This window comes from Puntigrus tetrazona, chromosome 22 (assembly GCF_018831695.1).
Source record: "Puntigrus tetrazona isolate hp1 chromosome 22, ASM1883169v1, whole genome shotgun sequence".
NCBI lineage: Eukaryota > Metazoa > Chordata > Actinopteri > Cypriniformes > Cyprinidae > Puntigrus > Puntigrus tetrazona.
Window position 1 is genome coordinate 4,563,415 of NC_056720.1, and position 64,852 is coordinate 4,628,266.

Sequence of the window (64,852 nt, forward strand, 5' to 3'; positions counted from 1 at the left end):
ATAAAACTTAAGAGCTTTTCGCAAAACTTTCATTAGCCAACTATGGGCACAAGTTCTGTTAAAATCATTCAATGAAAAAACTAGCAAGTCAATTACTTTTCATTGGTTTAAATTATAAAATATAGATGTGAATCATTACCTTTATTTTTTAATTAGATCAATGAAAAGTGTAGGTTTCACCCATCTAAAAAGAACCGAAAAGAATGGAAAATAACGGTGAGAATCGATTCTTGGAATCGAATCTCAGCGATTCAAGAACCAGAAATCGAAATCAAAATCACTGAATGAAACAGCCCTATAGCCGAGGCAATTACTTTCAGATTCTTAACCAGGCAACATCCCTTTATTGGAGAATGAATCCCAAAAACAAAAATGGTTACATATCAACAGAAAAATAAAAACATAATTATGCAACAATGAAGTACTTATTAACTGATCATGGATGTCCTGTGGATGTCACCATAGAGTATATGTTGTCCTCTAGTGGGAGGACATAACATGTAAAGGCAAATAACCTACTGTTCACTTGTTGATGTACTTTTACCTGAAATTTTATAACTTTGCATTTTATAACTGCACATATATTGAGATTTAAAGCTATGTGTTTTATTTTATTTATTTCTTTTTCTTGCTTTTGTCCTTTAGGAGGTCCTTTGTATTGAAAAAGAACATCTCAGAAACTAATTTTCAAACTGTGGCCTATGAATCAGACCTACATGTAATTCATGTTCATTTTTCATTATATATATTCATCCAAGCTTGCAATAGCTTGCTCTTTTGAGTACTGGCTCCATTGCTTTGAAATCACTGGCCACATGTGGAATGTTTTCACAAAGTATTTCTTCAGATATTTCTGAAATCTGTACACAAACCATTTCCAGTAACACAGTTCAGAGAAGTTAGGGGTGATGCTCCACTTTGCATAAATATTCCCTGCTCTTCTGTACCCTCTGCATGAAATCCATTGGCCCGTATAAAACTTTTTACCAGTTAACACTAAAGATGTGCAAAAATCTGCACTGAGAGGCTCTGTTCCCTCATAACAGCACCCAGTGAGACCATTCACTCGATGGAAGTGAACACTGTGATCTCCAGAATGGTTTTCTATTGTGTTGGTGCAGGTGGTTCGACCAGAATGGACACTGAACCCAGCAGCACTGACAGAGGTGATCAATCAGGATCTCATCTGGTCTGTCCTTATGTTCCAGACTTACTGGAAATGTCTCTGTACTGAATTTATCTAGCATTTCTAATGATACTGAACCAAGTAAGTTGCTTATCACATCTTCTAGGAGGTTGAAATCATTTACACCTTCATGACTCACTCCACTAAAGTCCTTTACAGAGAATATCAGCACATCTGAGAGCTGCTCTGTGAAATTATGCAACCACTTCTGGACATCTCCATTGATTGTGTTGACCACTGTAGTTGCTCTATGAGCCGCTGCCATAATCTTCTGCTGCACAAGTTCAATTTTCTCCTTCATCTTGGGGCTGAACTTTGACTTCAAACTTATCAGTGATATACTTACTGACTTCATCTTTGACAAAACCCTTTAAGTGGTCTCTGGGAAAGTTTAAGTATTCAATGTACTTGTCAAAATCCTCCTGCTCTGCCAACCTCTTAAGAATGTGTTTCTCTAAGTTAGATCTGTTTCCATTTAGGGATGGACAGTTTGTTTTCATTTCATTAGCCATATCTCTGGCGGTGTCTTTGTAGACAATCTTTTGAATGGGCTCTTTTCAGTTTCTGACAGATGATCTCACAAAAATGGCAGCTGATGTTGCACCTTGACAGTATTTCTGAAAAATGCTGAAGTACTCTGCACTTTTCTGTTCAAAATAGAAAACAGGGTCATTGACTTTCCAGAACATTTTTTGTTGGTCAGTAATTATCTTCTCTTCTCTTCTACAGATGGACATGACCAAATCCATGTAAAATTCTTTCATAAACACATAGTTCCCGGAACTTTGCTCAAAATCTATTACTTTCGCTTTGATATAATCCGCAAGTTCCTGAATGTAGCTTTTGTTATAGCCTATTTTTGCAATGTTAAATGACATTATCATATTGTCTGCGTATTGAGCAATGCCATTGACCAAAGTTCTTATTTGGGCTTCATCCTCTTTAGACAGACAGCATCCAAACTTCTGTTTATCTGGCTTGATGGCATTTTCAGCATGTTCTGCAATTCCAGTGGATTTATTTAACTGCACATAATCTGAATAACTTTGCTCAGAGAAAATATCCCTTCTTAGCGGGATAAAGGGGACACTTTCATGAATATCACCGAGGAGTTGTTTCATGTCTTTTAATACATCAATGTCTTTGATTGGAGGAGTTTCTGTGGTTATTTTATTAACACACTCTTTCCAAAACTTCCCAAACTCTTTTTCAGGATTGTTTCATCATTTGCTTTGTCTTTGAGTTTTATTGCAAGTTCTTTTGCTCTTTTCAAGAGAGTGTTTTCATGATGTGTCCTCTGAGCATCAATCCTTTTCTTCATATTTAAGCTGCTGGAGAATTTCATTTAATTTCTTTCTTGTTTCTCTCACAATGCTTTCCTTTAGCTCTTTGATTTTAATGACAAATGTTGCTTTCCACTGTATCAGTACATCTTTATCTTTGTCTTTCTCAAAAAATTCTGACATTGATTTTTCTACTTCTCCACTTTTCAATTTTAGTTTTACTTGAAGATCACTTGCTGAAACCTCGTCAATCATTTCATTTTCTATGCTGATGTAGAGTTTGTTTTCAATATCCAGCATGGTTCTGCGGAGACTCCAGGACCACTTGCTATATTCTGTTTCCAGTTTTCGGTATGTTGCTATTTCCAGAGAATTTCTGAAGCTGAACACAAATTGTTCAATCAGTAAAGCTTCCCAGAGATCATTTATACGATCCTTTAGGCACGTCAGCTCTAAGCCATCTGATTTTAAGGGATGGCGAAAAAGCATTGTTTTTAGCTCTTGAATGTTTTCACAGTATGATGGGTTTGGTGGTGCCATTGGTGGACTTCCTCCCACAGCTGTGCAAAATATTTAACATCTTTCTGAATATCAAAGGTAATGACATCACTGAAACATTCTGCATCACAGACTTCATCTTTAGCAGCAAGTTTTGTCATTTCGTCCAGTGTCTCCTGCAGTCGTCTCCTTCCCTCCATGTTTTTATCGCTAGCTGTGACATCTGTAACATTCTGATGAACAAACACGCATCTGGGATTCAGTTTGACCTTTTTCATCCTCATGAAGGCCTGAACAACGATCTGAAGAATGTCCTGCAGCTGAGATGGGCTTTCTCAAAAATATTAATCAATGTTAGATTACCGACACCAACAACTAATGTGGCCATTTCATTGTCCTGATGTCTTGTTGACCTTCGGATAGTTCTAGTGCATGAAGCCCTCTGTATCAACAACCAGAATAAAGTCAAACTTCAGTTGTTTCTTCATCTCCTCTGACACTCTGACCAGCTGCATGAAAGCTCCTCTGGTGCATCTGCCAGCACTAACCGCAAACTGGAGTCCAAACATAGCATTCAGCATAGTGGATTTCCCTGAGCTTTGAATCCCTAAAACTGAGAGCACAAAGACTTTCTGGTCTCCCAGTTTCTGGATGAGCTCATCTAGTACAGCAGTAACCCAGATCACAGGAACATGAGCAGCATCTCCATCCATCAGCTCCAGTGGAAATCCAGAGATCATCATCTCTGCTGCAAGACTCGGGAGAGAAGAAAAACTATATGGCATACCTTCCTTGTTCTTATTCACTGATTTACATGATTCATAGATCTGACCGATCTCCCTCAGGATGTGCTCCAAGCCAAATGTCGCTGCTTGAAGTTCTTTTGATATCTTATCAAGCTCTATTTGTTCATTGGTCAAATTTGTTGATATCTGTTGCTCAGTTATTTCATTTTCTCTTTCAGTTTTATGACGTCTGACCACTTTTCATTATACTTGTAATGTAGATCAGAAATGTCAGCAGAGGTATATTCGTCCAGGAGGATTATGAGCCATTTCAGAAAGAATATCTTCTCATTAGGAGATTGTAAATTCATTTTTGTAATAAAAACTTCATGAACTCACCAATGTCCAACAGATACTGGTCTTCACGGATTTTCGCCATGTCTTGTTTTATTACATTTATTTCAATTTCTATTTCATTTCCCTGAAATCTATGTAGCGCTTTGTTTTTTTCACACCACTGATGCCACAGTTTGCCCTGGCAGAGCAGAAATGTTTCTTTGATTTCTGTCAGGTTTTATCCTTAAGTAAACCCATCAACTGCTTGGCTGCTTTTTTCCTTTTCTACAGTCATCATCATGTTCCTCATCTACTCTAATCCCTGACTGTTTAGGCACATCTTCAAGCTTGAAAACAGAAGATGATTCTGACAATAAGAATGAAAGGCATTTATTTATAGTTTGTATGAGTTCTTCAGATACATCCGAGTGATTTCTGCCTTTTAGTCCAATTTTGTATTTCCATTTTCTTGTCTCAATCACACCATTTTCATCCTCTGTAAAAAGACAAATAAGTGGCTTTCTATTCTTGTATAGGTTTTGCATTTGTGCTGCACTCTTGTCATCTCTGTCAAGTCGTGGTAGAATAACAACATTGACTGGACGCCATTTTAGTGAGTATTTTCAACTGCTTCTCATGGTCTCCTGCATCACCGTGAAGGTTACAGAAAGCAACACACTGAGTGAATTTGTCTGTGTCTTTTCCAGATGGACAGTACCAGGCGATCTCCACCACTCCATTCATCAGGACTCTGGTTTTGCTGCTGCCTGAACTGTTCCTGTGGAAGAACGTGTTGTGTTTGTCATTGATCAGACTGTTCATCAGCTGAGATTTGGATGAAGACACCGAGCCAAACCTAAAGAATGACACCATAGGTGTTTCTGTCTTACAGATATACTGTATTTTACTGGTTTCATTGTTGGTGTTTTTCATTTTCCAGGTCTTGTTGATTTGTCTGAATGTCCAGAGAGGAAACTCAATCTGTTGTGAGAATGGATCAGGAACAAGCAGAGGAAGAGCGTACTGACACTGAGAGAGTTTAGTCACTATCAGCTGCTTCAGGAAACTATCAGCACAATGAAACACAGCCATCTGAACATCCATTGGGTGAATAGTATCCTTCCTGCTTTTTCTTCAGCAAACAAAGGCATTTCACAAAAAATATCGACATCATCCTCATCTTTAAGTACATCACTGCTTTCTTGTTGCCCATCATGTTGTATATTGGTTTCATTACATTTAATATATCTTGCTCTATAGTTCATCATCAGTATTTTTGTAGGAAAGTCTGAATCAAGTTCTTCTCATCACAAGACTCCTGAGACTGTAAAGAATGTGTAGTCAGTTGAAGAACGTCTGCAGCTCTCAGTTTACAGTGGTGCCTGTTATCGAGTCTTTGAAAAAGATTCTCAATTTTTCACTGGTTACATTTCCTTTGCTTTGTTTCAATCGTTGACCATCTTCTGAATGTGCATCCACTTTTATCTGAGAAACAAATTATAGAAAATGTAAAACGTATAGAAGAAATTTAACTAGAAAATCTGCTGTGGACTAGCTTATGATTTACAGTTCACCAAAACAAATACATTTTGTTGTGTAAAGTGTTTAAAATCTCATAATGCAATTTAAACTGTATAGCTAAGGTATTTTTACCTTTACTCAACACATACCTCAAGTCTCTCTCCTGTCTCTAGTGTTGCGGTATATCCCATGTTGTCTTCGTTTAGCGTGCATTGATCTTGTTACAGAAAAGTTGTCATTTTAATCAGTTTTAAGCAAATCTATGAATAAAACATTTTTTAGACAGTAGCAGGTATGAACTGTTGACGAAAGTTTGCTCAATTGCAGTGTTGTGTCCGAGTACAGCATCCAAGTCCAGTGTTAAGGACTTTTAAGGGTTAAAGAGTTAATGAGATAAGTGACTAATTAAATGGCCTGGTGTTATGGAGAAATACAGAGTATCAGATCAATGTTTGCTTTAGCTGGGCTCTTTGGCTTCTTGTGTTAGATGTCTCTCTGTAACATTGTATGTGCTGTGATCAGTGCAGTCATCACTAGCTGTACAGCAGGTGTTCACCACTAATTCACAATCATTATCTCAAAAGTACTTGATTCTGCCTTTGGATGTACTTGGATACTGTATTCGGTCCCTACACTGCCTTACATTACTAACAAAATGATGCTTGCCTAGATACTTATCCCAGTAAAATGTTACACAGCTGTTTTTGTTAATTATTGTTTAATTAGTACTTATTATTCAAACTAACAAATGTATTTTAACAAAATAACCTATGTATACCAACACCTTCGAGCCTATAATGTATGTGAATTATGAATAATGCGCTTGAATAGAGTAAGTAGAGCAAGATATTTGTAAACCAAATCTGTCCTTACTTTGACATGTCCTGTTTTGAAGGCCTTCACGCTCCATTAATGCCGTGTTGTACATCTCAATAGTGTAGCTCTGCTGTTTATTATCAATGAACAGTTGCTCGATCCTGTTCATCAGATCTCTCATCTCTGACTGGTTGTTCATTTTCTTGCTGCAGGTGTGATATCTTCCACCACAATTCTCAATCAGCCGCTCCAGAGCAGAGTTTTTCTTCAGATCATCTATTATAGAGTCAGTCTCTTCCTGGCTCTCATAGGTGAAGAGAATCATCACAAACTGAAGAACTCTGTCACCAAACACTCTCTGAAGCCATTCAAGACCCATTTTATCAGCATCTGTTAACTGCCCCAGTCGCACAACAAAGACGAAGGCAATTATTTCATTTTCATTCACTAGTTGATCAGTGAGAGGCATGAGGTCAAGTGCAGTTTCATGTAAACCAATCAGGCTGTTCACAGAGAGCGTGATGTCCTAATATCTTCATTTGCAAAGGAAACGTTCTGGATATTGCAACGTTTTCCATATTTTCTTTATCTCTCCAAGAAGAATATTATTGTGTTGAAATTGGACAGCTGCGCTGTTTCCAAATAAAACAATAGATGGATTGTGATCTAGAAAATGGACATACACACACAGATAAGATTCTCAGATGCATCAGTGTACTGCAACATAAGAGCAAGTCTCATGCAAAATATCAGAGGTTGTATTCTTACCCATAGTGCTAAGCATTGGGTTAACAACGGAGTCAAAAACTTGATGTGATACACTTTAGAGCTGCTCCTTTCTTCTACAGTCTGTTCATTGTCTTCAAGTACACACTGCAAACACATTATCTGGATTTGAGTATGCAATATCTTTCACACAATAATTTATGTTAAGACCCCGGCTCTGAGTGACAATCATCTTATCACTGTAAATGCTGTATTTGCTTAAACGTAAGGTAAACAATCCAGGGAACGAAGAGTAAAAGTCCTGTCATATGTTTATTCCAGCCATGAACTCTGAGCAGCTGATTTCACCAGAGGGCGTACCAAGTCATTCCTCAAAGAGTTACAATGTGGTAATTAAGTGACTGATTAAATGTTGATTGAGCATTAGTGATGAACACCTGCAGTTAACAATCATCATCACTGAAGAAAAGAGAACCACAACAACTGACTTCAGCCAAAAAGTCTTTGATGAAATCACCTGGAAAACACGAACACACAATGCCACCATAATTGTGTTCAGTGTCTGCTTTAGTTGGGCTCTTGAGCCTTTTACTAATTCTGAATAGTTTGTTTCTAAACCGCTACAACATTGTTTCATAGAAAACATTTGTGCATAGCTGAATCAAAAGCTTGAAGTAGAAGCATGTGATTTCTGCTTATAATTCAGAAACTTTGTTAAGTGGTCTCCCTCTTTGATTTGACCTTCAGCTGATACAGAACTTTGAAAAAATTCCTATTAAACAAATGCTGCCATAATGCTTCAAAATAAAAGAAAGGTCTGTATTAGCTCAGACTTTTAGACACGGTCAGCAGTGGTGACCATATGTTTTCATAACTGCAGTGCATGATTTCTACTATGGTGTTACCCAGCATGCAGCATTTTGTTGATTATCACAATTGTAGAGATTCATATGCTGCTTCTTGCTGCAGTGCATTATTTTATTTTAATGTATGTGGTTGGTAAAAAAAACATTGTAAATTCAAATCAGAGTGTCAAATCATTCAAATCAGAGAAAAGAATATGTGACTTAAACTAAAATGACAGCTTCACTCAAAGACTAAACTAAAACTAAAATGAAAAAAAACACTACAGAAGAACCCATTTTAGTTTGAAAACTGAGGGGTTGTGTTTCAGTTTAAAAACAATGACTTCTTTTTAATATTAATACCGTTTCGCCTGTGTGAATTCTTGTCTTCATTATAAAATATAGTTTTACTGAATGACATTGTACTGTATCTTTCAATTTCACAGTAATAATTTTAATAGAGTTGTCTCTTTGGATGTTATCTGTCCATCTTCTGAATACCAAGAAAGACACAAAAGATTTCAGATCAACCTTTTTAGGTACTGTATTTGCCTGTTTTATGAGTACTGCAAACTTTTCACCTAGCTCCTGTATTTTCACCTTCTAGCTAGGCATACTGTGTCTGGGTGTGTCTGGGTGTCAGTGTCATATGACAAGAAAACAGGAAAAGAAACAGGTTTGTTCTCTTTTTTTTTTTAAATTCAATTTCTAACTTTTTGTAATTTGTCATAGATATAAAGAAGCAGATGGTGACTTGTGAGGTTGAATCAGAAGCCAACTGTTAGGCTAGTCTTTTTGTTATTTTTACGTCTTAAATTAAAACTTTCTTCAGCTATAAAAACTCATCTTATTAACTGAAGAAAACTAAAGTTAAGCTACTTCACTTTACCAGTCATGTAATTCACCTAACACGAACTGTACTTTAAGAGCAGCTATGTAACTATAAAATAATTCTAAAGTATTGTTTGTAGAGCATCGTGTAAACACCAAGAACAAGAAATTAAATTCATTTTACCGTATCCTCCGCGTCGTAAGAGTCTCACTCATGTCAACTATAATCCGAAAAGACGCGCATGCGCATAACTAGTCCTCGTGCTTGTTTTTTCTTTTTTGTTTCTCAGCATCTGAATTGATGCGACTTTTCTTCTCGCTCATAATAATCCCGCACGAACCAGATTTATTAGAGCATTCTCGCTATATATATATATATATATATATATATATATATATATATATATATATATATATATATATATATATATATATATATATATATATATGTTATTTTTTATTACTTATTATAATTACTTACAAAGCAAGCCAAATAAAAAAGATTTCTAGCATATATATATATATATATATATATGTATGTGTGTGTGTGTGTGTGTGTGTGTGTGTGTGTGTTTCTCTTTGCTTAAAAAGACGACTAACATGAATGGCCTGATGAGGCAGCACAGCTACTGTAAAATGAATTGTGAATTGTTCACTTTAACTCAACATCACTTGAGTTTTTAGGTGTTTTCACTTTTGGTCTAAAAATCAATCACGTTAAACTACTTTTTCCAAACTGATAATAATAATACATTAAACAGAAAATAACATAATGCGTTTAATTAATGTTTTTCTTGCATCAAAATTCTTTCCAAAAACTAAATGCATAGATCTAAAAAAAGAAGACAAACCTGTATTTGAGCCTAGCATCACGTGATCACGTGTCAGGTAGCGAAAGCCTCGTTCTTACAGGTCACGTGACAGACTCGTTTCAAACGATGTTTCAAAATGCCGTTTTGAAGCTCGTGTTTTTTTTTTTTTTTTAAATAGTTGTCGATCTACCCATCCCTACTTATCAGAGAGATAGCGTGTGGATGTTCAAGTTTACGAGTGTTATTCTGTAACAGCAATTTCTGTTTACATTCTGTGATAGTCCCGATTATCTTGACCTAGAATTATTGACTACAGTTTTGGATTCCAATGCTAAATAAATTCCTGTAATTCAACATCTCTGTATTGCCTTTCACCAACCCTACACCTAAACCCAACCCCTTACAGGAAACTACAGGTATTTTTAGATATTCTAAACAAACTTTAGAAGATCTGCGCAATATATAGATGAGCATATTATTTGATATTAACCTCATTGACCACAAATACACACACACACACACACACACACACACACACACACACACACACACATCAGTTCCAAGATACAAATACATGTCACACGTTGAGTCAGAAGTGCGCATGTGGGCATTGCCAGAAGTTATTTAGGGTATCATTTTAAAACTAGAATAGAAACTATTTTTGTTACAGAAACCCATTGATCTACCCATCGATTCCCATGAAGGCGTATATATATCCGATTTATGAAGCTAAAAAAAACAATGGCCGCTATCCACCAGCATTACCATGAAAGAAGAAAGTCATATACACCTAGGATGGCTTGAGGGTGAGCAAAATATAATTTTTATTTTTGGGTAAAATATTATTTTAATCACACGACCACATTAAAATTTTCATAAATCATCTGAAATCACATTAGCGATTCTATATTTTAAAAAAATATATATTTGGAGGGTTTTCCATAGGCTATGTAGCATGATTATGTTTAGGTATTTAACATTACTCTTGATTTATAAAACCTCTTTAGGAAGGGAAAGGAGGTGAATTATAAATATATCATACTCAGAGCCCATCCAAGTTCTCACATGCAGCAGTGAGAAAATGAACGATCACACACACACACACACACACCCACACACACTGTAAACACACATTAAGCCACAACTGCCCCAGTTCCTTCTACTGTTAACCTGCTCACGTTCTTCACGTGTGTTTGGTGCTGCTGAAACAAACTAAAATCCAACCACACCGATGATGGAAGGATATCATGTCCTTCTCAACATTAACGTTACTGTAATACATAAAGACATCAACATACCGTGGAGTTACTGAACTGAAAAATATCTCATAGAGAATAGACCTTCTTCGTCCTTGCTGTCCTCAGCAGTAACTCTTCACAACGTTCTTCATTCTCATCATTGTCCAGCATCAATAAACATACATCATATATTTGTCTTTAACTCAGTTTTAATCGTACAGCTCTGTCATTGCACTTGTATAGTTGCACGCGACCTTTCACAGTAAAAATAAAATAAGGATGGACTCGGACACCATTGAGGTTGTTTTTTTGTTGCGGGAGAATTTCTCACAGCCAGAAATATTAGAGTTTTCCAAATACAGCATTACACTATTTTATAATAAAATGTGGAAAAAGTATTAAATATGCATTGCACTCGACCATATTGTGTTTCTATTACGCTTGTTACGGTTTAGTGTTTTTCAGGTTACAGCGTCATGTATAAAAGCAGGAAGAGCCCCTTCACCTCATGCTCTAAATGCCATTTGTCTCATGCAAGATGTTTGCCTACCCAGCAGAACAAACACCTTTCTAAAGAAAACCCACCGCAGCGACTTTCAGTCTGACTCAGAAGCTGAACGTTTTTTAACATTGCATTTCTGTGCACAACAAATGGCCAAACTGAATTCATACACGCATCAGACCAGTATGAAGATTAGATATATAATGAGCGTCATGTTGAACTGAGAGGATTCATCAGCCGACGTTAGATCAGAGTCTTCACTGAAGTCTTAATGAAAATGTTCTACGCACTTGTTTTGTTCTGCTTGCTCTCGAGTCTGATGGGTAAGTTATAAAATATTTTTTTAATGGCATAATTTCTTTAAGGTCCTTTCAGAATTCTCTGTTATGTTCCAGATGAAACAATATCATGAAATTGACTTTGAATTCAATTCAGGTGTCTGTTTTAATTGAGATCAGAAAGGCTAAATCCCCATTCAACCACTTTAAAACTACAGCCATCTTGTTTTCGCTTAAAATATCTTTACTTAAAAAAAATTGCTGAACAGTTTCTCCAAAATATTTGTAAAAACACTCCTGTGATATTCATAAATAACAAAAAATTATGTATGCATGTTTATCAAGCAGAATTCAACTTTAATGAAACTATTAATTTATTGCACTTGCATTTATAGCATATTTATTTTTTAAGATACATTTAAAAAACTTCTCACATTGATGTTTTTACTTTATATGTGTTAAAATAAAGATAAAATGATGTGCTTCTTATTTCATTAAATTCAGAAAGCATCTTCAGTTTGCGCATATTAATGTTTTTCAGGTGTTTTTGGGGCTATGATAAAAGAAATACAGTCAGTGATGGAGGGAGATTCTGTTACTCTAAACATTGATTTTACTGAAATAGATGACATGGTGGACGACATAGTGTGGACAATTGGAGATGAAAAGAGTTGTATAGCTAAACATAACAAAAAGAAGCAAACTATTTCCATATATGATGATGTTCTTGACGGGAGATTCAGAGACAGACTGAAGCTGGACAATCAAACTGGATCTCTGACCATCATGAACATCTCAACTCTACACGCTGGAGTTTATAAAGTAGATCTTAGTGGACGTCAACTGACATCAAAAACATTCAATGTTTCTGTCTATGGTGAGTAGACTGTCTATTATTTGTTTTGTTATCTATTATCTTGTTTTAATATATGATGTATTTTGTCAAATATGGTCTTGTTTTATGAATTATTTGCATACTAATCATTTTATAAATTGCTATATCACACTCACTCAATCAAACCATTGAACCAATAATAAGATTTACTTATATTTCAGTTTATTCTGTCATGTTTTCAGCTCGTCTGCCTGTTCCTGTCATCAGCAGGAACTCTTCACAATGTTCATCATCTTCATCCTCATCATCGTCTTGTTCACTGCTGTGTTCGGCGGTGAACGTGGGTCATGTGACTCTCTCCTGGTACAAAGGAAACAGTTTATTGTCCAGCATCAGTGTGTCTGATCTCAGCATCAGTCTCTCTCTACCTCTGGAGGTGGAACATCAGGATAAAAACACCTACAGCTGTGTGATCAACAACCCCATCAGAAACCAGACTCAACACATCAACGTTACTCAGCTCTGTCAGCCATGTCCAGGTAAAGCAGCGGTTTTATGATCTCTGTATGTTGTTGTAAATCAGACCGACGCATTTACTTCCAGCTTTATTCTTACAGCACTGGACTCGCATTCTCCTTCACAAGACGACTCACTTCCAATACTGTTGATCTCTGCTGGATCTCTGTTCGTTTTAGCACTAATTACAATCTCCTGCATCTACAGCAAACGTAAAAGAGCCGATCAAGAAGGCAAGTGTTTCCTACTGCTTTTAAAGCACTCTAATGTTGATAGCCCATGAAATCTTGTCTGAGGATTCAGTGTTCAGATGAACATTTGGGAATGACAGTGTTGTGATTCGTTGAGTTTAAATAAATATGAAAAAGTCAAGAATGTTGCTATAATTACTGCGTAGAGCCGAGACAAATTCATAAATGCAATTAATACATTTCTTGTGATTTAATTGTGGCATAGCAAAATGCTTGCCTTGATATATTTTGTGTTATTTCTATCCCTTTAAACAGTTCAGACTTGTATTGAAGAAATAACGTATGCAGAGACAACATTCTTCAAAAGAAAATCACGCAGATTGGTAAGAAAGTTTAATGTCTGTGTTTGTGGCTGTATAGTGACCTGGCCAACACTTTAATCAGATCAGATATTTACAGGCACTTTCAAATACAACACAAAATGTAAAAATATGCATATACACTTTAAGAAACGCTCAATTTAAAAGTAAGCATCGGTTAAGGACACTTAATAAGAAGTAGGTATCATTATGTAATCAATGACTACTCTTTAGTCAGTAAACAAAGTAAAAAATATAAGCTAAAGAAAATGAGACGAGGTTCGTGCTGTCAGTGATGCTACCCTGCTACATATTAGCATGCTTATGCATGAGTTTATTTTGGCAGAAAACAAACAGTTACAGCTAATTCAGGCACCGGATCTGTTTTTTTTCCCGTCTACTTAACACGGGGCTTTACAACTGATTGGTAGTTTAAACATTTGTCAGTTTCTGTTGTTGATGTTTTTGGCATAATGTCAAAATGTCACCCTATTTACCCCAAAAAAAGAGTTCTTATTTGTACCATTAGATGAATGATAGGTATTGTGCAACTCTATTACCTGAGTTCAATATTTGATTTTAAAGAAAATGTGTTAACCCTTAAAAGGCAAACCATTTTAGCGCAATTTTGCATGCTTTTTGCAGAAAATCGGAGAGGAGACTCATGTGGACTATGCATCTGTCGTCATATGATTAAACAAAGACGTTTTCATCGGTTCAACTCTTTAGACACCCTCAGATGGTAGAGCTCTCAAGCTGGTACGAATCAAAAAACAACCGCCGCAGCACATTTACATGAACGACGAATAAGAATCATACAAGCTAGCTTTGAAAGCTTTCTGCTAATCACTCTCCAAAGCCATGCTTCTTGTCTCTTGTCTCTTGACACAGCGACTACTATCGGGACGCGAAAAGACTTTTCGGGACGTGGAAAGACCCGACAGACCAGTTTTGAGCTTCTGCGCTTTTTGAAGCTTGGAAATGTTGATTATTGACTCTGAAAATGGAGGGGAGTGCAAATGACACGAGTGTGAACGCAATGAGCTCTTAGAATGAATCGAGGACACCATAAATGTAAAACGTTGATCAAAACGAGTCGAGAGTGGTTTGGCAGGCTAACATCTTCTGCGTGAGAATGTGCCTACTGCTGAATTTGTGTTTGATGTCTGTTCATGAGTTTCTCTGCACGTGTCTGAGGTGTCAGCAGCGCGTCTGTGTTTAATGCATGTGGTTGAAGGGTGTTTTTCCATTTCTGCCCATAATTTTGACAGTTTGACACAGTTTTGGTTTGTACACAAAAAAGGGACTAAAAAATGTGTTTGTGAAATATAAACATGTTCAAGGACATATGTCTCATACCTCATTAAAAATGGTCTTATAAACTCATGCTGTGACTAGTTTCAAGAGTTCTGACAATAAAAATGCTTTATGAATAAATACGATGTGTGTACATTTATAGTACCATGCCTTTAGTTTTTTATAAGTGTAACTTTAAGCAGTGTTGCTAAAAACTGTACTAAATGCATTTAAATGTATCCAAATAGTTTCATGAGTTACATTAATATTTATTTAATTCTTAAGTGTCTAAACCATAAACTGACAGTGTAAAAAAATATCTAATAATATTTTGAACATTTCAATCCATCAAATTTAAAATGACTTTTTAGACGCATACAATAAACAAAACAATAATAATAAACTCACATATTCCAATTTTTATGAGCCAGTTTGTTTTAATGTGACTTATTACAGAAAAACACAATACAACAAAGTCACATATAACCCCAAATTGTATAAAACATAAAAAATCCACAATTCAATAAATAAATTGCGAATATAACAACTGCTTCTAATTTTTTTTTTTTTAACAAATATGTATATAGAAAAATTGCATAAAAAATAAATTTTACAAAAATTATTAATCATTTAAAACCCACAGCTGTGTTCTCAGCTGTATGGATGATCTTAATGGCAGCTTGCTTGGTAAGATGCAGCATAATTCAAAAAAACACGGTACATGAACAACATTGTCAACAATGTCAACTAACAACATTTGCAGCATCATTTTCCGCCATCTCTGCTTCTGCAGCTGTGCGCCCATGTGGGCTACACATAAATGTAAACAGACAATACCAACTAAATAACAAAATAACTGGTAGGCCAAGGTCCTACAGTGTAGTTCTTGTCACAGTGCGACAACTTCAATATGATACTGTCTTCAATATGATACTGTCTTCTGAGGAGAGTTACAGTCTGTTAGGGCATAGATAAGATCCCTGAAGTTGCAAAGACGTTCTCACAAGGCAGCTACTCTTTATAACCTTCACTTCTCTACATTCTCCTAAAACGGCTCGTTTAATCACGCCCCCACTTCTCTACACCACAGAATGAGTTTATTTTCATAACACGCACCAGTCGCTTGAGGTATTCGGCCAATCACAGTGCACTGGATAGCTGGCCAATCAGAGCACAGCTTACTTTTTAGATCAATGAGAATTGAACAAAATCAATGCAAAATTGTTGAGTATGTGGTAAATAAACACCTTGCATTACACTTCAATATCACCTTTTAAGGCATACAATGTGAATTGTATCCAAGCTATATTTGTTATTGTAAACGTAAATCGACCTGGTGCACATTTTTAGTATTATTTCAGGTCGCGAATCGCATTTTTTGGAAGACAAAGTATTTAAATATGATTACAAAGCACCATACACATTTCAAACGGAATAAAAAATAACTCGAATGGAGTAATAAAAGCAAATCAAAAAAATATATATAACCAATGACAAATAGAACAACTTTTTTTACATTACTTGCCGATTTAAAAACTGACGTCTCTGATGTGCGTGTGCCATCAAGGTAGTAAACAATGTATGAGTACTGAGTTCTAGATTGTGGTAGAACACTTTAGACAGGTTGTTGCTGATTTTAGAGTGAAGGGTTCAGAGAAACTACGGACAGGTGAGATCTAACTAGGGTTAGAGCTGCTTATCACTTTTGACCAACAGGTGGCGCTGTAATGAAATAATATTAGTATTTCCTTTGTGAGAGGACAATAGCAATAGAACTCAGGCACAGAGTCTGTTGTCATTTCGTCAACGCTTTTCACAGATATAGTAGTGGTGCCGTATAAAAAGTATTTCTTCTATCCACGACGATAAACGAACGCAAACAAAAGCTATTAATCATCTTTTTGAGTACAATGAGGAACAGTGGTAAAAACACTTCAAGTTTAACAAGGACACGTCAATGTGTTTGTAAAATAGAGCATTTCAATAGCAAAAATATAAAATACAAAAAAAAAATGCAAACCTTACAATTTTGGAATTTTGGAAAGAATGATTCCTTGGTTCAAAAGTAAAAAAGAATTAAATCTCACTGGCAGCCTCGGGCTCGATCTCAATGTGATTAGTAATGTTCTCTCGAGCATCGGTGTGATTAAAAGAGCTCTCTTTACAATCATCCATCAGTGGACTGTCGTTATGATCAGGTGACAAATCATGAACACCATTCACCTGTAAGAAAACAGATCGACAGAAGGTAAGGTGACTAATGATTTGACTAATGATTTGCTTAAAAAAAAATACACAAGGAACGTAAGTGCTTATTTTTATGTTTGCAGAACACATGATGTTCTTTTCCTAAATTGAACTGATAAACTACATTAAAACTGTCATCTTCTGGTTTTACAGTAAAATACAGTTGTTGCCAAAAATATTGCCGCCCTTGAATAAAACCTGCACCGAAGCTATCAATAAGTGTAATGGTTTCTGAAACAAACTACATAAATCACACAAACATGTTGCCAGCTTACAGATCTGAATCTTCTTCTAGGGAAACCGATTCAGTGTTCATAGTATCTTACCTGAGAACTGTCCTTCATCTTAGTATCTGTTTAAACAACAACGACAAACTCAATTAAACACGTATTACTATTACATATCTATTTAATAAATACACCTTAAATCAGCAGTATATGTAACACAGATGTATTATTTATATTTGAAGGATGAACAGCAGAAAGTACAGTAGTAAGTGTAATGTATGAAAACCAATGACTTCAACCGAAGAGGAAACAGATTATAATAACTACAAAGTAATTAAAGTGTTGATGTAAACTGAATCATTTTGGGAAACAAATTGTTTTTCGTTATTTTTTTATCAAGTGGTCTTAATGAACTAGGTCACATAAAAGACTTCTCATCACTAATGTAATGCTCACCTTTCTTTCGTTTGTAAAAAAGCACACAAACAGTTGCACCAATAAGAAGCAGGACAGCAGCACATATTCCAGTTATTTGACCTGCAGACAGACCTGAACCTGAAAGAGTAAATAAGTCTTTAGTACTAGAGTGCAAATTTAGCTTTTTTTTTTGCAACTTTTACACTTTTCTGCTTCCTTCATCGGCTGCATGATACTACTTTAACCGATGGTGAGTTTTTCACATCATTGAGCTGTCAGGAACACAATAGCAGTGTTAACATGAATTGCTCGATGTGAAGTTGATCATCTAAACAAAAGTTTAATATCGGGGTTGTATAGAGGTTAAAAAGAAATATCTGAAACCTTCAAGAAATTGTGGAATGTTTCTTTTTTTTGGAAAGCTTCTTGAAATTTTCCACCGCTCTGCAACCCTACTTGACACCTGAGCCAAAGCTCAATTAAAGCTCACTATCCACGCACGAAACTAAGCGGTACTCACCAGTGACAGTAACACTGAAGCTCCTCGTGATGCTGAATCTGCTGTTGCTGATCTGTAGTGTATATTCTCCAGAATCCATTATTGTGATGTTCATGATGGTCAGAGATCCAGTCTGATGATCCAGCTTCAGTCTGTCTCTGAATCTCTCAGTGCCGTTATTACACTGAACATCTGTACAAATCATTCTGGGTTCTTCATTGATTCCAGCGATGCAAATGTCATTAAAATACCAAACCATCACATCATTTGGGTTTTTCGTTACAGCAGGATCTAAAGTGACTGATTCTCCCTCCATCAATGACTTTCTCCTCATTTCATCTCGTTCAGCAGCAGAAACGCCTGAAACACAAACCAACAGCTGCTGAAGGATCTTTATGCCAAATCATAAAACAAACTTTGGATCTGAGAGTAATGCAACATGTATTTCCGTTTTGCATTTTATTATCATATTCACCAAGATCGGTAACATTGAAGGTTTTTTCGGTGCTGTATCTTCTGCTGAATATCTTTAATTCATAAAGTCCAGAGTCTGTGGTTCTGGTGTCTCTGATTGTAAGAGTTCCAGTTTTATTGTCCAGCTCTAGTCTGTCTCTGAATCTCTCAGTACCACCATTACACTGAACATCTGTACAAATAAAACTGAGATCTCCAGCAATCTGAGCTATTCTAGTGGCTTTATAATACCACTTTATGTCTTCTTGTTGCTTCGTTTCAACATTAGTGTGTAGAGCGACTGAATCTCCATCCATCACAAAAGCCGACAGTTCATCAGTACCGCCCCCGAAAACACCTGGAGAAGAAATAAAATTGTTCAGCAGGAAAGTATGATGAAATGTGGATTTCACAGTGAATAAATCTTTAACTGGTACAGTAACAGTAACACAAAACTAAACAAATATGTATTAACAAAAACTAGTAAGATGTCTTGAAGCAATGGCATATACCAAAGGTCTTCAACCACGTTTGCTGGGACACACAATCCTGTGAAGTTCATTTTCAACCTGCCTGTGTATTTTCTTTCAATCTTAAGGAGCTTGATTGGCTGCTTCGGTAAGTTCTAGTAAGCACGGTTAACTTATCATCTGCTAAACACTGTATGTACCTTGTTAACACGCAAGACCTTCACTATACAAATGGAAAAACACTCCCTGCTCCCTTCTTCTTCTGTTCTAAGGCCGTTTGCATATTTGATTCATATCGCCACCAAACTAGTGTTTTGCAGTCATTTTCTTTCCCTTTAATCCTTGTGGATAAGCGTTATATTGTTTGAAGCTAAATATATAGTTAAAAGGTCATATCAGATAAGTATTTTATGTGTATTATTTATTATAAAATATATTATCGAACATTTTTATTAATGATGTGGGAGATGATAATATAAAATTATTATATATATATATATATATATATACTCTCTTCAAAAACGTGTCACTTCTTCGGTTTTTGGCGCGCTGCTTATGACCATCTGCTTGTACTGTGGTGCAGCCATACTTTAATGGAAGAGTTTTGCTTTTGCACACACATATACGCAAATAGTTATATTACATCATATTTGATATATTTATATAATCATTCGATGCTCCTCCGTTCCTTCTCCCAGGAGCCACCTGGCGCTTCAATCAATCATTTTTATTTATATAGCGCTTTTAACAACTCGGGTTGCATAGCGAACAAAGCAAACAAAACCCAATCCATACAAAATGGAGAAGAAAAACCTTGGGAGAAACCAGACTCAGTTGGGGTCAGTTCTCCTCAGACCGGACCCAGCGCCGTGTTCAGATCCAGAATAAAACTGTGGTCTCCTAAAGATCCAGCATAAAACAGAGCATTCACTTTCTATATTTAAATCATTTTACGTAACCGATTATTATTTATGTATTTTAGTAACATCCTATACCCTTCTAGGTCTCTGTTACAATCTAATAAATATGCCAAATCCTTATTTTTTTTAGTTACTATATCCTTTTCTGTTTCTTCCTCTTATATTTAATTTTAGTATTTACCATTTCTCCAATATTATATAGATGTGTCCCGTCATTCTCTGTGACCCGTATTCCCTGCCTTATTAATATTGTCTTTAATAATAGTTTAAATTTCCTTCACTTAAAGGAACATTACTATAAATTCCATTTTAAAGCATTTTTTTTGCTAATTCATACCCAACAGAATCCAACTATTGCTCTTTTCTTTGCGTTCGCCGTAAGACCCACGTGTAACTTCAAGCGTGTCTTTGTTTTAAGAGTATTTGAGAAAACCAGAGATTGTAAGATGAGAAGTCTTACCGTGGGCGAGTAAAAACACGATCGTCGTGATCAAAGGCATGGATCGGAGCTTCATTTATTATTATTATTATTATTAATTGCTTTTACACAGTAAACGCTATATTACCCAAAACGGATTTATTTTCGATTTCGTTTTCATTCATTGAGTGATTCAAATACTTCTTCTTCTTCTTCTCTTCTTTTAACGTCGTTTGGCGCGTCCCTTGGTTCATTACCGCCACCCTCTGTATCTACTAGGAATTTTATATAGAGGGGAATGGGGGAAAAACACTGAAATAATACTGAATACCTGTTTCCATTGTAACTATTCTTATTTATTAAAAATCACTCTTCCTTCATTACCATCAAATCCCATTAAAGCCCAATTTCCGTATAAAGGCTATTAGTTGTTTCCCTATGAATGTTGTGACACTGATATTGTTTAATAGATCTGATATTACACAATGAGCATGATAAAAAGGAGATTGAGGCTTTTCCATTTTTATGGAAAAAATGTAATAGAGAATACAAGCAGCATATGAACGTGTTTCAAGACAAGAATTGAAGAAAACGAGAGATCTAAAACATCTGTGTGCAGGATTGCCATTCACAGGCATTGTTCATCATCTTAACAAACAGTGGCTATGTTACCATGCAGAAACCAGATGTCTCTGGATGAGAATATGAAATCGGGACTGGAGGGATGTTGCCCTGCTCCACTTCACGGATGGACAGCGCGAGGATTGTTGTTGATGACGGGACATTCATTTATACAGCTATGTCATTTCTGCATCACAGTGTTTCCATGCACTCTTGAACCCCTTTCAATCCGGTCAGATCGAGCTCATTTGGATTGATTAAGGTGTTCACATGAAGGCTTTTTAGTCTGATTGAGTGGTCAACGAAACATATTTGGCTGTGAGTGACTCATTCTCAAGCATCTATAAACTCGATATCAGATGTCCCATCAGTAATGTCCTCAAATTGAGGGTCATTGTGTGTATGGGATGTCCTATCAGTAGTGTCTTTAAATTGAGGGCCATTGAGACTAGGTGATTTTCCTTTCATGGCGTCCATTAATGGGACTTTCTCATGATGGGACGTCCCATCAGTAGTGTCCTTCAACTGAGTGTCAGTTTGTGTAGGGACGCCCCATCGGTAGTGTCCTTCAACTGAGTGTCAGTTTGTGTAGGGACGCCCATCGGTAGTGTCCTTCAACTGAGGGTCAGTTTGTGTAGGGGACGCCCCATCAGTAGTGATCTTCAACCGAAGGTCAGTTTGTGTAGGGACGTCCCATCGGTAGTGTCCTCCAACTGAGGGTCAGTTTGTGTGGGGACGCCCCATCGGTAGTGTCCTCCAACTGAGGTCAGTTTGTGTAGGGACGCCCCATCGGTAGTGTCCTTCAACTGAGTGTCAGTTTGTGTAGGGACGCCCCATCGGTAGTGTCCTTCAACTGAGGGTCAGTTTGTGTAGGGACGCCCCATCGGTAGTGTCCTTCAATTGAGGGTCAGTTTGTGTAGGGACGTCCCATCAGTAGTGACCTTCAATCAAGGTCAGTTTGTGTAGGGACGCCCCATCGGTAGTGTCCTTAAACTGAAGGCCATTGAGACTAGGGGATATTCCTTTTATGGCTTCCATTAATGGGGCTTTCTCAGGATGGGACGTCCCATCAGTAGTGTCCTGAGGGTCATTTTGATTAGGAGTTGTCCTGTCAATAATGTCCGAATTAGGGTTACTGCAATTATGGGATGTCAATTCTATACCATTGTGCTGCTTCCTGTTGCCTGTTTAAACAATAAACACAATTAAACATAGACTTAGGCAGATTAAAAACACATATTTTTACATTTTCTAAACACGTTTTCTTTGCAGAATAAATATTGCATTTCCATCTTAAATCAGCCATATGTGACATTTACCTTTATTTTGTCTGCGGCAATAGCAAATCACAGCAGCAGCAGCAGCTGCACACACCAGCAGACCAACACCTGCACATATTCCTGCTACAACAACTGTAGACTGACCTGAATCTGGAACAGCTGGAGACAGTCATTATTACTAGAGAGTGAATGAATCAACTTTTACACTATATTTATTTATTTGTATATTATTACGTTACGCTCACCAGTGACATTAACACTGAATGTCCTCATGATGCTGAATCCGCTGCCGTTGATCTGTAGTTTGTAGAGTCCAGAGTCTGTGGTTCTGGTGTTCGTGATGGTCAGAGATCCGGTCTGATTCACCTCCAGTCTGTCTCTCAATCTCTCATCAGCATCTTTACACTGAACATCTGCACAGCTCCTACTCAGATATCCAGGGATTTCATTGACGGGAATGTCATTAAAATGCCACCTCATCAAATCGTTAGGGGTTTTTATCACACCAGGATCCAAAGTAACGGATCCCCCCTCCTTAACCGACTTTCTCCTCATTTCCTCTCTTTCAGCAGCAGAATGACCTGAAACACAATCCAACAGTTGTATCTTTTTGCTAAAGAGTAAAACGGTGTCCTTATAAACCTTAGTATGACTTTTTGGAGAACAAAAATTGGGCAAGTAGACCAATTTCAAACAATGATACGAAAAAGATGTCATGTGATGAGAAACTGACGCAAACACAATAATGTTTTAAACGCATGAGCAGCTCTTAAAATGCATTATATTACCATTAATGATGACATTGAAGATCTTGTCAGTGCTGCTGATGCTGGGGATGATGATCTGTAGTTTATATTCTCCAGAGTCTGTGCTTGTGATGTTTCTGATGGTCAGAGATCCAGTCTGGTGATCCAGATACAGTCTGCCTCTGAATCTCCGATTTCTTTCCATACACTGAACATCTGTGCAGGTCTTATTGGGATCTCCAGTGATTCGAGCAATGCGAGTGCCATTATAATACCACTGCATTTTTTTGCCTTCGTTTTTCAGTAACACCAGTGTGTAGAGTGATCGTATCTCCTTCCATCAATGACACTGATACCCCATCTATCTTCACCGCAGATGCACCTGCAGAAAAAAAAATACAACTATTGTCACACCAAAATATACAGAAGGGAATGGAAATGGAATTGCATTAAATGCATTACTTTTTTAAACTGGTAGCATCCAAGTAATAGATAATACAGAAATAATTGAAATAATATAGTGTAAAATAAAACACTGCATTGTTACACTCGTGATCATTTACACAATCACTCATCAAACCTACATGTGTTTCCTGGATGATCTTGTAAACCTACATTCCGATTCATACACACTTAATGTTATTATTATGCAATTGCATATCAGTTCATTCATTCAAGATGGCGTGCAATGTCAAATCCATGCATTCTGGATAGTCACCCAAAAACTGCTCTTTCTGTCCATACTTTACTACATTTAACCCAAACATTCAGACTTAATAATAATAATAATAATAATAATAATAATAATATTTAATGTGTTTGTCTCATATCATTATATATATACATCTGTCAGTCTCAGACAGGTTTGTTAAATATTTTGTCAGTTATTCTTAAGATAAAAAGTAATAATAAATAAAGGGGTTGTTCCACATTATTAAGCAGGTCACAGTTCTCACACAAAAAAAAAAATAGTGCAATGTCTTTGACATGCATGAAGATAACTTTATGAAAACTGTGTATGAAAAGACTTGCAATTAAGTGCACACGAAGAACTCGTTTTTTCAGTTTTGCATGCATGCCAGAGCCACTCGTGTTGTTACTGATGGTCGAAAGTATGAAGTGCTACATTCCACGTTTCATTTAGGCAGATTGGCTTCAACATAAACCGACTAAGGAGAAAGTTTCTGAAATTGACGATGACCTCTTATGCCAAAAAGATTCATGGCCCCTTTAAACAAAGCAAACTATTTTATAAGGCTGCACTAAAAATAAAAAAAATAAAATAAAAAACAATAAAATATTTACACATACCATAAATCAGCAGGAGCCAGGCCGCTTTAAATCTCTTCAATAGTTTCACATTGTGGCAATAGGTACTGATTTAAAACTCCTGTTGCCTGTGTTGCTATCTAACATACCAAGTAACTTGGTGTTTCTTTCATTAAAACTAAAATATTGTCTTTAAAGCACCCACATCCCGTGAGCTGTGCATAAATTACAACTACTTAGTTTAGACGTAAACAATGTGTCCGACAATATAAGAGCTGATAAACTGAGCGAATAGAAATTAAATCTTACCAGTCACGAGCAAAATCACTGCCGACCAAAAATAATCCATTTTCACCGTTGTCATTTTGAGATAATAATGCGGCGCAGTCGTTCAAACGCCATTGACAACGCCTTTACTGCCTGCATTTAAAAACTGAAAGTAACCAGCTGGAGATTGAGCTGGATCCGAAAGCGGAAATCGCCCTATTCGTTTTGTGACTTCTTTCATCCAATGTAAATATATTAAGACACGGTACCCTAAAACTATATAACTTGGAAAGCGTCATCGTCATATTAAAAGCAAAGTTTGAGACAGAACTGCGCATGCGTCGAATTTGCGTTTTTTCGGAAGGGACGGATTATTTCACGGTGAATTATAGAAAGCCGTACAGCAGATGGCGCTCTTGTTAACCCTTTCCTGCCAGGGCTTCGCATTTCTTCTCTAGCTCAACAGCCCTGAGGTAATGAAGTCTATTAAATGTGAATAAAACTGCATTTAATTCATCATAAGAAATAACGCAATAACCACAAATTAGTCCCAAATGATGTGCACTGAGCTTTACTTCGTTAACTTCACTTTATAAGGAGCTCCTGCTCGGCTGCTCAGTAAAGCAAATATGTAATCAAAGAGACACTTGCTACAGCTAGGCATGCAGATGAGCATCTCTTATTGTTAAGTATGTTTGACCTCAAGCAGACGAGAGACAGCATAAAATGACCGTAATGTCACTCATGTCAGTTAGTAATTATGTTGAGAACTATAACAAGCACGTATTTATTTTTTTTTTTAACTTGAAGTTCAGCTCCTATCTATTTCAATTAGGAAAAATGTTATATTTCAAAATTAAAATTTATATTTGAAATCAACAATTTAATCTGACTGTCTCAAATATTGCTGTTATTCAAGCTCAAATAGTGTAAAAAGTCTAATTTTAGGCTACATTAGCCAACGCACATGCATTGCCATTGGCACACAGCTCATTCGAGATGGTGTGCAAGTTTACTAAAACTATGGCTTTCATATTTGACATACTTTCCGATGTTTAGCTGATCTTGATAGGTGTTCATTTTCCCTGCTTTCTTCATTAAGTAGTTTGGCATCACAATGGCTTTGTATCTCAGGCTTTGTTCGACACGTTCAAAGACTGGGAAACTCAGAAGTCTTCTATTTTGTGTGCTTTACACATTCGATTTTCAGGTGTGTTCATGCTGCAGACCACAAAAGAGATCCTACCCGGTTAAAAGTATAAAAGTATAACAGTTAGAAATATCAAACACAGACCTCTGAATCATCTTCAGCTGTGTTTCATACATTAGTTTTGATGGATCTATTAAATCATTTATTTGTAAAGTAGTCTTATATAGGCAGGAAGGACTCTGTGGTTCATAACAGAACGACAGGAAGAAGCCCTTCACCTTCAAACCAAACACAAACGTGAAACAAATGGCCATTCTCGGCTATTTGTCAACAGAGAAGATCAAGAAATCAGACCGCAGCAGGTTTCAGTTTGACTCAGCTGATGATCTGCGTGTGTCACACACCATGATAAAACTAACAATGTGAGATGCGGTTTTAAAATTTTGTTGTGCAAAGAACGACAATTAATTGATTATGAAACTATTTTAAAACCCATACGTTTATTTACCATTAAATTTAAACTGACCGATCAATTAATAACACAATATTCAGCTTTTCTGCTGTTACATATTTATTAATAGCTTCTTTTAAGGCCATCCATTTCAAATGATACAAATGAGAACGATAAGAATGATCTTAATAAGAGCAAGATTTGTGATTGAATAGCATATAGGCAGACTGCATGCGTGTACATAAGGTGGGTCAAACCCTGTTGTGGGAGGAATCACAGAGCAGATGAGCAGCATGAAACAGACCCTGAACGACCGAAGAAAATGTTTCACATGTTTGTTTTGCTCTGCTTGTGCTGGTGGCGTCCGATTGGTGAGTTATAAAGCAATTCCTCTTCTTTTAGTTTCAGCGCACCTGATAGTTAGAGGTATTGCGTTTGGCTTTTCTATCTAGATTCAAACAGAACAGATCATTCTGTCAGGACCACTATCGTCAACGGTGATTGAGAATTAGCAAGATTGAATCATTGGTTTACTCAACAATCTTTACATTTCTTGCCAGTGCTTTACCTTTTTCGTTTGAGAAATTCCTCAGTTTACATTTATAGGAAAATGACTGACTTCAGGACAAAACTGTGAAATCTGCACCATGTTTGTTCTTCAGGTGTGTTCGGTGAGTCGATGTCAGTGACGGAGGAGATTCTGTCACTTTATACACCGATTTCACTGAGATACATGAAGACGATGAGGTACTGTGGAAATTTGGAGCTGAAGACTCCCTCATAGCTGAAATCAGCAGAGAGGACCGAATCTTCTCCACATTTAATGTTCCTGACGGGAGATTCAGAGACAGACTGAAGCTGGACAATCAAACTGGATCTCTGACCATCATGAACATCACGACTCAACACGCTGGAGTTTATGAATTACAGCTAAGTGGAGATCGTCGTCATCAAAACATTTAGTGTTTCTGTCTATGGTGAGTATTCTCGTTCTATTGAAGGAATACTTTGGGTTTATTTGTGTGGCATAAGGTTGATTACAAAAATAATTGAGACATCTCTTGTTTTCTTTAAAAAAAAGTTTATGGCGAGGCACTTACAATGGCAGTAAATAGGGTGAAGTTTTTTAATTATTAAATGTAGAGATTGTAAACCTTACACATAGATATTAATAAACAGACCACGCCTCTACTCTACTCTACTCTTTTTACTTCTCATCATCCAAAATCTCATTAGCTAAAACTGAGATAGATGTTTCCTGTGACATTTGTGAGATGTGTCCCAGATCTGGTTCAGTTGTGGCTGACTTCTGTCATCGTCATCATTCTGTGCGGCGTGTGGGTCAGAAGCATATGTGGGGCAGATGTCTTTTAAACGCTATCTGCTGGCGGGCAAATGACTTGTAAGTACAGCATAGGCCCAAACCATGGGGAAATGTTGTTAGCATCACGTTACAACATGTTAATCATGTTAGCATGTGCATTACTAGCATTATGCTAATCACAACAACTTGTTTAAAACATGTTATCTTGCACGCCGATCATGCTAATTTTGTTTTAACGTTTCACTTGATTTAGCATGCTGTTAGTACTATGCTAACACAGTTAGCGTTAGTGTAGGTGGGGGGGGGCGGGGGTGTTCAGATACGATAGATTTTATTATAATTTGAACAAAATCATATGTCTGCCATATCTGCCGCACTTTCAAATATGATTTTCAAGAAAAAAAAAAAACCTGGGATAAAATAAATGCAGAGCATGAGGACGCTATTAACATGACTACATGCACAAAATCGTTCGGAAAAATTTTTTTGCTTTTTGCTGAAAATAAATGTGGTTTTAATGAGACTTCAGAATTCAGTACAGCTCAATCTAAAGCATTCCTTGAGCTATTTCACTGAAACGTTTAGTCATTTTATAGTTGCATTTTGTCTATTTTACAGCTTCTTTGCCCACTCCTAACATTAGAAGAGATGTTTTACAAAATCTTTCATCATCATCTTCATCACAGCAGAATTGTTCGTTGTTGTGTTCGGCGGTGAACGTTGGTCATGTGACTCTCTCCTGGTACAAAGGAAACAGTTTATTGTCCAGCATCAGTGTGTCTGATCACAGCATCAGTCTCTCTCTACCTCTGGAGGTGGAATATCAGGATAAAAACACCTACAGCTGTGTGATCAACAACCCCATCAGAAACCAGACCACACATCTGGACTTCAGCACACTTTGTCCAGGTGTGTCAGCAGTGAAATTGATTTACTTAGCTGGTCTCAAAAATAAACTTGTTCATCTCAGTCTTTGTCATCAGACTGTCAGAATCATTTTCTCGATTACAGATCAAGGCGTACCCTTATTGTACATGATCTCTGCTGCTGGATCTCTGTTGATTGTGGCTGCGGTCGTGACGTGCTGCATCTGCAAGAAATGTAGAAAAAAAGGTCAGAAACTCATTAACCTCCTTTGAATCCTACATGAAGCTTTGTTGTTGTAACACATTTATGATCAACGTTCATGCAGCTGACAACCGAAATGAAGACAGACCTGATTCAGCGTCGTGGAAACCAACAGCACGAAAAAATGTAAGAACATTCACGACCGCGGTGAAAGAAGATTATTGCAGTCACTTTATCTGATTCAAGCAGCCGACTGAAGCTTTGTAGCATAATGTAGAGGTCAATCTGCTACAACCAGTATTTACAGTTTGCATTTTAGTGTAAATATTAATATTTTTGTAGGGCTATTTAAATTGTTGCATACCAGAAAAGAAAACTGCAATACATTTCAAACACCGACCTTTATGCAGATTAGCAACACTAACAGATAGATATCTAGATTGAACCACGCACATCAAATCTATCAGGTTCCTCTAGATGGTCTTGCGGTTCTTTGTTGATGCTACAGTTGTACATTTAGAAATACTCAATAAGTAAATTATGAAATGAAACAATCTTTTCTGCTCAGTTTAGAGAGATTTGCCTGCAGTTGATTTCCACTTGAGAGAATGTAAAGAGAAAAAATCCTGTTCATATTCAGATTCATGACTTAGTTTGTGTTTTCTTGCAGAAATCAAAGTTGAAAGCTGTGTATGAAAATGTCCCCAAAAAACGATGATCAAATACTGGATCTACTGGAACTGATGTTAGAGTTGAGTAATGGGCATGATTACCGTTTTGCGGTTTCATGGTAGACTTGTTTTCACTGTTTGTGTCAGATCTTTTGGTGTTATTTTTATTTTTTAGTGGTTTCAGAAACATATGGAAATTGTTCATGTTTTAAATGTGTTAAAAGAGCCTGGATGCTGTGATATAATAAAAAGCTTATATTATAATAAGATAAGCACAACGTGATGTGATAAATACATGCAGGCCTGAGTTGTGTGACTGTGGATATTTAATGATGAAGATAGATGGTCTTCATGACCTGTAGTTTGACTCATAATCGTTTTATTGATATCTTTACCTCTTTGTGATATTGGTTTATCATGGCGCCATCTGGTGAGGAACAGCAGCTAAAACTAAATCAAAAGATCTCATCTGAAGTCTAAACTTCTGGGCTGCATGAAGTAGGTTACATCGTAAGTTGGTGTTGTTCATTAAACCCAAATCTAAAGAGACGGATTCTCCCTTAGTCGCTGATTTGGACAAAATTTGATTCGGTTCAGCAGCTGAAACACCTGAAACAAAGAGCGACAGCTTCTGCGGGATCTTTCAGATGAAGGAAGCAACTCTTCACAACATCAAAGAAGTCAATTTCTTTAAATGCGGGACTGACTAATGAGTCTGCTGGACATCTGACCACTCCGTCATCTCTTTAGTGTCCAAACAACAAAATCGCATCTATAATGACAGAAGTGTTATAAACACATTCTCCTGGAAAGATTTGTTTATTTATTTGTTTCAGTTGATTTCCTCCAAGGCTGCGGCTCAAGTCTGCTGTAGTTCTTGCTTTTTTTTTCTTCAGCAAGATTAAATATGAATAAAATATAACTCTACTTTAGTGTTCATTTCCTTTAGCATGAGACCAAATACACAGATTTTGGCAGTTGTTCAAAAGTAATGCTCAATCATTTAATTATTCACTTAATTAGTTTATTAACTCTGGTTTAGAGTTATTTAACTCTGTTTAGAGAGGCATGTCCTCAGAATAGAGTTTAAAAATGTTTATATCAGCACACACACAGCAGGCGAAACCAAATTATTGCTTTATGCCCTGAAGATAAAGACAGGCGGTTATTAATACAACAGATCAAAGGATAATCATCTTTACTTATATTATTGACTAAGATTCACATTATTCGATTTCGGGCCCTGACTTTTATGATATAAATAAAAATGTCAAATGGCGCCATCTACTGAAGACTGCAAAACACTTTCATGCATTTTTTTATTTTTTTATTTTCTGTTAGTAACATTAGACTTGAATTCCTGCATAGGCGCTGGAGATAAAGACAGACAGTTATTATAGGTTACTAATGATCATTTTATTAATTTAACTATCATACACATTTTTTTTACTTTGGTCATAACTTTTATGATATAGATATATCTGCTAAATTGCGCCATCTGGTGAAGTTTAAAGTAAGACGACTGCATTTCTCGTGAATGATCTCGAAAAGGCTAATTAACATCTCAAAACCTTCACACCTCCTGATACTGTACATTCACACAGTTACAGCATAGGGTACCTCATCATGTACATTATTATTTTTTAAGGTTAAAGGCTTTTTTTGAAGAGTGGGTGGACATTTCACACCATCCTTTACTTTCCACAGACGAGAGTTACCAAGCAACACCTCCCATCATAAGCTACGGCTATTATTCAATTGTTTTACAATATAATATGTGAGGGTATAAATGTTTTTTGGATATTACTGAAACACCATTACCTTTCTTAAGCCAACCAAATGCAAACAACTTCTTAATCAAATGAAAAATTCTGCATTTTAATCATTATAAACCCTTAGTGATTGTAACAATCAACCGGACTATTGTCTCTCTTCCTCTTTGTGAGAAGCTTCTCATCGTGTTATTTTTAGACGGAAGTGCCTTAAAAAGCTCGTGCTATAACAGCAGGACAGGAAGAAACACCTTGCCTGCAAACTAAACGCACATGCAGAGAATAAACACCCCCATCTACTAGATGTTTGTCCAACATCAGATCAAACCACATTTCTGAAAGCCAACCGCAGCCATTTTCAGTTTGACTCAGAAGCTGAACCTTGGTGAACCTGGCACTTTGAGATAACAGATGGTTTAACGTTCTTCCACACACATCACTTGTAATAAATAAATCACTAAATGCAATAAATACATATACCACCATTTTAAAATCGTGATGATTTCTGCCTTAGTCTTCTACTTTTAGTCAATAAAAAGTCTGGAAACTATATTTCAGAAACTATCTGTAGATACCTGATAAAATTAAAACAAATTTTATCCATTAAAAACTGTTTAAATGAACTTAAATACAGTCCTAATTAGAACTATGACAATAAATCGCACGCAAATACAGCTTACATGAACTAGGAGGGTCAGACTCATCTGTGGGTGGACTCACTTGTAGGTCGACGGCTTTTAGTGAATAGCATTATTTGATGAGACACTGAACAACCGAAATGTCTTACACGTTTGTTTTATTCTGTTTTTGCTGGTGGAGTCCGTCCGGTAAGCTTTAAAAACATTTGCACTGCTTGATTGCATTTCAGAGTAACAAAGCTGCTGCTGCTGCTGTTCAAAACTGATGCGTATCACAGCAAAAGAAAATGATCTGAATAATTATCGTCAAATCCACTAACTTTAGAGTCGGTGTTTTACATTAACATTTTCAGAAGGTCATAAATGCAATAGAAACAGTGGAAATGCCTCTTTTATGACCTCATTGTGGAAATTTAAATGCTCTGCACGGAGGTTCAAAGAAACCAAACCCACTTAGCAGCTTTTAAATATTAGGCTTTGTGTATGATCACTTTTAAAGTCTTCTTTTCTTCCTGAGGTTATCGTGTATTTGTTTTTAGACACTAGGCGATTTTTCATGCTAAGTTAGCTCCAGACAATTTTAAAACAATCAATGACCAAATGACTTTGTGACTTCTCTCTGCTGCCGTTGTGATGTTCCTTCAGTTCACATGTCAATAGCAGCTGCTTTCTGGCTTTGTATGAAAAAAACGCTGTCTTCATATTCTTCAGGTGTGTTCGGTGAGTCGGTGTCGGTGATGGAGGGAGATGCTGTCACTCTTACTGATGTTACTGAAATACATAAAGACAATGAAATAGTCTTGAAATTTGGACCAGCTAAACCAGTTAAAATCTTCCCCACACTTGATGTTCCTGGTGGGATATTCAGAGACAGACTGAAGCTGGACGATCAAACTGGATCTCTGACCATCATGAACGTCACGACTCAACACGCTGGAGTTTATCAGCTAGAGAGAGATGGAGTGAAATTTACATATAAAACGTATAACGTTTCTGTCTATGGTGAGCAGAAATGCTGTTTGTTCTGACCTTCTAAGATTATTTTACATTTACATGATCAAATGACACACTAAACACTCACTCGGCACCCAGAAGTGAAATAATTCTGATGCTTTATTCAGATTTCTGTATATTCTTTTCAGCTCGTCTGACTGTTCCTAACATCACCAGAGACTGTTCTTCATCTTCATCAAATTGTTCGTTGTTGTGTTCGGCGGTGAACGTGGGTCATGTGACTCTCTCCTGGTACAAAAGGAAACAGTTTATTGTCCAGCATCAGTGTGTCTGATCTCAGCATCAGTCTCTCTCTACCTCTGGAGGTGGAATATCAGGATAAAAACACCTACAGCTGTGTGATCAACAACCCCATCAGAAACCAGACCACACATCTGGACATCACTGAACTTTGTCAGACGTGTTCAGGTACAGAGTTTTTGCTGTATATATAGTGACATTTATAGATTATAGTGACACTTACATGAATGATTATTGTTACAGACTCAGTGTCTCTGATCACGTTGGTCTCTGTTTCTGCTGGATCTCTGTTGATCGTCGCTGCCGGGATCTTCTGCATCTGCAGGAGACACAGAAAAAGCGATCAAGAAGGTAAGTGTTACCTATTGCTTTTATTTCGATTCAACTAATAAATGCCTACACCTCGTGACACTGAAAATACCTCTTTACCCACCTCAGTCAAAAAACAACATCTACATTATTTAAATAATAAAAACGTTCACATTTTCAGGTTATGATCATACATGCTTAAAGATACAACACTGGTTGTGTGCAAATTATTATTATTGACAATTGCCTAGTGTTTGATTTATAAAAAAAAAAATCAGTAATAAGGAATGTCCCTATAATTTTAAAGATAAACTATGTTAAGTCCAGAACACCAAGCATATTAACGATAAACAACAAACATTAACAGCTAATCACAATCAACCCTGCTGTCACGCGCTCGAGAATTTAAGCGGCAAACGCGCGTGAGCTGAGAATAAACGGACGATATCGTTGGCAAATATAGTTATTGTTATCTTTATAGTTGTCATGCTCGTTGTTGTCCATTAGGGAATGTTTGTGTGCGGAAGAGTTAAAAGTGCAGTGTGTAAATTTTAGCGGCTTCCAGAGGTGAGGTTATGAATTGCAACCAACTACGGAAGCTACGGTGAAGCTACGGTGAGAAGCTACGGTGGCCGATACAAGGTTATGTCGTAGTCTGAAACAGCGGATACGGCCAGCAATGAGGTTCGTTTGAAAAGGTTAATTATAGTTACTCAGTAAATCGATGTTTTATTGCAGATATTATTGTCACTTGTTCATCATCGTGTCAATGTTGTATTTGCACGAACAACATTAACGAAACGCGCTGTGTTTGTCCTTTAACGGCTACCGTACGAACAGGACGAAAACCTAGCTACATATAGTATATTGCATTTTTGTCAATAGAGCCTCCTAAATATTACACACTGCACCTTTAAAGTTGCTATTGAATGATTTTATTTCGACAGCCCCAACGTTACCGTGAGTTATGAGGAAATGAGTCCGGCTAAGATTGAGTTTTGTTGTTTTAATGCATCTATTGGGGTTTCTCTCACTAAAACAGGCCAGACTTGTGAGGAAGAAATCATTTACACTGATCCCACTTTCCACAAAGAAAAGCACAGAGATCGGTAAGAGAATTTATTCTTAGTTTTTACACACGACACCATATCCAATTTTTGTAAAAGTCATATTATTATCAATCGAGAGCTTACAAAACCAAAACTTTTAACACTACACTTCAAGTTTCATGTTATAGACCCTTCGCCCACTAGAAATATCGTCTATTAGTGCATGCAATATAATTGAATGAACATGCATTATTATCCTCTTTGGCTTTAGCACAGTTATTTCTGAATGTGTGAAGCAACAAACACCAAAAGAAAAGGTGTGAATCTTCAGCACAATAACGCAACAGAAAATGTCCTTAAACTATCATTATATATACACATTCACTATCCAGTTACTTACAAACAACATGCTTCACGTAGTCTCAGTGAAAAAAAGATTGGGTTGCATTTTTACAAAATTGAGTGGATTGAACATTTTTGTTTTTTTTTATAAAGTTAAAATGTCTCACAACTGTAGCCTTCAGGAAGTGAAAGTCACAGTGATGCAGTTCTTAGGTTTTGCACGAGAGTCTAAAAGCAAATGCACTTTTAAAACCAGTCAACCCTGCTTTACCCTGTCTACTCAGTCACACTTTTTTTTGATATTAGTTACTTCTCACTCATGCTTCAATGGGTTTTTTTTCACAGTATGTTATAAAGGAAGATCATGTTGAGTATGCACCTATTGCCGTTAGGAGATGATCAAACATCGAACCTCTAAACTCTTTGAGTTTTGGGATTGGCATGAATCACCAGACGCAGCAGGATCATTCCGAAGCATGGCAGTTAAAGATGGATTCATGAAGCGGTACCTTTTTGGAGCGCGAGACTTTGAATTGATCTAAATCGTGCGGACAATAGGAACATCAAAGGCACCACGTGCGTAAATGCCATTTTAAAAAAAACTGCAAAGCGTAGATGCAAAAGCAGACCCTGCTTTGGTCTTTTGATTCACATCTACACAGATATGTGGTTTTTGTTGGACAAACAGGTCCTGCGTGAGCTCGTGTCTGTGTGAGAGGTATCAATGGTGTGTGGTTGAGCGTGTTTTTCCATTCTGGTTCGCATATATGAAACCATTTGACTTTCACTTTGGTAAAAGCTGCAATTTAATTTCTCATTTTCCGATTTCCATTTCCATGGTTCAATGCTACCAGCCTGCAAACACGTCGCGGTGACGAAATTCATAAAGCTCACTGATCTAAACGCGCCGAGAGCGATCACGAAGACACCGTGATGGCAAACTGAGGACAGCCATATTTGGTTCCGTATAAGAGTTTGTAGAGGTGTAATATCACACATATCTAAAATACTGCAGTGGAAAAGGTGTACATGTAGTATGCATGCGTATAGTCCATAATACGTTTTTCCGTCTCCGGCGTGGTATAATGAACTATTCTCCAACTCGATGGAAACTATTCACTTTCAGTGCAGATGTAATACCTCGTTATATAACATCATATACATGTATAACAATAAAACAAATTCATTTAGATTGAATATATATACTTGATTTGGGCTGTTTGAAGTCATCAAATTGTTGAGCGTTAAAATGTATTCTCAGTGTTTTATTATATGACTGACACACAGGCTATTTCAAGGATGTTCTCACTAACTTTCTGGGCCTTCAGCGGGTCAGTTGCGCTGTTGTCCGTGCAGGGTCAGAAAGCTCTTGGTTTTCATAAAAATACCATCATTTGTGTTCTGAATGCAAACAAATGACTTACAGATTTGAAACAACATGAGGCTGAGTAATTAATGACAGGCGTTTCATTTATGGGTGAACCAACCCCTTAAAAGTGTAAAAGAGAAACATGTATAGCCTACGTTATAGAGCATCATCTAGAGCCATAACCAAAAATCCACCTGTCTTCATCCTCACCCAATTTAAATACACACACACACACACACACACACAAAAGCTTTTAAAATGACAATCCGGGAATTAAAATCATAATTCCAAAAATGAGACGATTTTCAGTGTTTTGATTTAATGTTTATTTTAACACCCATTTCAATTACAAACTTGGTTATTACATTGTATTCAGCATGTGCAACCAACCATCGTTCATTTATAAAAAATAATCTAAATTTACATATAAAAATATACTATATATATATATATATATATATATATATATATATATATATATATACTGTACAATATAATACATACAAACATGTTCCAAGAAACTGAAACAAAACAAGCATTCATATTTACACTGATCAAATTAGAACTTATCTAACACAACTAGATACATTTTTCCATTTTATATATATGATATATGAGATAATGTGAACTAATCATCTTAAAGCAACAGGAAGTGAACAAAGAAAGTGAATGCACAAACTGCTGTTAAAACGTCTCAAATATTTACAGTATGTTATAATTACAAAAGCATACATTGTTGAAACAAAATAGAAAGATATAATGTATTTTTATATATTGGGTTTCCGTGTTTTAGGGGATTTTCCATAGGCGTGATGGTTTTTATTCTGTGCAGACAGTATGTGTTATTGTTCTCGCCTAAACCCACCCCTTACAGGAAACTACTGGAATTTTTAGATTTTCAAAAATTCAATCCTGCATTTTTATAAACTTGTGTCCCCACTAGGTCAACATTTACTGGTATTCCTATCCTTGTCGGGACATTTGGTCCTAATAACGTGATAAATAAGGTGCACACACACACAAATAGTGAAATTTGAAGGTAATAAAGAGATAACTGATTAATAATTTATTATTAAGCTTATTAATATATAACCATGACTTGCTTGCTCATAAAGGTTTTTTTTGTCAGTCCATGACAAAATGAATGCAATAATGCAATTAACTAAAGCTTTTAATTGTGCCCGAATCCACTATAAATGAATCTAGAGATTCAAAAACCTCATATTTTGGTTTACTAATACTTGAACATAACTAAATATTCATAATTATTTACACAGAAATCAGACAGAACACACAGAAATCAGACAGAATTGCAGATCCCACAGAAACAGAGGGACCGTGCACATATATATCTCACCTCATTGTAACAGGCACCGTAAGGCTGCACAGTTTCAACAACAACAAATGAAATGAAACACAATACTTGGGTTAATTGGAACGAATCTAATCTTGTCAGAGATTAAATTCTTGCTTGTGTAGATTTCCTGCGGCGCCAGTAAATCACAGCAACAGCAGCAGCAGCAACCGCCGTAAACAGAGCAACAACAAAATACGTGCTTCCTTTATTAGATGAAGGCACTTCTGAATCTGGAACAGACAATCATTATTAATAATCAACTTTAGCAGTACCTTTGACTGATATTTAGACTTGTATAGCTCGGGCCTCATTTATAAAATGTTGCGCAGAAACCATCCTAAACTCGATCTTACGATCATTTCTCCAATATGCGTACATGCGATTAATAGAACGGACACATGAGCGGAAATCACACAAACAACTCTCTTTCGGAGGTGAACCGCACAAGATCTTGAACTTTATTAACACATGAAATACCCCAGTCATCATAATTTGAGAAGCGAGCTGGAAACAGCTTACATTTTCAAAAAAGTGCGTACGTCTGCGTAGACCCTGACGTGAGTCTAAGACCTTTTCCAGGTCAACGTTTTTACAGATGTGAGTGCAGGCGTGGATTTAAGCGTACACTATCTACGATCAAATCTGAGGCCCCTGGTCACTATTAGGATATTGATTTTATTTCAGAAATAAAACCGTTTTCAAAAAATGCAAAGGAAATCACGTGGAATGACTCACCAGTGACAGTTACACTGAATATCTTCATGACACTGATTCTGCTTCTGTCGCTGCTGATCTGTAGTTTATAATCTCCAGAGTCTGTGGTTGTGATGTTCATGATGGTCAGAGATCCAGTCTGATGATCCAGCTTCAGTCTGTCTCTGAATCTCCCGTCAGGATCTTCACACTGACCACGTGTACAGATTTTATTGGGATCTCCTGTGATTTCAGCGGCGAAGCGTCTTTGAAATACCACGTTATCAAATAATTCTGTTTGATACTTTCACCAGGATCTAAAGTGACAGATTTTCCCTCCATCACTGACTTTCTCTTCATTTTATCTTGTTGTAGTGGAAGAAACATCTGAAACACAAACCAAGCGCTGCTGGAGGACCTCTTTACTTTGTCAAACAAAACATAAAACAAATTCCACTACATCAGTAAATGTGTTTTTGACAAATTATTATATATATTATGTTCTAATACAGATAAAGGGAAAACCACAATGTCACAGCCTGTTCATGGCTTGTTTTCACACATAATGACTTACCATACACAGCAACAATGAAAATCTTATCACTGATGTTGTTCCTGCTGATGATACGTAGACGATAAAGTCCAGAGTCTGTGGTTGTGGTGTTCATGATGGTCAGAGATCCGGTCTGGTTCTCTAGATTCAGCCTGTCTCTGAATCTCTCAGTGGCTTCATTACACTGAACATCTGTACAGATATCCCTGAGATCTCCAGTGATTTGAACTATACGGGCATCATTAAAATACCATCTAATCTTTTCTTGTTGGTTTGTTTTAACATCAGTGTGTAGAGTGACTGAGTCTCCCTCCATCACAAATGCTGACTCCCCGTCTCTATTATTACCGAAAAAACCTGAAGAAGAAACAGTTATTATAAGCCAAATAAAATGACACAACAGGAGCAAATACAAAAAGCTCGACCTTAACAGAAGATGTGAGACGACCATGGCCCAAAAAAAAGTACACAATCCATGCATGCATATGGACTATTTTAACTGACTTTCTGTATTTTGGTATTTGTGCTCCTGCCTATGGAGGGTCAAAAATATTTTAATTTGTGCTCCAAAGATGAACTAGGGCTTGCAGGTTTGGAACGACACAAGGGTGAGTATTAAAGGACATCATTTTAATTTTGGGGTGAACTATCCCTTTAATTTACACCAAAGCACAAATGCAGCTCATCATGGACCAAAACTAACTGCTAAGACTAAAAACAAATCGACAATCGGTGTAGTGACTCACCATGCACAGTAACAATGAAGATCTTGACACTGTCTCCGCTGTTTCTTATTGTCTTCAGTTTATAAACTCCAGAGTCTGTGGTTCTGGTGTCTTTGATGGTCAGAGACCCAGTCTGAGGATCCAGCTTGAGTCTGTTTCTGAATTTCCCATCAGCGTCTTTACACCTAACATCCGTGCAGCTACAACAGAGATCTCCATTGATTTCAGCGATGAGTATTTCATTAAAGTACCATCTTATCTTTCGCTGTTGGTTTGTTTCGACCCCAGTGTGTAGAGTGACAGATTCTCCCTCCTCCACGGTCTGTGACACTCCATCTCTATAAACACAACTTACGCCTGGAAAAGAATTAAAACGGTTAGAAATGCAACACACACCATGATTCATAACAGTTCTGCTCGTTAACATACCTTTTGTAGAATATGCACATTTTTAATAACTTAATAAAATACTGAGATCTTTTTTGTTACTTACAATACTACACTGACTTCCCTAATGTAATAAATGTTTACATATAGACCGGTTTTCATAAGCTTAATTTTTCATACTGCGTGTCAATATCTGGGTGGATGCGCTTTGTTTCGTTCTAGTTGTTCAAGAGTAACTTCTCAGTCGTGAACATTTAAAAAGCACACCGTTCTTCAGAAAAGTCCAGCCTGTCCTCCAACAAAAAACTCTTTAGGTTGTTTGTGCAAGTACCATTACACCAAAATGCATTATACATCAAAATGCATGTTTTTGAAATTTTACACCAGTCTCATAATTAAAACACATTTTACTGGGTGTAATTCGTATCGGTGACTGCACATATGCATTATAAATATCCTGAATCCTGGCGCACTTACATTTCAGGAGCACATTCATTCTCAGGGTTCAAACCCATGCTCTTGTGATCATGAGGTACACAAGACCATGAAATAGTACAAATCAGTAATATAAAAATGTCAATATAAGGCTGCAATTGTTGTATTTCAGGAGTACAGGAGTATTGTTTGGAGGACATGTTGGAAAAGCAAACATATTTCTACTTCTATTCTATCTGCTTTTTATTATTTTTTTATTATAAAAACAGCAATGTAAAAAGAAAGACATGTAATGGCATTGTATAATTAAAGCTTTTTTAAAAATTATCCAAAATGCATTCGATCGAGTACATAACCAACCGGTGTTCAAAACTATCGCTTTAACTTTAACATGTGAATGAAAGTAAAACCCGAAGGGAGCATAGTTTGCTTTTTTGGAATTTCTGAATTTGAATGATGTGACAATCAAAGATTAGACTGTACAGAATTTTAAATCTACATCTAAAAGTATATCGATAATAATAATTCTCAGAGTTCGATTTATTATAATGCTTTTTCCCTCAATTGGTCAGAACTATTAAATACTTGTTCAGGTGACAATATCTGGTGAAAATTCTTATTTGGGTCATATATTCCAAGACAGCAACACATTCACCTCAAAACATTAGTTTCAATAATATAATATAGCCTCACATGAACTGCAATGCCAAGTTTTGAAACATAGGTGGCGAAACTTAAGATCTTTAAGATCAAGAAAACAGCCCACCAAGCAACATTTTGATCCACTTTTGGCCCATTCGAGCCTGAAGACAGTGGAAGATTATTGTTTTCCACTGCCTTAGCTCCTTCTGTCCAGTCATTAATCACTTTCACTCTTTAATCCAGTCTAAATTAAATAAAGCCACCCATCTGTTCAACAAAAGCATATTGCACAATTATAAATAATGAAACGACACCGATCATGAAAAATTCTAACTGCTTATTTATTTCAAGCGTGTTTAGTATATGAGTATGTATTGTGTATATTTTTTTGTACTTTACCAGCAGGTGTCCCTAGCGTGCATTCAGGAAATCAATCATTTTCACCTCGATCTGCATTTAAAGCTTCAAGAAGCTTCTTCTCGCCACCACTAATTTTTATTATTATTAAGTAGGCTATGCGTTACTGTGGATATTTCTGCAGCCTTTAGCGTTTGCATAGCGCAATTTGTTTTTATCGTTGTGAAAGAGAGAGCTCGACAGTTCAAACGTCTTACCAGCCACGAGGAAGGCAAACGTGACACAAACAGAGATCGTCATTTTCGACGCTATTCCATTACGAATCGAACGCGTGCAGTTTCCATGGAAATGAGCGCTTTGTTTTATACGGACGTCGCGAGCTTTGGTGAAAGTGAAAGTAGTTTATTTCGACGACGACAGACTTAACTGAATCTTAGATTTAACATTTCGCATTCGAATTAAAGCATCGTTCGCGTTTTCTGGTGTTTTCCGATGTTTAGGCGGTGCGACGAGTCTTGCAGAGGACTCTGCTTACCAAATGAAAAACAACATAAAACGAAACAAAACAAACGTCATTTCCGCCTTTCCATTGCCAGTAGTTTTTGCCGTAACCATCATTGTAAACTCGCAATAGTTTTGCAGCCACAGAAAATGACAGGAGTCGTCTGACCGGTATATTGAGTATATAATAATAATAATAATAATAATAATAATAATAAATAGCATTTTAATGCTTAATTACAAAATACATAAATACATAATTAGATTTTGTCATTATGATTATTCGCTGTTAAAGATACAACCATCGTTCCCTGATCTTATGTATTCGTAAGTTCTGCAATTTAAAAATCAATCGAACCAGTTGCTTTGGATGCACTCCACCTGCTATTCAAAACTAAGTCTAACATGCATACAACAGCTTTTACAAATCCACTGCAAAACACTTTACTGATATTATTATATTTCATTTCAGTGCATGCTTAAAATTTAGCATCCGGCGTTTTACTGTAGCCAGCTTTCAGTTCATTCATAATAACATGTTAAAGAGTATTAAATGAATGGGAAATTATCATTGTTTGTCTTATATCTGTCTCCCGGTCACTTCGATGTTTCTTTAGATTAAAGAGTTATGCACAAAAGCAGGAAGCGGCACTCCACTTACAAGATTCATTATCACACAGGCTTGTGAAGAAAAACCCTCAGCAGCTTTCAGTTTGAGTCAACTTTTTTACATAAAGATCAATAATGCGAGATGTTACATAAAACAGTTAAATAAACGGAATACAAGCGTTTTTACAACTCTAGAGTTACGTTTTATTTGACGCAGCGTTCTACCACTGTTATGTATTTAACACAGACAACCGCAGCTTTCTAAAAATGTAAGCAAGGAGGAAAAAGAAAAAAAATATTAAAAGATAAACGTTGATATTTTCCACTGCTTTGAACAGTTCATATGCACGTACCACATTTCTGACACGTTCAGAGATCTGTGAAACAAGAGTGTCAAACTGCATGGTGGGAGGATACACACACACACACACACACACACACACACACACACACACACACACTCTGTTCTAACAGGTTGAGAGTTTTCAGCAGACGGTGCTATTTAACTTTCCACTGAACCGTTTAACAACATGTTTCATGTTTTTACCTTGTTCTGTTTATCCTGCTGGAGCCTGACCGGTAAGTAATAATAGCGCTTTTAGCATTTATTTCAGCGTAAGTACATTATGTTTTGCTCTTATGTGTAGTGTACACAGTATCGTAATGAATATCGTGAGATTGACTTTTAATGCTAATTCCCATGGCTTCTATTTTGCACGTTTCTCTTGCTCAGAAAGCTAAAATCTCCGCTGTAACATTTTCAAATTGTAAAATTTGTAAAAATTCAGTAATTACATTTTTTTATACTTCTGTATCATAACCACATATGTCAAAAACATATGGAGAACTCTACATAAGATCCAGCGCGCCTATTTATTAATCAATCAGTGTTTCATTTATTTAAGAAACTGTTGAAAATATCTAGCAGAATTGTATTTTTACTTTAGTTATTTATATTTTAATTTTTTTTGTTGTTGTTATTTATTTACAAATTATATGATTTCCTACATACTTTTAAGAAAGTTTAAAACAAAATATCAAATTACTGGTTCATCCTGATCTGTGTTTTTATATTATATTTCAATTTGCTTTTGTGTCTTTTCTGCTACTCTGGATGTTCTTAAGTTTACATTCAAACAACGTGATCTACAGATAATGTCAGGCCTCAGAAACAATCAGAATCTTTAATATGTTCCTGTTCTTCAGGTATGTTTGGGGAAGAAAAAACTGAAATACAGTCTGTGTCGGTGATGGAGGGAGATTCTGTGTTTCTATACACTAATGTTACTGAAATGCAAAAAAATGACAACTTATTGTGGATGTTTAGAGATAAAGATGTAGTTACAATTAATATTAGGAAGCAAATATATTTAATAAAGAATGATTCTGATGGGAGATTCAGAAACAGACTGAAGCTGGACGATCAAACCGGATCTCTGACCATCACAAACATCACGACTCAACACGCTGGAGTTTATAAACTAGAGATAAGGTCGGCACAGCTGTCCAAAAAACTATTCAGTGTTTCTGTCTATGGTGAGTAGAGATCATTGTTCCAAACATTCATATTCTTCAATAATGTGCATTACTAAATAAACACACACTCAGCAACTCAAAGTAAGATTTTTTTTTTTAGATGCATTTCTCATAAATTTATTCCGATGCTTTTTAGTTCATCTGTCTGTTCCTGTCATCATCAGTAACTCTTCACAATGTTCTTCATCTTCATCATCAAATTGTTCATTGTTGTGTTCGGTGGTGAACGTGAGTCATGTGACTCTCTCCTGGTACAAAGGAAACAGTTTATTGTCCAGCATCAGTGTGTCTGATCTCAGCATCAGTCTCTCTCTACCTCTGGAGGTGGAATATCAGGATAAAAACATCTACAGCTGTGTGATCAACAACCCCATCAGAAACCAGACCACACATCTGGACATCAGTCAGCTCTGTCACATGTGTTCAGGTATGACAGTGTCAGTATGTTTGTTTACCGACCTGATATTCGTATTTTGCTGTAGATCATACAGGCATATTTTTATCTTTACAGAAGCAGAGCCTAACTTTTATTTACAACAAGACTCACTCCTTAAAGTTCTGATTTCTGCTGCCGGAGGAACTATGTTGACTGTTGCTGTAATCGGGGGCCTCTGCACCTGCAGGAAGTGTAAAAAAAATGCTAACAAAGGCAAGTGTTAGCTTCTGTTTTTCTGTTTAAGTGAACATTTCTATGAATTTATAATGGTTCATTTGTTGAGCTCCAGTGACGTTTATGGATTAATAAATATTGCATAAATATTGAATGAGTAAATCCATTAAAATGTCAAATTCAAAAAATCATGTTTAAAAATGTGTAGTTTGCTCTGTATTTTTTTGTAGGATGCTCGTTTTTTTTCACTGTTTCCATTTCAGTCAGTGTGCTGAACTTTTAGCATCCAACACACCAAAGACGCCAATTTTGAAAGCATTTCTTGTGCTGCATTGAAGGCCATTTTTTAACTCTCTTCCTGTCCTGTAAAGCAACCACTCTTGCCCTTTTTTGCAAGAGCTCCAGACACATGGTCTAAATCTCAAATCTAATTGGACTAACAGGGAAAAAAACAACACACAGGTTAAAAAAAAAAATCCTTGCGTTCAGTGTGAAAGAGCCGGTAGCCAACGCATCTACTTGCACTCCTCCACCTTTCTTCTTTAAGGATCTACCTTGGGTTTCTTGTCTGCCTTGGGGTGCTGACCGTCTGGCTCCACTTCTTCAACTCCCAGCTCCACAAGACTTTCTGATCCAGAACACTCCACCACTTCGCCATGGTCTTCAAGGCCTTCCTCTGTAATTTGTCTCTTTATTCCTTTGGCCCTGTTGGCTCCTCTCTTTCCTTCTAACTAACTTCTAACTCCAACTCTGTCATCAGTCATACAGGCTCTGCTATTTTATTGGCTTCACCTCAACCATTCATCCCCAAGGCTCTATCTTAGTCTCTCTTCAGTTTCGGCTGGGTTTTCAATAGTTAATAACAGAATAGAGGTTATAATGATCTTTTTGAGATTCTTGTTTATTGAGTAATTGATCTTCTTCTTCAAACAGTTCAGACTTGTAATGAAGACGTAACTTATGCTGAGGCAACCACCTACAAAAGAAATGCACACAAATCGGTAAGATTTTAATCTCCACATTTAGTCTCTGTATTAATTTTTAGATTTGGATGTGCGCTTGTCTTTGATACTGATCACATACACAAGTATCTGTATGTAGTCCCAACACAAAATTGTGCAGTTGTCCAAAGATTTATGTGAATGAAGACATTGTCTGTTTTTATTTTAGCAAGAACTCACAAATTAAACCATCTGACAGTAAACTAAAACCTTCAGAAAATGAAAAGTATGAAAGTCGTTAAAAAACCTTCAATGAAAGTCAATCCTGGCAGCATTCCCACTTTCTATCACTTATTATTTTACACTGGATCTCAGTTTATTTTTTTTTTTTTACATTTATTAAAACAATACACTCGTTTTCTTTACAGAAAGTTGAAGAGGAGGATCATGTGACGTATGCGCATGTCGTGAAGATAAAATGATCAAACTTCATTCTTACTGTAACTCCAAAATACAGCTGTGTGTTTGATAAGAATATTGTGAAGTATTGTCATGCTGTGAAAAAGCCATAAATCCCAAACTTCAACCCTTGAGGCTGGAGCCACAGCCATCAAGACTTTAACCATTCATCTTTGCATAGTGTTAAAATATAGTGATGCATCGTGGTGTTCAACCTGAAACGGATGCCAGGATCATTGTTGTCTTACAAGTCCTTTGTATTTGGCCAAAAATGTGCACAAATGAAGATATATTTTTCTCAAAATTCTAAATGTTCAGACATATAAAAAAGAGAACATTCAAATATTTTCATTTGTGCTTCAATGTCAAACAAAAGCCTTATGGGTTTGGAATGAGATGAGGGCGAGTGTGTTTTCATTTTTGGGTTTGGGAAGCAACGAGACCGTGCTTCATTCTGCAACATGTCGTTCGATCGGAGAATGTGTCTGGTGGTTTGTACTTGATGATGTCTATTTGTGAGTTTGTCTCTGAGGTGTCAGCTGTGTGCCTGTGTCAAGAGCTTGTGGTTTAAAGTGGCTCTTTTTGTTTTTCCATTTCTGCCTATATAAAATGTTCACAGGTTGACTTCAAAACAGCTTTACAATGAGATGCTAATTCTGGCCTCCAAACATCGTGTAAACAGAAAACTATAGTGTCAAAGTATAATACTAACTTCTGACGCGTGTTGAAGATCTGCACCTGCTCTGACCTAAGAAGGCAAACAACATGATATTAATACAAAATTGCAAACTATTTTGATATTAATGTCAGTAGTAAAAAAAAGACTTTAGCTGATAAAATAAATGTGATATGCAGTTGGTATGTCTTCTGGTGGTTTGGTCTGGTAATACGTTGTTATGCGGTTAAGGTTGTTTGGTCAGAAGGATTATTTACTGACTGCTACTTCTGGAACTGACTTGGAACTTGACTCCAGGTGCCTGTCTAATGTGGAGATAGAAAATGAGAAAACAGCTCCTTGTTTCTCATGAAGCTCTGATGAAGCATCCAGATAAATGAATAGTTTGCCAGTGTGTTTAGATATACGAGCCTCTACATATATTTCTGAAACCCGGTGATTAGGTACTTAACTGCGTCCCAGCCAGCACACTTATGTGGGGCCCAGATGAGTTCACCTGGGCTATCTAACTGCTCGCCAGGTCAGACCAAAAGACACAATGACATGAACACTGCTCAGTTTGCATACTACAGAGTGCTGAAAAGTAGATAGTATAAGATAATAAGGCGATTAACTGAGTGATGATTGACCATTATTGAAGACACCTGATGTTAAGAGGAACAATCAGCAAAGAAGATTTTTTTTTTACAACAACCATTACAGTGGTCAGTGTGTACTTTAGTTAGACCCTAGAATCTTTTACATTAGATTTTGTTTGGCTGCTGTAACTGAATTATAACCGCTGAACAAACTAATAGCAGAGGACATCAGGTGGTGATCACTATGTTTGAACATAATTGTCATTTGACCTGAATCTCTGAACCTACTGTATAGTAGGTGAAATGGCTACATAAGAGGAGTAGTGCAAGTCCGAAACCACAGTGAGATCCCCGGATGGCCTACTGCGTCCCGCCCAGACTCGAAATCCTGATCAAGGCATACTTTTCTATCCCACAATGCCGCGGGAGAAGATACCTTTACCAAGAAGAAGAGAGGATGCATCTAGTCTGCCGCAAATAATTCAGGTTCCCGAATGCAAGTTAGTTAATGTGCAGCTTTTAACTAGAAACCTTTTGTACGTTAATTCGCATGGCTTGTGAGTTTAGCATTTTACATGTTTTAAATTGTACACGTAGTGAAAGACGTTCATTAAATGTTTATGTAACATCAGACAAAAAACGTCTTGGACAAGTACTGAAGAAGAGAACATCACATCATGATATAGACATCAGTGAGGATTTGTGCAGCTATGCAGTAGAATTCACTGCTAATGAAAATAATACGATATTTGCAAATAAAACATGACTTTTAAAGCCTCAAAAGCATCAACAAATAGTGCAATGAACAAAAACGGAGGGATCAAACAACATGAAGCGTGAGTAAATAAATACAAGGATTTACTGAGAACAAGTATTTATTTAGTAAGTGCCTCAGTAAGGGTTGTGATGGAAAGCCGAGTCAGCTGAAGCTGTGTTGAGATGTAGTAGATGTGGGTTCATTGCCTGTAAATAAATGATTTTTAGAACAAGATGTTTGGTAGTGTTGGAAATTCCTGTGTAGGCCACTTTTGCCGCTTAAACAAACCCAAGCACCTCAGAGTGCAGCCTGGACAATGTGTTAGCCCCGCCCACCCCCAATTCCAATCAAATTTAGTTAAAAACACAGCAAATCTTATTGGTGTAAGCATGCGGATCCCTTTGTGTACGATTTTGTAATTAACTAAGAATGCCACGGCTAGTGCTTAATATTTCTGTAGTATTATAGTGTTATTACTGTATGCTTTTTTTTTTAAAGAAATATTTGCCAGTAATTATGTGGTTCTGCAGCTTTAAGAGCTTCTTTCATCTTCAGAACACAAATGTGAATATTTCAATCCAATTAACAAGTTAACTCTTTTATTTACAAAACACATGCGTCATGGTGCTCCCCTACTGGACTGAAGGTTTATATTTTCTTAAAGTGGTAAATTATGTTGTTGTTGTTTTTTACCATGACTTTCACCACAATTTTACCAAAAATATCTTCATTTGTGTTCCAAAGAGGAATAAAGGCTTTATAGGTGTGGAGCGACATGAGGCTGAGCAATTAATAAATACATTTCTTTTGCGTTGATATTTGAGTTGAAATTGGGGTTCAGGTAACATCAACAACTAATATCTTGGTACCTTGACACTGTTTCTGAGTAATAATAGATTACATTTTAAAGATAAGAGAATGAGAGAATATGGAAAATAAATAAAAAATAAAAACAAAGTTACACTGAGGTCTCACTGGTACCTTCAGGCTCAATCTCAGTATGATTAGGGGACAGGTCAGTAGTGTTTGTCAATAGAGCATCCATCGTTGGAATATCATTCTGATTAGGAGAAAAGAGTTTCACAACAGTAAATAATCAAAAATAAGTTATATATAAATAAGCAAAAAACACTATAGTAATGGTGCACAGTGTTGGTCCGAGTACAGCATCTGATTACAATCGAGTACTTTGCTGATGACTTATAAACGTTTAAAGACTTAAAGTCACCATCATGGAGATCAATGTTTGCTTTAGTTTTGACCATTTTACTACTACGAAGTAATACGCTTTTAAACAATTGCAATGTTATTTCACGGTATGCATACATGTGTTGCTAAAAGGGTAAAAATGTAAAATGGTCAAGAGCCCAACTAAAGCAAACACTGATCCCCATGAGGGTGACATCATTTTTAACCAATAAGACATCAGCATCTGATCCTCTGTGATTCTTAATAACAGCAGATGTTCATCACTAATACACAATCATCATTTAATTAGTCACTTTATTATCTCATTAACTTTAAGTCTTTAACCCTTTATAAGCCATCAGCAAAGTACTGAAAAGTAATTGAACGCTGACTCAACACTGACGGTGCATCTCTATTTGCATGGTGATGAGAACATTGTTCAAAATACACAGTTATGTTACATTTTTTTTTTATTAGACAAACGTTGTGCTCATAATACCTTACCTGGTCATTGTGCTGCATCCTGGTGTCTGTATAAAAAAACGGTAACAAACATGAGCCCATTACTTTGAATACTTACAATAATTATTTTTCAAATTTCTTTACACACAATTCTCATCTTGTTAAATAATTAGCATGCAGGCCTAATATAGCGATAGCCCGTTTGTGAACAGATTATTCTTCTGAACCAGTTCTGGATGAGCCAGTTCACCTAATCGGACAGAATTGTCTGAAACATCAAGTCAGCACTAATATATGTTTCCTTAATCTTACTTACTGAATTGAATTCTGTCTCATACCCTTGGATCAAAATGCTGATGCGAGATACTGGGAATTTTATTGTCATGATTGAATTATATATCGAGTAATGATTTTGCCATCATTGCTTGTTGGGGTGTGATTTACTCTTTTCTTTCGCATAAAGACATCGTCTGGCTTCAGAAGGACTTGGAATACAACACGACTTGTTTGCCAAGTGGTCCTGACTAAGCTTCAATATGGACTGCAAAAAATGTCCCAGATTGGATCATTGCATCCCTAGTATCAAGGTTCTGATTAAGGATTCTGCATTTAGGCACCTTTTCTTTCTTTTTTGCTGCAAAAAAACACAACAGCGGTTGTAGCCACAGGCAGCAGGACAGCAACACATATTCCTACAACAGCAGCTGAAGACAGACCTGAAACTGAAAGAGATAAAGACAGAGAGACTTTAATACTGACAACGTGGTGAAGTTAACACCATTAATATTTGTAAAGGGCTTGTGTTGGTCACGTCAGTGGGGTGTACCTCGATGTGAAGGTGATGATTTCAATTACATAGTAGTCAACATCTGAAGTGGGTAAAAAAGTTCACCAAAGTTGTAGAAGAAAAAAGCTTTAAGCTTTAAGCTTATAAAAGCTTTAGCTATTCATTTTAGTTAAAGATTTGTTTGTTTTTATCAGAAGCGATTATCAAATATTCTCCACACCTGTAGGGGGTGGTGTGGCGCTTTAGTGGGTTATCTAGAAGATCGACAATTCCTGGTCACATTAAAACTATAATATTGTGTCAATCTGGAAACTTTAAAAAGCAGGAAAATGTGTGAATATGAAAACGTTTCTTGGAATGTAGGAAGCATAATGAAAAAGAGCGTTTTTTTGTAAATTGTCAGAACTTGTTGTTTAAGTGTTTTGTGTTACGTCTTTGTTTGGACACGGTGATAAGCTTAAACTCATCTCTGAATCAGTTCTTTAGTGTCTGCATAACGCAGGACTGCATTTAAGAATTTAGCTCAAACTTTATCCTGTGGAGGGCAGTCACACGCTCAGTAGCATCTACACTGCAGGAAAGAAAGGAAGAAGAAGAAGAAGAAGAAGAAGAAGAAGCAGCAGCAATAACGTGTCTGTCTCCTCATAACTCACAGCTATGAGTAAAAACTACTTTAAGCGTTTTCTGTTAATCATTCATTGATGTTACTATGCAAAATGTTGAAAAAGATGTTAAATGTGTTAGTAGGATAGGTTAACAGGATTCCGTTGTACGTTCAACAAAATGGTAAACAGTATCGGCTAACTCGTGATTAGCAAAATTAGCAAAGAGATAGAAACATGTTGAAATCTTAAGACATTAGATGGTTCCTTAAAATCATTTAGGTCTATGAATCATTTTGATTATAAGCCTTTTCATCACATCTACTGTGTGTTTTAATATACTACCAATACAACGTTATACAGGGGGATTTTCAACTGTATTGGGTTCTTCCTCCAGTTATGTTCATGTGGGAAGTCTAATAGCATTGCCTTGAATTTTGGATTTTTTGAAGTGACAGTTAATATTTTGATATTTTTGTGATATATTGTGGTTTGGTCTGTGAAAAAATGACAATGTGAACACAATGTTACCGTAATTATCGGACTAAAAAATGCCCTCCAGCGAGTAATATCGTGCATGTCTCCTAATTACTCAGAATTTTGTGCCGGCTGAAATTCCCCTTGGCCTGCCGGTAACAGCAACTTTGATGAAAGGTTTTGATCCACTTCAGATGTTGACTACTGCAGTGTGTTATAACCCAAATAAAAGCTCACTTTCTCTAAAATTCGAAAATAAAAACATTGTAGAGTCAAGGTTTTTATTTGTTTTTTTTTTAATGCTTCAAAATTTGTTTGAGGAGATGAACTAAACTCCACTCACCAGTGACAGAAACACTAAATCCCCTCTTTATACTGAATCTACTTCTCCTGATGTGTAGTTGATATTCTCCAGAGTCTGTGGTTCTGGTGTTCATGATGGTCAGAGATCCGGTCAGATGATCCAGCTTCAGTCTGTCTCTGAATCTTTCTTCGCTCTGAACACCCGTGCAGATCTTACTGGGATCTCCGGTGATTTCAGCAACAAATGTGTTATTAAAATACCACATCAACAAATCCTTTGGGTTTTTCACCACTAAAGGATTTAGAGTAACAGATTCTCCCTCCTTCACCGACTTTCTCTTCATTTCGCCCTCTTTAGCAGGAACACCTGAAACACAAACCAACAGCTGCTAGAAGATATTTATGCCCAAAAACAGGCACACAAAACAAAAAATAATAATAAGCTATGTTGAATAAGAGTTAATCATGCTCTTTTAAAAACCGACAATTATCGTATTTATATATAAATATAACAGGTTCACTCCAAAAATGAGTTAACTCTCTTACCAAGAACAATAAAGGTCTTTTCGCTATTTTTATTGCCGATGATCTTCAGTTCATAGAGTCCAGAGTCTGTGTTTGTGATGTTCATGATGGTCAGAGATCCGGTCTGATTGTCCAGCTTCAATCTGTCTCTGAATCTCTCAGTGCCTTCGTTGCACTGAACATCTGTACAGATGTGACTGATATCTCCAGTGATTTGAGCGATGCGAGTGTTGTTAAGATACCATGTTATGTCTTCTTGTTTGTCTGTCTCAACATCAGTGTTTAGAGTGACTGAATCTCCCTCCTTCACAAGCACTGACACTCTATCAAGACCAGAAGAACCTGAAATGAACAATTATATATATATATATATATATATATATATATATATATATATATATATATATATATATATATTTGTTATTGCAAAAATTTAACCCTTTCATGCATGGTATGCACATTTTGTGGACAGTTAATTTCTTTTATTAATTTGTTCAAAAATTAATTGCTTGATGACATCATCCAAGATGGCTGACAGCAATAGCCATGTGCTAATGCTCCAGGGCATATCTGCAAAACACTTTTATACAAGGAGGTCAACTGAGAGACAAAAAAAAAAAAAAAAAATATATATATATATATATATATATATATATATATATATATATATATATATATATATATATATATTTTTTTTTTTTTTTTTTTTAAATGTTATGAATTTTACTAGATTGTAATCAACCACATATAACAAATGCATCACAATAAATAACCATTTAAAATGACAAATTACTGCAATAAATGGCAACTTTACACATACTTATGTAGAAAAAATTGCATTTTGCCTTCCATACCTATGTTATGATTCATTTCAGTTGTCGATATACTATAACTGAGATGATTCAACGTGGAGTAAGACAAAGATGAAAATATAATTCATGCATGAAAGACAGCGGCATAAGAAAAACATATAGGGGTTAACAACTGCACGACCTCCTCGTTCATTTGATGATCCAGTAGAATAGAGATTGTAACAAATTGTCTTACCGTTTGTGAGTAAAAGCAGCCACACAAAACTCAAGAACAGGTCCATGCTTTCAGTGACTAGAAACCCACGGGTTCTTGGCAATGGTGGGTGGTTTTAAAAGCGACGATGAGTCAAAAGAAGAAGAAGAAACACAGAGATTGCCTAAAGAGTCGATCATCTGCTCTACGAACACGTTTCATCTCGAACTACAGCCTGAACCTGTTTTTGTGCATCAATGCTACACGGTAAGACATCACGTTACAATCTCTGTTTCTGTCAAATACAGTTTGAACTAAACTTCGACTAGGCTGCGTGCTCAGCGCGTTATTGCATCCGTGATAGATAAAGTCTAAAGAAAAAACCAAATCATTACGCAGATGTCGAAATACATCAAATGAGCGTCATTTCACTCATTGAAATGTGCCTGCTAAACAAATATGCTGTAAATAAAATAAAATAAAATATTTTGCCATTCATTTTCACGGTATATTGCTGTTTATAAAATGTATCGTGTTTTGGGAAAAAACACGGTGAGAAGATTTCTGGGAAAGTATGTGCGACGAGTGGGGGGCGGGACTTCCCCCAGATAGAAGAGCTTTGACGCGTCAAACTTGAAAGACATCAAAGACATGAATTGTATTGTATCACAGTATAGAATTGTATCAGTGGAAACGCAACTTTTTTCAAACATGACTGGTGTTATATAGCGATTCTGAAGCGAAGCGGTCTCATAAATTTCATTTGGGTCTCGTTTGGGAGATTACGTGGTCGTTTTTAACGAGGACAAAAAGCTAAGAAGCGTAAGGGAAGGCTTAAAAGAAAAGAAAGAGTCTAAAAGAGCGTGAACAGAAAGGTGCCAGTAAAAATTTCACATTTTAATAATCGCAATTGTCTCCTCTCTAACTGACATAATCTCTGCCTTTTGATTGGCTAAAAAATCAAATACGCTGCTGGACAATAATTGATCATTTGCTTCTATAATATATATTTTTTTCTCTAATGACAGTTTTATAATTGTTTTATACAAACGCATAAGGCAAAATAGTTTCTATGCTGTAATTAATGCATTATTCGTATTTATTACTTGGAAATGACCTAATACAATCCTTTTAGCTACAGTGATTGTGGTATGCTTTGTCTATATTCACTTTCTCGTTTTGGATATGAATATATAGTTCGGGCAAACAAATACTATACTATAGATGTGCTCACAAATCTACAGCACTCACACAGAAAAAAAAACGTTATTTTAAATGCGATAAATAAAGGTTGATCTATTTAGTGCCTAATGTCTAATATCTGATGTGCAATAGCTACGATCCTTTACAATATTTTTAATTACAATTCATTTGAATATACATAAAATGTTTAGTCATAATTTATGTACAGAGGTTTAATGTTTCTGTAATTTCTGCTATGTGAAATCAATCCTGATCCTAGCACTTATACAGGAATATCTCCATCATATTAAACGGTTAATAACATATAGCATAGCTAATGTAACTTAACTAACTTCTGTTTACACAAGGATGTTTTTTCTGGTATTTTTCTGATATTATAAGTGATAGGATGTTCCCACTTTTGGGGAAAAGCTGGAAAACGGAGCTATTTTTGGAAACGGTTGCGGCGAGTGTCACGAGAGTTCGTGCTCCAACGCTGCACTAACTTCTTTCTCAACCAACGAGATACAAATCAACTTTAACGTATGCTTGTATCTCTTGGCTATATATAGCTGTCTTAAATTATTCTCTAAATACTTAGTTTTTGCGGGGAAAACCCAGAGCTTCAGCCGCACGGCAAGATGGCCGCCACACCAGAGCCCTCAGCCCTCTTCAGCCATCACAGATGTCTCCCCGGTGTTTCTGAGCATCATGGATGTTGCATATGAGGACATCAGAGCATTTCAAGGCCCTCTCTTCTAAGGGACAGGCTATGTCGTGATTGAGTGCCTACGAATTGCACTTGAGGTCTCTCCACCCTGGACTGTCTGCTTCTCTGTCTGGCTTCAAGGACTCTTATGTTAAAGTGTATGTGTGTCTCCCATTGTTTCTGTGTTGCCTTGTTGCTCTGCCCCCCTTGTGTGTGTGTATTATCTTGGTAACTGATTAACTCCTCCCCCTTGTTATCTTGTTAAGTTGTTATACTGTCTTTTTAAACCATTTTATAGTCTGTTCTCCACCAAGTGTTGAACCTTGTTGCCACAAAGCATTCCCTTGTTTTTCTAGCCTAGCCTAGCCTAGCCTAGCCTAGCCTAGCCTTCACCTTGCTATCAGACTATCACTCTGTTTTGCTCTTTTACGTACTATTCTTGTGTCTTTGCCTCTGCCATTCCTGTTTGCCGATCTCCCAACCCTGCTTGTTTTGGCATATGAGAAGTTAAATGCAACTAAAATACAGCAGCTTCGAAACAGGCATATATAAAAATCGATAGCACGTTTGTTACTTTCTCTTAGTTTAATTATTAGTTCGTTTTTTTTTTTTTATATCACCCCCTCTGAACCAGTTAAGCCATTAGCACCCTCAACAAAAACAATCCTGAAGCCTCCATGGTTGCCACTGAAGTCTGTTGAAACCAAGAGCGGTAACGATTACTGTAAAAACAGTGAACAATACATTTATTGTTCATTTTAACCTCACTTGCCGCAGTTTCTATATGTAATAAAAGTAACTTGCAACTACTTTCGCAGAAACAAAAGGAAAAATTTGAGGAGATCCTTCAAAGACAAGAGAAGTTGGGAATCAGTCACTCTTTTTTCAGACAGCTTTAAATGTAGAGTTATCAAATTTAAAGAGAAACTTTATTTATGTACAAGTTAGTTTCAGTTTTTGTTGCATTTACATGACGTTAACCAGATCCTCATCATATTTCGAGTAGGCTTCTAGTGGTCTCCAACCTTATTTCATTCAGGAGCTAGATGTTACATACACCAAATGTAATAAATTCCGAACCATGCTCATGGAAATTTCAGAGGAGTTATGTTTTGCTTTCACCATCTCTGGAGAATGCTACTTTCATTTTTGTTCATTTAGCGGTAGAAGTGGCACTTGGAAATTTTTTTTAATTATAATAAAAGTAGCTTTCTATGTCCCCCCAACCCCCTTCATTTTTTTATTGTTCTTTCCCAGAGCGACATCGCTGAAGATGAATCCTGAATGTCTGTGGCGGTTCTGTGTTTTGGTTTTGCTTGGAAAAGCATGTAAGTTATTTGTTAAGTTCTCTTGTGCTTTATAAACCTTATGAAAAAAATGCATTTATTCAAGTGTGCTATTAGTATACTACTTTTAAACTTTAAAATAGGAAAGTACACTTTTAGTCTACTTTTTATGTACTTTTCAAAAATGGGCTTTTAAGGTATACTTGACTATACTTCGAAAAAGTCTGAGTATATTTAAGGTATACTTGTTTTAATTTTTATAGGGGGCACTACCCAAATAAAAAACAAATACACTTCCGTAATGTTATTAAAGCGCTTTAATAATTTTGTACTTAATATAGTAAAAATTGTTCTTTAATGCTTCTTAAAATAAACTTAAGATCGTATAAGTATACTTGTGGATATGAACTAAAATGCACTTTTGACATACTATCTTTGTTTTAGTTACCACTTGGTAACCATCTATCATGCACTCAAGTGTGCTATATAAAAATTCATATATTTTTCATAAATTTAAAGCCCACACACAAATGTTCAACAACAAAGCATTATTGGTATTTGTGTAGCGTAATCCCACTTTGAATTATGAATGATTGTTCGTTTCGTCTTCAGCCGTTTCCTTTGCCGATGCAGAGATGCAGAGAGTGTCAGTGATGGAAGGACGTCCGGTCACTCTAAACAGTGGAGTTATTGCAAAACACCACGAAACGATTAAATGGTATTTTAATGAAACTTTAGTTGTTGCAATAAATAAAGATCAGGTGAAGATCTGCACAGTTAGTGATTGTAAAAATAGATTCGGAAACAGACTTATGGTGGACAACCAGACTGGATCTCTGACCATCACGAACACCAGAACCACAGACTCTGGAGAATACCATCTAGACGTTATCAGCAACGGCAAAGATAGCGAAAAGACTTTCAATGTTACTGTAAACGGTGAGTCATTTAAAAGCACATTATATGTTAAATTGCATCGTTTATTATAAGCATTTGTTTTTTCTTATCTTTTTAAATACATCTATTTATTCTTTTTTAAATAAGGATCAGCTTTTACTTCACAAGGAATTGAGTGTTTTCTGTATAGCCTACAATGTTTGATTAATGTGACTTATTTGATTTGGTAAGAAATGCATGTAAAGTATTTTCACATTTCTTTATTTCTTTTATTAGGATCACTAGACTCATCTTGTATTGAGGTTTCTGTTGGCTTGCGTTTCAGGTGCTCCTAAAAATCATCATCAAACGAAGGGCGACCCAGTGACGGAGAAAGAATCTGGTAAAGTGAAGATATTAGGGCCGGGACATCATCGATGCATTGCAAATCGAAAAAATGATTCAGCAAGATTCGGAGATATTCTAAATGCACCGCAATTCCTCTGGAATCAACTCTGAGCCTAGACTTTATCACGAGATGGTGCTGCTTGCTTTAGAAACAGCCTTGTTAGAAAAATAGACTCGTTCTCTAACTCCCCCGTAGTTGAGTTCGACTGTTTCTGGATTCATTCAACCCATCTCTGGGTCTGGCGATAGGACTTTTAGCGTAGCTTAGCATAGATCATTGCACCGGATTAGACCAGTAGCATCTGATTTAAAAGCAGAGTTTCGATATTGTTCTGGGCACTGTTTTTCAGTCCTGCTGCAGGAATAAGTAAGTGTTTATGCCGAAATGAAAGTAGAGTACCCAGTCATATCAGCCTAGAAAAATCATCACTTTTCATTTTCCTCCAAACGAGACGCTTCTGGTCTAATCAGATTCAATGATCTATGCTAAGCTATGCTAAAAGTCCTATCGCCAGAAACGTAAATCGGCTGAACGGATTAAAAAAAAGATAAAACACATTTTTTTTAAATGTGCACAAAGCAAGCAAATGACTAAATTCATTACTCTGGTAGCATTTTTGGTGTGTATCACAATGCATGCATATAAATGAATTATAATGAAACCGATGACTAAAATAGAACGATGTGGAGAAACGTTGGACACTGATGGATTATAGTTCTCGATGTAATAGTAATGACCGTCTGTCTTTATCAGGTTCTGGTTTGTCTCCTGCTGCTGTAACGGGAATATTTGTTGCTGTTCTGCTCGTGGTCGCAGCTGCTTTTGGTGTGATTTACTGTTACAAGCGTAGTAAGTCTACGATGATTCAACAACTTGGAAATGTGTGATTTATTGTGAAAATAACCCTAAAAGATGCGAAAGAACATCACGTGTTTGTGTTCTAGTTCACAAACGTTATGCGCGCTTACCTGTGTTACAGGAACAAGAACCAGCACACGGGGGAGAGATACTGTGTGAGTGAAAAAAATGAATTTGCAACAGATTCTCAGTACTCTGGTAGTGTTTCAATTTAAAACCAAGAAGAGTGATATGAATACATTTTAATATTAGAGACATGCAAACAACTGATAACTGTTTTTTTGCCTTTAAAGCAGGCTTGAGGTCCTGTGACGAACCCTCCCTACCAGCCGAGGTCCATACTTGATCCATACCGAAAATACTTGCAATTTTTCAGTCGATCATAATTAACAGTATTTATATACCTTTTGTTTAATGAGGTGATTTGCTACGACTGTTTTTAATATTTTTCAGTATTTCCGTATGCAAAGATGCATGCGTTAAATCTGTATTTTAATACCTGTGTTTACTGTAGGCCTATTTAAATGCCAATGTGATGTAACACAGAGCATACGTTTTTGATAAATGTAAAATGGTAATTACTGGAAGGCGTGTGAATGTAAATGTCTTTGCGGTTCTTCCAGCAGGAGGCGCTGTGGAGGCTTTGTTTTGTCTGGAGTCATTGCTGCACTAAAATGTTGAATCTATTTTACTCTTCTCGATCCATTGCATGTAAAATATATTTATTGTGTACAACATAGTTTGCATAGTATACCTTCGTAGCATCGATCCAGATCCTTTCCTGTTACTATTTATATAAGTCCGTCACGTGATTTTTTCATCAACGCCCGCTTTTGGTGGTTTTCGGTGTATTTCAAAGGTGCAAAATAGGTTTCAGTACTTCAATAGGTTGGAACATTAACATTATATCCATTAATGAAATTACAGTATTTAGCCGTAATTTAAGATAAAAGCTAAAATGCTGTTACCGTATTTTTTTATGGTAAAATTCCAGCAGTGTACCTCAAAGATGAACTCAAAAGTGATTTGATCTAAAGATGTAAACCTGAAAACCTACTTTCCCGAGAGTGAGCACCAGATATTGGTGTATTTGATAGCGTTTTTAATTGGTGCAATTCACCAATATTTTACTTATACTAAATATAAGCTCAAAGATGCACTAGTCAAAGAGACAGTGAGAAAACTGTAACGGTGTGGAGAAGCTGAGCAGATATGTAATGGAAAAGCTAGACCAAACAAGCTAGAAAAACTGAACAAAGAACAGTACGATGGGCAACAAGACAACCATAATGCATTTATCAACTGTGTACGTACAGGAGGTTAACAAGGTGAGATACAAAGAAAGAAATGCATTGCAAAAGTAAATATGAGGCATGAATATAATTCCACAGCCTATGTAAACACATGCATGCAACATGAGCGTGCAGTTTCTTCATGTACCTCATTATTTTAATCAATTTGTAGGTATTTTACTTTGTGTGATGAGAAGAAGAGGTGTAGTTAATACTATCTAGGCCTGTGCTTAATAATATTTAATAACACTGATTTGTTTACTGCATTCAATGTATTACACTTTGAATAAAACACTTGCAATCTATTGTCCTGCATGCATTAATAGGTGCTCCGAAACAGTGAATCATGTCACGAACCAAGCAGATGAAATGATTCAAGTGTTCCAGGAAGGTTTAATTTTCTATAAAGGGTCGCGTCCGGTATAGATATAGTGATAAAGCTCTTTCACTTCTTTGAAGGGCTCGACATTCTTCCGTATTTCTAGATATTTGCCCAATATTTGCAGAGATCAGTCACCTAAACTGAACCTAAACTATAACCTTTAAGAGATATCTTATAGTTGTAGCATCAAGAGCAGCAATCAATTAAATGCAACAAAAGGTTGGATGCGCGTGTTTTCATGTTTCAACTTCCTGTATGAGAATATCATTTAATTACAGTAAAACGTAAATTGCGTAAACGGGAGCTGCTGAGAAAATCTCAGCCGTGCCGAAGCAGTGGGAACCAAGCAGCCTGCTACACTTTGCTAAAATGTTTTTGGTGTTGTTGCTAACATCGCACGCTGTTTCTAACTGTGTTCTGGATCTGCAGATTGAAGTGTCTTAAAAAGCTGCTCGCAGAAGCAGGTCCCGGAAGAAGCACCTCACCAACAAACTAAACACACGTGCCCGTGCTCTATGTGTTTGTCCATCCAAAAGATCAAACCGTGTTTCTAAACAACTCAACCACAGCAGGTTTCAGTCTGACTCAGAAGATCTTCAGTAACGTCAGTAAGAAGAAGAACTGTACTTTTTCCACTTAAATTGGTGATGAAAAAAATAAAAATAAAAAAAAAAAAAAAATAAAAATAAAAATAAAATAAAAATGATATATGTATATATGTGTGTGTGTATATATATATATATATATATATATATATATATATATATATATATATATATATATCTGCAGTTAGGTTTGATTTCATTGTACCATGAAATGTAGCTCATCCAATATTTATACTTGTTCTTACAGTAAACATGTAACATAATCAGGCAATTACCAATGTTAAATAATATCAGTGTTATCAGTTAACAATAAAAATGTTAAAAACATGTAATTACATATATATAGACTTTACAGAGCATGTGCGTATGCATTAGGAGGGTTTGTCAAAAACTCTCGGGGGAGGATTCAAACAAAGATCAACGGCTCTGTTAAAGTCGTTTCGCTCAGTTCGCTTCCTATCTACAAATAGTACTAGATTTTTTTCTTTACTGAGTCGTTAAAAATGATTCATCTGCTTAGTTTGTCCTGTTTGTGCTGCTGTCATCTGATCGGTAAGTTACGAGAGCATTTTATGGCGCTATTCATTTCCCATTCGGAGAAATAAGGTTCTTCAGCTATTAAAATTACATTATTTTCAAATAGTGTGTTTTCTTTCTTGTTTTTTTAGAAATCGGAATTTCAAATGATTACAAATGTAAATCCACAAAATGTAAATCCACTAGCATTTTTTTTTTTAATAGCATCTGTTAACAACTGAAAATTAAATTATTCTTTTGTACTTTCATGCTTTAACATATTTTACACATTTTAAAATACATTAAAGATTCTCTGCTGCTTTTATTCATTTTGCATTTAAATGTTACAAAACAAGCTTTGTAAAAGTTAACAGATCCATTTTTATCTTTAGGCGTGTTTAGCGCCGAGACAAATGAAACGTCGTCAGTGACGGAGGGAGATTCTGTTACTCTACACACTGGTGTTACCGAAATACATGAAGACGATGAAATAACGTGGAATTTTGGAGCTGAAAAGTCTCTGATAGCTGAAATAAACAGAGCCTCTGGAATCTTCTCCACATATGATGTTCTTGATGAGAGATTCAAAGACAGACTGAAGCTGGACAATCAAACTGGATCTCTGACCATCATGAACATCTCAACTCAACACGCTGGAGATTATCACCTAGAAGTAATTTCAGCTAAACTGTCATCAAAAACATTCAGTGTTTCTGTCTATGGTGAGTAGAGATCATTTTCTCCCTATTACTTTGTTTTATCATTTGTCTTAGGAAATGTTTATACAGACACACTCATTATTCAGCACATTAAAAATATGTTTTTAACGATTTTTTGTATATGTTAAAATTTAGCATTATTTTCTCATATTTTCAGCTCGTCTGCCTGTTCCTGTCATCAGCAGTAACTCTTCAAACTGTTCTTCATCATCATCTTCATCTTCATCAAATTGTTCGTTGTTGTGTTCGGTGGTGAACGTGGGTCATGTGACTCTCTCCTGGTACAAAGGAAACAGTTTATTGTCCAGCATCAGTGTGTCTGATCTCAGCATCAGTCTCTCTCTACCTCTGGAGGTGGAATATCAGGATAAAAACACCTACAGCTGTGTGATCAACAACCCCATCAGAAACCAGACCACACATCTGAACATCAGTCAGATCTGTCACACGTGTTCAGGTACAACAGAACTGATGTTAGTAATTAGTGTTTACTTACATTAATGTTTCTCTTAACGTTTCGTCAGGTCCTCCAGAAAGCTCAGTCTCTCTGATGCCAATTTCTGCTTGTGCTGGATTTCTGTTGATTGCTGCCGTCGGGATCTTCTGGATCTACAGAAAACACAGAAAAACTCATCAAGAAGGCAAGCTTTATCACTTTTAACTGAGAAATAATAATAATAAATAATACAAATGTCTGTAGTTAATGCCTTCAAAGTGAACAAAATACTACTACTTCCAATAATATGAATCATTGACAATATTAAAATATGAAGGATAACTTGTTAAACATGTCATAGAGCTTCAATGACATTTCAGTTTTACCATAAAAATAATCCAAATTGTGTGTGTTTGTGAAAAAATGCCGTTTAAAGTATTTAACATTTTATTAATTGTGTGTATTGCTGCTTTAACTTTGCCTTAATAATAAATCATGCAAAGAAGCAGATGCTTTGTTGTTTTAACATACCTTTCATTACGCTTTTTCTCCAACTTAAACAGTTGAGACTCCCGACGAACAGATCGTTTATGCGGAGCCAGCTTTCTACAAAAGAAAAGCATATAAATCGGTAAGATCATTAAAATCTCAAATTTCATTTTCAACCCATCTATGCGCTCGTGTTTGATATTATGTCTGGGTAATGACTGATCACATACATCGCACGTAATGGCACAAAATCAGATAATTATAAAGTTTGTGAGATCATTGAAACAAGCACTAATAACCCAAATCACTCACTGCACCATATAACAGAGCCCAAATTTTAAAAGGTGCGTTTAAAAGATGATTGTTTCTACTTTGAGTGCTCAACATGAGCTATTGTATTTACTTACGCAAATGTAATTTTTTTACAGGAAGTTAAACAGGAGGATCACGTAGAGTACGGAACTGTAAGATGACCAAAACACCAGGGTAAATCATAGAGCCAAAAGATGAAGTAATGCAATGGCAATTGAACGATATAGAATTACGGCCAATACTGGAATGTTTTACCATACAATGAGTCGAAATACAAATTAGATGTGGTATATTTTAATATATTTTTTTACCTCTGTACAGAAATGTGGGTTGATCTGACGAGTGGGTAAACAGCTTCTGCCTTAGCACGTATTTCTGGACGTTTGTGGTTGATTTGAGCGCGTTAGCATGCGTCTGATGTTTGAAAGGCCTGCCTGTGTCAGTAGCGTGCGGTTGAAGTCTATTTTTTCCATTCCTGCTCGCATCTGCTCTGCACAGCTTTGTGGCGAACTCACTCGTATTTCAGTTAAAAAAAAGTGCTCCAAAGCTGTCAATTCTCACCGTGAAGCTACATTGTCTTACGTTTAACACATTTGGCCATGCAGTGAAATGTGATAAAAGGACATTGGTGATTGGTTTGCGTCTGCACTCTAGAGAACATCAAGTTTCTGTTAAAAAACGTGTTTCAACGCTTGAAAGACTTCTCAACACTATAAATAAGGGGTTCGCTGATTATAAAAGAGCTTTGTGAGATCGCGATGAAGTGTCGATTTGCACTAAATATAATCCGTTCAGTGTTTGAATGAAGTGTTGTACCCTGTGCAAGCAGAAAACGTTTGGGAGTAAATAAATGCCTCATCCCTCACTTAAATGTGGGCCTCTTTTTTGCATGCTGAAAAAATTTGAAACAATTTGTCCAAATAAGTGTTGATAAATCTGGAGTCCTCTTTGTCACCATTTATGCTAGTATTGCGGTTTCATGCTTACATCTAATGCTTGAGGTGAACGTGTACCGGAGTGAATCCATTCAAGCACTTCCGAGTATTGTGTCGAGGACCTTTAAAGGGTTAAAGACAGTGATATAATTAAGTGTCTAATTAAATGATGAAAAGTGATGAACACCAGCTTTTATTGAGAATTACAGAAGATCAGATGAAGTTTTACCATCATGGAGATCAGCGTTTGCTTTAGTTGGGTTCTTGACTCTTTTACTGCTTCAAAGTTGCGGTGGGCGGAGCGAGGCTTTGTGAAACTCTGAAATAAACGTGTCTAATCTTTGACACCTTTTTCTGCGGAGACACCTTGTGGTCGTTTTCGAGTGTTGTTCTGAAATAGCTTCTACAAAGAAGCAGTCTGCAACACGATTTGGGGCAGAGGTTGGTGTTTTTGTCACCTTGGGTCCCGAGTCAAGAACTGTTCATGTAATTACAAGAAGCAGTTGAACTCCAATATTATTGAGACACACACAGACATCAAGAAGCAGAATATGAATCTCTACAATGGTGACAAGCGACAAAATGCTTTTCACTGCAGTGCATGCTGGGTAAGAGAAATTGTCACTGCTGTTAAGGATCATATGATAAATGTTCAC

At 36.4% G+C, this 64,852-nt stretch overlaps 7 protein-coding genes, 1 long non-coding RNA gene and 1 pseudogene across 12 annotated transcripts; 5 read left to right on the forward strand and 4 right to left on the reverse strand.

The window, feature by feature from the left end:
• Window positions 1-638: 638 nt before the first annotated feature.
• LOC122327576 lies at window positions 639-9,000 on the reverse strand (annotated as a pseudogene).
• A 3,152-nt stretch (window positions 9,001-12,152) lies between these two features.
• On the forward strand, window positions 12,153-14,365 carry LOC122328154 (SLAM family member 5-like). The gene is made up of 5 exons (XM_043223861.1): window positions 12,153-12,474; window positions 12,675-12,971; window positions 13,050-13,181; window positions 13,455-13,522; window positions 14,144-14,365. Exons 1-5 carry the CDS (start codon window positions 12,153-12,155, stop codon window positions 14,189-14,191), a joined length of 867 nt encoding a protein of 288 aa, XP_043079796.1. The 3' UTR covers window positions 14,192-14,365.
• A 3,321-nt stretch (window positions 14,366-17,686) lies between these two features.
• Window positions 17,687-20,652, reverse strand: LOC122328155. The gene is made up of 4 exons (XM_043223862.1): window positions 20,488-20,652; window positions 18,660-18,995; window positions 18,206-18,544; window positions 17,687-17,823 (listed from the first exon to the last, which is right to left on the reverse strand). The coding sequence occupies exons 1-4, from the start codon at window positions 20,540-20,542 to the stop codon at window positions 17,687-17,689; spliced, it is 867 nt and encodes a 288-aa protein (XP_043079797.1). The 5' UTR covers window positions 20,543-20,652.
• Window positions 20,653-21,728: 1,076 nt separating this feature from the next.
• Window positions 21,729-23,382, reverse strand: LOC122328156. Its single transcript, XM_043223863.1, has 5 exons — window positions 23,135-23,382; window positions 22,592-22,927; window positions 22,386-22,505; window positions 22,008-22,250; window positions 21,729-21,919 (listed from the first exon to the last, which is right to left on the reverse strand). The coding sequence occupies exons 1-5, from the start codon at window positions 23,373-23,375 to the stop codon at window positions 21,729-21,731; spliced, it is 1,131 nt and encodes a 376-aa protein (XP_043079798.1). The 5' UTR covers window positions 23,376-23,382.
• Window positions 23,383-28,406: 5,024 nt separating this feature from the next.
• Window positions 28,407-28,768, forward strand: LOC122327607. The gene is made up of 3 exons (XR_006247688.1): window positions 28,407-28,462; window positions 28,565-28,666; window positions 28,746-28,768. It is a non-coding gene; the product is annotated as an uncharacterized LOC122327607 (long non-coding RNA).
• Window positions 28,769-38,436: 9,668 nt separating this feature from the next.
• Window positions 38,437-53,363, reverse strand: LOC122328157. The gene is made up of 10 exons (XM_043223864.1): window positions 53,233-53,363; window positions 52,207-52,527; window positions 51,701-52,027; window positions 50,109-50,213; window positions 49,534-49,559; window positions 48,823-48,901; window positions 41,432-41,578; window positions 39,375-39,710; window positions 38,650-38,985; window positions 38,437-38,462 (listed from the first exon to the last, which is right to left on the reverse strand). Exons 1-10 carry the CDS (start codon window positions 53,276-53,278, stop codon window positions 38,437-38,439), a joined length of 1,749 nt encoding a protein of 582 aa, XP_043079799.1. The 5' UTR covers window positions 53,279-53,363.
• LOC122327449 (hepatocyte cell adhesion molecule-like) lies at window positions 42,635-46,506 on the forward strand. The gene is made up of 6 exons (XM_043222824.1): window positions 42,635-42,863; window positions 43,491-43,820; window positions 43,957-44,247; window positions 44,332-44,469; window positions 45,364-45,431; window positions 45,800-46,506. Exons 1-6 carry the CDS (start codon window positions 42,815-42,817, stop codon window positions 45,851-45,853), a joined length of 930 nt encoding a protein of 309 aa, XP_043078759.1. The 5' UTR covers window positions 42,635-42,814; the 3' UTR covers window positions 45,854-46,506.
• LOC122327527 lies at window positions 53,339-59,935 on the forward strand. 5 transcript variants are annotated; one of them, XM_043222954.1, is made up of 8 exons: window positions 53,377-53,457; window positions 54,974-55,239; window positions 56,339-56,409; window positions 56,980-57,306; window positions 57,590-57,646; window positions 58,406-58,501; window positions 58,632-58,665; window positions 58,804-59,935. In XM_043222954.1, exons 3-8 carry the CDS (start codon window positions 56,355-56,357, stop codon window positions 58,820-58,822), a joined length of 588 nt encoding a protein of 195 aa, XP_043078889.1. In that variant the 5' UTR covers window positions 53,377-53,457; window positions 54,974-55,239; window positions 56,339-56,354; the 3' UTR covers window positions 58,823-59,935. The 5 variants fall into 5 exon arrangements, with proteins under 5 accessions (XP_043078888.1, XP_043078886.1, XP_043078887.1 ...); XM_043222955.1 differs by having other exon boundaries at window positions 54,974-55,179; XM_043222953.1 differs by lacking the exon at window positions 54,974-55,239 and having other exon boundaries at window positions 53,339-53,457; window positions 58,632-58,708.
• Window positions 59,936-61,212: 1,277 nt separating this feature from the next.
• Window positions 61,213-62,685, forward strand: LOC122328158 (natural killer cell receptor 2B4-like). Its single transcript, XM_043223865.1, has 4 exons — window positions 61,213-61,341; window positions 61,698-62,027; window positions 62,182-62,481; window positions 62,549-62,685. Exons 1-4 carry the CDS (start codon window positions 61,293-61,295, stop codon window positions 62,683-62,685), a joined length of 816 nt encoding a protein of 271 aa, XP_043079800.1. The 5' UTR covers window positions 61,213-61,292.
• The last annotated feature ends 2,167 nt before the right edge of the window (window positions 62,686-64,852 follow it).

Bases quoted from the DNA above. Each gene is read 5' to 3' on its own strand.
- LOC122328154 (XM_043223861.1), top strand. From the start codon at position 12,153: ATGATAAAAGAAATACAGTCAGTGATGGAGGGAGATTCTGTTACTCTA. The intron at 12,972-13,049 runs GTAAAGCAGCGG...TTATTCTTACAG, and splicing joins GCTCTGTCAGCCATGTCCAG to CACTGGACTCGCATTCTCCT. The intron at 13,523-14,143 runs GTAAGAAAGTTT...TGCTTTTTGCAG, and splicing joins AAAGAAAATCACGCAGATTG to AAAATCGGAGAGGAGACTCA.
- LOC122328155 (XM_043223862.1), bottom strand. From the start codon at position 20,542: ATGAAGCTCCGATCCATGCCTTTGATCACGACGATCGTGTTTTTACTC. The intron at 18,545-18,659 runs GTGAATATGATA...TTTGTGTTTCAG, and splicing joins CTTCAATGTTACCGATCTTG to GCGTTTCTGCTGCTGAACGA. The intron at 17,824-18,205 runs GTGAGTACCGCT...TTACTCTTTCAG, and splicing joins CTTCAGTGTTACTGTCACTG to GTTCAGGTCTGTCTGCAGGT.
- LOC122328156 (XM_043223863.1), bottom strand. From the start codon at position 23,375: ATGCAGTGGTATTATAATGGCACTCGCATTGCTCGAATCACTGGAGAT. The intron at 22,928-23,134 runs GTAATATAATGC...ATTGTGTTTCAG, and splicing joins CTTCAATGTCATCATTAATG to GTCATTCTGCTGCTGAAAGA. The intron at 22,251-22,385 runs GTAAATGTCACA...TTGTTTAAACAG, and splicing joins TTGCCGCAGACAAAATAAAG to GCAACAGGAAGCAGCACAAT.
- LOC122327449 (XM_043222824.1), top strand. From the start codon at position 42,815: ATGTTTCATGTTTTTACCTTGTTCTGTTTATCCTGCTGGAGCCTGACC. The intron at 42,864-43,490 runs GTAAGTAATAAT...CCTGTTCTTCAG, and splicing joins ATCCTGCTGGAGCCTGACCG to GTATGTTTGGGGAAGAAAAA. The intron at 43,821-43,956 runs GTGAGTAGAGAT...GATGCTTTTTAG, and splicing joins ATTCAGTGTTTCTGTCTATG to TTCATCTGTCTGTTCCTGTC.
- LOC122328157 (XM_043223864.1), bottom strand. From the start codon at position 53,278: ATGGACCTGTTCTTGAGTTTTGTGTGGCTGCTTTTACTCACAAACG. The intron at 52,028-52,206 runs GTAAGAGAGTTA...TTTGTGTTTCAG, and splicing joins AAAGACCTTTATTGTTCTTG to GTGTTCCTGCTAAAGAGGGC. The intron at 48,902-49,533 runs GTAAGGTATTAT...TCTCCTAATCAG, and splicing joins GGATGCAGCACAATGACCAG to AATGATATTCCAACGATGGA.
- LOC122327527 (XM_043222951.1), top strand. From the start codon at position 53,339: ATGAGTCAAAAGAAGAAGAAGAAACACAGAGATTGCCTAAAGAGTCGA. The intron at 53,458-56,338 runs GTAAGACATCAC...GTTCTTTCCCAG, and splicing joins TTGTGCATCAATGCTACACG to AGCGACATCGCTGAAGATGA. The intron at 57,307-57,589 runs GTGAGTCATTTA...CTTGCGTTTCAG, and splicing joins TTTCAATGTTACTGTAAACG to GTGCTCCTAAAAATCATCAT.
- LOC122328158 (XM_043223865.1), top strand. From the start codon at position 61,293: ATGATTCATCTGCTTAGTTTGTCCTGTTTGTGCTGCTGTCATCTGATC. The intron at 61,342-61,697 runs GTAAGTTACGAG...TTTTATCTTTAG, and splicing joins GTGCTGCTGTCATCTGATCG to GCGTGTTTAGCGCCGAGACA. The intron at 62,028-62,181 runs GTGAGTAGAGAT...TCATATTTTCAG, and splicing joins ATTCAGTGTTTCTGTCTATG to CTCGTCTGCCTGTTCCTGTC.